This window comes from Arachis ipaensis, chromosome B7 (genome assembly GCF_059453495.1).
Source record: "Arachis ipaensis isolate K30076 ecotype BB chromosome B7, ASM5945349v1, whole genome shotgun sequence".
NCBI lineage: Eukaryota > Viridiplantae > Streptophyta > Magnoliopsida > Fabales > Fabaceae > Arachis > Arachis ipaensis.
In genome coordinates this window covers 119,751,841-119,823,929 of record NC_142442.1, presented here as the reverse complement: position 1 = coordinate 119,823,929, position 72,089 = coordinate 119,751,841, and the positions used below count along the sequence as shown (strand labels likewise).

At 37.5% G+C, this 72,089-nt stretch overlaps 2 protein-coding genes across 2 annotated transcripts; one reads left to right on the top strand and one right to left on the bottom strand.

Annotated features, from left to right (window-relative positions):
* Positions 1–43,546: 43,546 nt before the first annotated feature.
* Positions 43,547–45,058, top strand: LOC107607546 (aldehyde oxidase GLOX1). The gene is given in 1 exon segment (XM_016309489.3): positions 43,547–45,058. A coding segment is annotated over 1 exon segment (1,512 nt).
* A 24,163-nt stretch (positions 45,059–69,221) lies between these two features.
* LOC107609976 (histone H3.3) lies at positions 69,222–70,160 on the bottom strand. Its single transcript, XM_016312038.3, has 4 exons — positions 70,050–70,160; positions 69,879–69,955; positions 69,690–69,780; positions 69,222–69,591 (listed from the first exon to the last, which is right to left on the bottom strand). The coding sequence occupies exons 1-4, from the start codon at positions 70,119–70,121 to the stop codon at positions 69,421–69,423; spliced, it is 411 nt and encodes a 136-aa protein (XP_016167524.1). The 5' UTR covers positions 70,122–70,160; the 3' UTR covers positions 69,222–69,420.
* Between the last annotated feature and the right edge of the window lie 1,929 nt (positions 70,161–72,089).

The following is a 72,089-nucleotide window of genomic DNA, read 5'->3' as shown; positions in this document are numbered from 1 at the left end:
ATAAGACACCATGCCTGGCACATCAGATCAAAATGGTGTAGCTGAAAGAAGAAATAGGACTTTGCTGGATATGGTGAGGAGTATGCTTAGCAACTCCAATCTTCCTTTATCCTTGTGGAGTGAAGCCATTAAGACAGCCGCATATATATTAAATAAAATTCCAACAAAGGCAGTTTCTAAAATGCCATTTGAGCTATGAAAAGGTTGGAAACCTAGTTTGAATCATATACACATTTGGGGTTGTCCTACTGAAGTTCGGGTTTATAATCCACAAGAAAAGAAGTTGGACCCAAGAACGATAAGTGCCTATTTTATCGACTAGACAGAAAAGTCTAAGAGTTACAGATTTTATTGTCCCTCCCATTCAAGTAAAATAGTTGAATCTAGAAATGCAAGATTTTTAGAGCATGATGTGAAAAGTGGGAGAAATCATCCTCTTAAAGTGGTTGAGAATGATAATGTTTGTTAAACCTCTCTATATACAAGAGTGATTATTTAACACAATGCCCATATAGATAGGGTTAATGTTGAACAACCTATTACTGATATTCCACATAATGAAGATAATGTTCAAGTAGATCATATAGTAGAGGATCAAACTCTTCATAATGAAAATGTTGTTCAAGAATATATTGTTCAAGAGAAACTTCAAGAAGAGGGATAACTTGTTATGCCACTACCTTTACAAGAGGTTGATGATGCAGCATTAAGAAGATCAACAAGAATAAGAAAGCCTGCAATTTCTAGTGACTATGTAGTGTATCTTGCTGAGTCTGACTATGATGTTTGTGATGAAAAGGACCCAACGACGTTTTTACAAGCAATGAAAAGTTGTAATTCCAATTTATGGCTAGATTCTATGAAGGATGAAATAGATTCTATGGCGGATAAACAAGTTTGGGATCTTGTAAAATTGCCTGATGGGAAAAAGGCCATTAGTTATAAATGGGACTTTAAGACCAAGAAGGATTCATCAGGCAATATTGAGCGCTACAAGGCTCGACTTGTTGCTAAAGAATTTACTCAAAGGGAAGGAGTTGACTATAGAGAAACCTTTTCTCCTATTTCAAAGAAAGACTCTTTCCGCATCATTATGGCATTGGTAGCACACTTTGACATGGAATTGCATCAAATGGATGTGAAAATGGCTTTCTTTAATGGAGATTTGGAAGAAGAGGTCTATATAAAACAACTCGAAGGGTTTATCTCAAGTGCTAGTAAGGAGTTAGTTTGGAAGTTTACGAGAGCAATGTATGGTCTTAAGCAGGCTTTCTGACATTAGTATTTAAAGTTCCACAATGTGATTTCTTCGTTTGGGTTCATTGAGAATATTTCTGATCAATATATATATATATATATATATATATATACACACACAAAAGGTTAATGGGAGCAAGATCATATTTCTCATTTTATATGTAGATGATATTTTGCTTGCAACAAATGATTTAGGGTTGTTACATGAAGTGAAATAATTCCTCTCTAGATATTTTGATATGAAAGATATGGGTGATGCATCTTACGTCATTGGCATAAAGATTCATAGAGATAAACATAAAGGAATTTTAGGTTTATCTCAAGAAGTCTATATTAATAAAGTTCTTGAGAGGTCTAAAATACAAAATTATTCACCAAGTGTTGCACCTATTGTGAAAGGTGACAAATTCTGCTTAGATCAATGTCCTAAAAATAAACTTGAAAAGGAACAGATGCAAAATATTCCTTATGCTTCAACTGTTGGAAGCCTAATGTATGCTCAAAAGTCTGTACAAGACCTGACATTGCTTTTGCTGTTAGCATGTTAGGAAGATATCAAAGTAATCCAGGAATTATCCATTGGAGAGCTACAAAGAAGGTCTTAAGGTATCTTCAAGGGACCAAGTATTTCATGCTTACATATAGACGAACTGACAATTTGAAAATTGTTGGATATTCAGATTTAGACTTGCCGGAATGTGTTGATTCTAGAAAGTCAACGTCAAGATACATCTTTATGCTTGCTGATGGAGCAATATCTTAAAAGAGTGCAAAACAATCACTTGTAGCCACTTCTACCATGGAAGCCGAGTTTATTGCTTGTTTTGAGGCTACATCACAAGGTGTTTGGTTAAAGAATTTTATCTCTAGGCTTAAGATTATGGATTGTACCTCTAGGCCATTGAGAATATATTGTGACAATTTAGCTACTGTATTTATGGCTAAGAATAATAGAAGTAGTAGTCGAAGTAAGCACATCGATATTAAGTACTTAGCCATTAAAGACCGAGTTAGGTCTAATGAGGTACAGATAGAGCATATTAGTACTAAACAGATGATAGCTGATCCTTTGACAAAAGGCATGCCACCAGGATTGTTTAAGGATCATGTTACTAGTATGGGTTTATGTTCTGTAATGTCACTTATATGACTTATGTTATATTACATGACGTATTTGGATATGAAATTCTTATTATTGTTTGTTTCTCATTTGGTTGTTATATATACGCATACATGATTGAGAATGACAAATAAAATTTAGTAAAGGACCTAGAATAAGCATTGGGCTTATTCCTACAGAAATATCACATAAAGAGTTTATTCAATTAGGAGATGTTACATTGTAATACATAGAAGGTAATACTGGATTAATGAGAACCCGCCGCTATGATTCGTGTAATTTGTCTTAATTGTTTAAGTATAGTATGTAATTGCAGACTATACGTAACAAATGTTGGACCAAGTGGAAGAATGTTAGAATTTTTATACTAATTGTGGTCCAATTTGTTAATATAGAAATTAATTTGGATGGTGTTGTAATTATTAATTAATTATATTAGCAGTTTGTCTGTTCTTTGATGGAAAGAACACGACTGTTTATAAATTTTATAAAGTTTGGGTCCCCAATTCTGATGACACAACAAACAAACACGTTTTGATTCCATCTGACTTTGTGATTTAAGAATTGAAAGTTCCAAATTAAATTAAAGAATTTATTGGTAATGGCTGGAGGTACGCAAATTACTAGTTTTATAAAATATATAACAATAACATCTTAAAGAGCTATACTTTATATTAATTTTTCTAATATCAAAAGTTCTAATAATATTTTTTTTTAGATGCTAATGAGTCAAAAAATGATGTTTAATGAATTTTTAAAAATTATTAATAATTCTACTTTAAATTCATAAATTTGAAAATATATGAATTTTTTAAAATTGGAACAAAAACATAAAATTTTTATTTTTATTTTTATTATTTTAATTTTTTTTATATTTTATTAGAATTTGAAGGAGAGTATTTTTTAATTGATATTTTTGTTTTAAAATTAATAAAAAATAATTTAAAAGAAATGTCAATAAACTAATTTATTTTTGCTCTTTCAATTTTGCTAGTGCTCGCTAGTCAGCTAAATTGTAATAAAAATAGGCTATCTCTATTTCGCATGCAATGATGCGAAAATTATGTGTTGCAAAATTAAGAAATAATATAAAAAAATGATAAATATTCGTATTTTAGAAAAAATGATAAATATATAAATTTTTATTTATTAAAAAAAGTCAGCGATATATTTTATTTTGATTTTATTTTTTATGTTTTAATATATTTTAATTATATTTTTAGATCGGACAAATGACTTAATAATTTTATACTGACATGTTAGGTAGTGACATATCAATATATAATTGTCATATCATTATTTTGGTTAACAATAACTCTGCAGCGATAATTAAAATATATTTAAAACGTTAAGGACAAAATTAAAATAAATATAATATTAAAAGTATTTTAAAATTTTTTAAAAATATTATATATAAAAAATATATTTTATTCTAATATTAAATTATTATATTTTACTTCTTTGTTTATATTTACATAATATAAAAGAATAAAATACTAATTCAGTGCTTATCTATTTTTACAAATTAAAGAACAATACGATCATTGATAAAACAAAATCATTTCAATCTTTGTTTTTAATAATCTTTGTGAGATAATATAATCTTTCTATCGATTCCATTGTTATCTGTTAGTAAAAGCCGTTGACGTATCACATTAACTTGCTGTGTTAAATGTTAAATGTTAAATGCCAAATGCCAAATGCCAATATGAAATATTAGAATGAATAGTATGAATAATAGAGACTTATTTATTCTTAAACTTAAATTGGTCAAAGATAAAATTTTCATTCACACACATTAGTCCAGGATTTATTTTTGAAGAATCTATTTATCCTAAAAATTTTGATATAATTTTTTTAAACTAATGTTTTATTGTTATAATATTTATTATATTAATATTTTTTTAATAAATTCTAAAATATATTATATGATAAATATAAATTAATTAATAAATTATTTTAATTTAAAAATATCATTTATTATTATAAAATTAAATAGATAATTTTCAATGTAAACTTTAAATATATTAAAGAAAGTATACAATAATTAAGGACAAAAAAATACTAATGAAAATGTGAATACAATAATTAATAAATTAGTAATTTAATTTAAAAAAAAACTTTTAATATATTACTAGTATTATGGAATTATAATTAGAATTTGGACTCCCTTGTACTCTTTTCCAATATATAATAATATTTGATACATTATTACACATTAAACAAGCAATATTTTTAATGTTCAAAACATAATAATCTTTTTATTTTTATTAATATTTTTTATATGAAAACACTCAACCTTACTCAAAAGAATTACTAAAATTATAAATAAGGAATCATGAAGAGTAACATCAAATCACAAATGATGAGTGATGATTAGCATATGATTTAAAAATGTTAGTCGATTTTTAACTATATCCCGATGTTTACGTATATAAATTTATATATTTTTAGTGTAAATCATTATATACGGCTATATATACAAATAACCTTTGAAATTCATTATAACTTATCACTTTTTAAGTATTTGTTATATTATACAAATAATTGAATTTTAGTATACAAAAAATTATAATTAATCTATATTATTTAATTTCTTGTATTGTTAAATCTTTATCTATCGATGGTTTCTAATATATATATTTTCTTTATTTCATTTAGTACTAATTGTTAAGTGCCAGTGTATTTCAATGTAAAAGTATCAAATACAATTATTATTTTAGTTCAAAGAGATGACAAATTATGTTTATTACTCAAAAAAAAAAATTTGTACATATCAAAGTCAAATAAAAATATTATAATTATTATTATATATGCCACCTGTGTCAAATAATATGTTAGTTTCTATTTTTTTATTTAAATTATTTAGATTATAATACGAATAATATATTATAAAATTATTATTATTTAAAAATTATATTACTAATTTATTAACTATATTTTAATTTTTATTATTTATATACTTAAAAATTATATTAATAATTATTTACTTAATTTTAAAATAAATGATATTTTTATATTTAAATAATATGTTAATTAATTTATACTTATTATACCAAATTAAAAAATTTTATTAAAAATATTAATATTATAATTAACAATACAAAATAAATTTAAAAAATAGTATATCAAAATTTTTTAAAAGTTAATCTGAGACGCTAGCAACATTCTTAACAGATGATGATAAAATCGATAGAAGAGTCGTTTTGTCTCACAAAAATTAAGAATATGGATCGAAGTACTTTTTTTTTGTTAGGAGTTGTGATGTCCTTTATGAAAAAAGATAAAGACTATATTAGTACTTTATTTGATACAAAATGATGGTTGTACTATTTTTTGTATAAAAAATATTAGATGTACGCATGTACAATTAACTATTATACACAGTGTTACGGTGGGTAACCAGAGGTCAGTGGGCTGGACTTGTTAGGTTGGTCCAATCATCGAATGGAAGAAACCTTCGAGCGGGTTCACGCCTAGGAGCCTCCTTCTGACTTACTCACAAGAGAGAATGGGGGGTGGTACCTGCAAAGACACTCTGATGCCTAAGTCAGCAAGGGTCTAAGCAAGTTTTAGAGAGTATTGGAACTTAGTGATACCTGAGGAGTGTTAGTGTATTTATAGTGGTGAACCAATAACCACCGTTGAAGTAGTTCCACCTTTTAAGGAGGATAACCGTTTATTTGTCTTAGGGAAGTTGAGATATGACTCCTGGAAGTGGGTTGAGATATTTTAGGGGCAGTTATTTATTTGAATGGGTGTTATCTGCCAGCTAATCTTTACTCCCAACTTTCTTATACCAAGTCGTTGTTAGATCCGACTTCTTGAGAGAAGATCGGTGTCAGATGAGGGCCAATCCTTGGATTGGGCCTTTAGCTTAGACTTGGGCCTTAGTGTTGGGCCAGGGTATGAACAGTGCCCCTACTCGAGTACAATCTCTTTTCTTTAAGAGTTGGACTCGAGTATTTCAACTCGGGCTTATGACTGACATGATGAGGAACCGACGTGATTTTTCGAAACTGATGTGATTCAAAATTTTTCAACAGTCGCGTTTAATCAAACGTCGCGTCTGTTAGGAGTTTGCGTATTTACACGTGGGGAGCAGTTACATTGGTAACGGCGCATCTCTTTAATGACCGCTTTGACTTTACCATTATGCCCCTGATGTGTTTATAAATACTTTCTCCCTCTTTCTTTGTTTCGTTTCTGAAAACTTTTGCACTTACACTCTCCATTTGAAAGAAACTTCTTCTGTTCGAAGGAAACTTCTTCTTTCTTCAAGTCACTGCTACCTCTACCCTTCTTCAAGCAAAGGTTAGTTCTTTTCTCTTCTCTTTTTCTTACAAGTGCTTCTGTTTGCATGTTTTTTGAGAGGAGTGTTGACTATAGACTTAGTGACTCTGTTTTGTTGAGGATCTGACCCTAGGCCCCTTAGAGACCCTGTTTTTGATCTTTTTTTCTTTTTCCTTTGTAGGTTTCGCCATCCTTTTTATTAGGAAAAGATGTCTTCTCTAGAGTCCCTTGCACAGTGGGTGGATGTCACTATTCTTGGGGAGAGCCCTTTAGTGGATACCGACTACATTACCGATCTTCGTACTCACCATAGAATTTGTGTTCTTGATGAGGATGAGCCAAAATATGAAATGGTTGCCCCGGGTCCAGAAGACCGAGTTTGTTTTGGGAGGGCTTCTGATGAGGACCCTCATTTCTTTTTTATGTACGAAAGCCTTTTTACCCGCCTGGGAGTTTTTCTACCTTTCTCTGATTTTGAGATTTTTGTTCTGTATCATTTCCGTGTCGCTCCTACCCAACTTCACCCCAATTCTTGGGGTTTCTTGAAGATTTACCAGCTTGTCAGTCAAGACCTGGATTTTTCGACCTCTTTGAAAATTTTCTTTTATCTCTTTCATATGACCAAGCCCTTTAGTGGGCAAAACAATAAACAACAGTGGGTGTCTTTCCGAGCTATTCAAGGCCGGAGAGTTTTCAACCTTTTCGATGAGTCCTTCCATGACTTTAAAAATTTCTTCTTTAAAATTCAAGTTGTAGAGGGTCACCACCCATTTTTCCTGGATGAAAATTCTGCTCCTCGCTTCCCTTTATACTGGTTGGAGGCTTCTCCTGTGGAGAAGTATGGTTTAGACGATTTAGATGAGGTCGAAGAGGCTGTCGTGGGGTTCCTCTGAGAAGTTTAGGGGAGGGTCCCTTATTTGGATACAAAAAAATTTCTCCAAGGGTCTTCGAATTTTGTTCAGACCCAAATAGGTAGACATGATTATTTTTTTTATTTTCTCCGACTTGTTTTAATTATTTTTGACTTTGGAATATTTATTATTTCCGATTTCCTTGTAAATTGATTCTTTGTCTTCTTCTTTTTCAGAAATGGTGAAGAAAGCTTCTGCCTCTTCTTATCAAAAAGTCCAAGATTCCAGGAAGAGATCTCGGGCGCGGGTGAACGTGGCAAGGGCTGCTGACACTCTTCCTCCTCCTCCTCCCCCTCCTCCTCCTCCTCACAACTTGGGGGCTTCCTCCCACCCTATCATGGTATCTTCTTCCTCTACTTCCTCTCTTCCTTCCCCTCCCCCTACTCCCCGATCTTCCCCTAAGCCCGAGAAGAAGAAGCGAAAAACTTCTGGCTCTTCTTCCGAGGCTACATTCGATGGTCCTCAATTTGTCCGGAACCATATTTTTCTCTATACATCAATCAGTATGGAGGATGTTATGGTTCAGAACCATCTAAATGTTATAGTTCAGGGGAGCATCCGGGCGGTTGGGGTGTGTACAAAACTCCTGGATATTTTGGAACAGACTCCCCTTAGCTCTTTGGGTTCTACCCAAAAGGTTGAGGAGCTTGAAGAGGGGATTTTCTTATATCAGGAAGAGGAGAAGAGGTTAAAGGAGGAGGATACCAAGTTAAAGGAGGAGAAGGATCGGCTTCGGGAGAGGGAGAAGAAGTTGATGGGCCAGTGTGCTATGGCGGAGGGCCTCAAGGAGAAGGCAGAGCAGAGTTACGTTAGGCTCTTTGGGGAGAATCTGGATCTGAAGAAGGAGCTCTCTGGGTGTCGGGACGCTTTCCAGGATTTGGAGGATTCGATCGCTGAGGGCGCGGAGGAGGCATGGAGGATCTTTAAGGAACAAGTCGGAGTTATCACTCCCGACTTAGACCTCTCTCCATTAGATCCTGACAAGATCATAGTGGATGGTGCCATTGTCTCTCCTCCCCGACCTGCGACTGACTCCGACTTGAAGACGAGGGGACAAAGGGTAGTGGAGTCCCCTCCTTGGGGAGACGTGCCGAGTTCCTCTGGAGTTCCTTCTCAAAACCCTGACCAGTCTGCTCCGTTCTCTCCTGGTGCTGCTCTGACTTCTCTCCCTGTGGATCCTGCTGGTGGTGGTGGTGACCTTCCTTTCGGTGATACTCATCTTCCTGCTTAATTGATATTTGGCTATATGGGGGCCCGGCCTGTGGGTCCCCTATTTTTATATTTTGTTTCATTATGGTGGTTGGTACTTGACATTTCTTGGCCCTTTGCGGCCGTAAACAAAAAATATTAAAAATACCCTTTTTTGGATAAGGGTTTAGGATATCTTTGTTGCATGCATGCTTTCTATTTAGGTTTTGAAAAAATCTTTTTTGATCCTTTTGCCTTTTTTTGAAAACCCTTTGACTTGGCTGGCTGTCTTTTGTCTAAGTTATTTTGAATTTTTTTCAAGGACTTAGGACAGCCTCTGCCTTTGGTTTTTTGACAGGTTTTCTTATCTCTTTTTGTTATTCCTTGTGCTCAATTTTTATTTTATTGAGTTTCCATAACTTAGGTTATTTTTGCGATGCATTTCATTTCTTCTCGATTTTTCCGACTTGTAAGTCGACTAACTTCCGAGTTCTTTTATGATCTACTTTTATAACCTCTTTACACCGACTTGTACCTCGTCGTTTATCCTGACGACCATCTAGGTCGGTTCATAAGATTTTCACGTTTTGTCGAGCTTAAGTCGGTGCGTTTCGTAGAAAGAGTGAGAAAAACGTAAAAAGGAATTTATATAGAGATATGGAAAAAAGATCTTTATTTATTTGCGAAGGTACTTTTTTGCTACTAAGGGTTTTGATAACTTGTTCCCTCTTAGCCCCCACTTTGATGCCTCGTTAAAAACCCCCCTTCAGGAAAACCCTTTCTTTGGGAAGAAACCATGAAGTTGGGAAAAGAGTACATCAGGGAGTGGAGTTCACTTTTAACTATAGTACCTTTTCATATTACAAGCATGCCACGACCTAGGTAGCTCGGTGCCATTTAAGTCGGTCACCTTGTAGTAGCACTTTCCTAAGACCTTACTAATTTTGTATGGTCCTTTCCAATTAGAAGCAAGCTTTCCATCTCCAGATTTATTGACTCCAATGTCATTTCTAATCAAAACTAAGTCATTTGGGGCGAAACCTCTTCGAATGACCTTTTTATTATATCTATTTGTCATTCTTTGTTTCAATGCTGCTTCTCTTATCCGAGCTTGTTCTCGGACTTCAGGAAGTAACTCGAGTTCTTCTTTGTGCCTCTGTATGTTTTCCACCTCTTCGTAGAAGCTCACCATTGGACTTTGCTCGTTGATTTCAACTGGTATCATGGCTTCTATGCCATAAGTAAGTCGGAAGGGCATTTCTCCTGTGGCAGGCTGAGGCATAGTCCGATAAGCCCATAATACTTGTGGAAGTTTGATAGAGAGATTTGTCGTGTCAGCCTATAATTTCTCTTCTAGAAATAAGAACTTCGTTGTAAGCATAGTTCTAAACCAACAAACAATTCCCACATTAAAAATTTGATTTGTCACAAGTAAAAACCCCAAATAAGAATTAACCGAAGTATTTAAACCTCGGGTCGTCTCACAAGGAATTGCAATGAAGAGTTTAATTATTGGCTATGGAGGGACAAAGGGGGTTTGATTTTATATTTTTGCAAGAAAATAAATGGCAAAAAAAATTAAATGACAAGAAAGTAAAATGATAAGAACTAATAAAATAAAGGAAAAGTACTCTTGGCTAGACATAGGTAATTGAGATCACCATCCTTGTCTACAAATCAAATATTGATAATTATGAGGAACCAAGCTCAGTAAGTGTACTTCTATACTTGAAGTATATCAAATGGCTTAATCAACATCAACCCATAAGTCCCAACCTATCTACTAATTAGATTAGTAGTGGGTTAGTGTCAATGGGTATCAAATTGATCACCAAGGGTTCTCAAATCACCAATTCAATGAGATCCAATGACTCAAGGTCACTCAATTCCCTTGGCCTAGGCCAAGAGTCAAGAATACTACTCTCAAGAACTAAAGGAAATATTATATCAAACACCTAGAGTGCAAGAAAATTAAACATCACCACATACCAAAATTAACAAGATCCATAACTATCATCAACAAGAAATCAACAATAACAATGGAGATGACATAAAAGAGACATAGAAACATGAAATTGCATTAAAGAAAATCAAGATCCAACAATGGTTCATCAACATAAAAAAAGAGTAAAACAAGAAATCAACAAGAGAAACTAAGAAGATTGAGACAATAGAACACTAAAATATAATGAGAACTAAATCAAAACAAGAATTGAAAGAGAAATTTGAGAGTGATTAACCTAACTTTACCCTAATTGCTATCCTAAATCTAGAGAGAGGAGAGAGCCTCTCCCTCTAGAATTCTACCCTAAAACATGATAAAAACTAAACTATGACTACTTGGTTCATTCTCCCCTCAATCCTTAGGTTCAATAGCATCAGAAATGAGTTGGATTGGGTCCAAAATGAGCTAGAAATCGCCCCCAACGAGTTGCTTAAAGTGGACCCACGCTGCTACATCGGCGCGCACGCATACAGTGCATGTGCGCATCCCTAGACTTCAACCAAATATGACAAATTTTATATCATTTTGAAGCTCCGGATGTTAGCTTTCCAACACAACTGGAACCGCCTCATTTGGACCTCTTTAGCTCAAGTTATGGTCAATTGAGTGTGAAGAGGTCAGGCTTGACAACTTTACGGTTCCTTCATTTCTTCATGAGTTCTCCCACTTTGCATGCTTTTCTCCTCACTTCTTCCATCCAATACTTGCCTTATGAACCTAAAATCACTCAATAAACATATCAAGGCATCGAATGGAATTAAAGTGATTGAATTTAGCTATTTTAAGACCTAAAAAGCATGTTTTCACATTTAAGCACAAATCAAGGGAGAATTACAAAACCATGCTATTTCATTGAATAAATGTGGAAAAAGGTGATAAAATTCCCCAAATTAAGCACAAGATAAACCACCAAATTGCGGTTTATCAAATCTTCCCACACTTAAACCAAGCATGTCCTCATGCTAAGAATAAAGAAGGACAAGAAAAGGGGTGTGAACATTTATTCAATGCAAATAAACTATATGCACCTATCTATATGAATGTCACTAAATGAAATATGACTCTATCTACTTGGTCAAAAGCAAATCAATCTCCAAGAGCATGTATGAACAAGTTGGGCTAAGATCATATGATGATTCATGAATCCTACCAATTCAAATATCAAAATAAAGTTCAAATAGACTTGCAAGAAGGAAGCTCATGAAAGCAGGGAACAAGGAATTGAGCATCGAACCCTCACCGGATGTGTATCCGTGACAAACGAAACTCTTGCGTGATCTAGAATTTTCACAAATAAATTTCCGTTGTAAGTATAGCTTCTAGACCGACAAGAATTCCTTTCGTACAAAAACTTGGTTGTCACAAGTAACAAAACCCAATAAAATTTATAACCGGAGTATTTAAACCTCGGGTCATCTTCTCAAGGAATTGCAAGAAGGTATGATTTATTATTGGTTATGAAAAAATATATGTTTTTTGGTTTTTATAATAAGGAACAAGTAATTTAAATGACAAGAAAAATAAATAAATAATTATAAAAATCTCTTGGCAAGGTATGAAAAATTGAAGTCCTATCCTAGTTATCCTTATCAGGTGTGATGAGAATTGGATTCTGCTCCCACTTTAATTAACCCTTGCTAAACAAAGGAGAGTCAAGTGGACTAATTAATTTGATCCTCAAGTCCTAGTCAACTCCTATGGAAAGACTATAGTTATTGGAGTACAAATTAACCAGCAGAGAATTCCAATTTCAATCAACAGCTAAGTTTGATAACTCAAGTGTTGCTAATTACTTAACCAAAGCCAAAAGGGAAAAATATCTTAAATTAAATTGAAAGCATCATAAATAAAATAATCATTAATCTGAAACACCTCAAATTGCATTTAAACATAAATTCAAATCCTAACATGGAAAGTTTGTAAATCAATAATGAAAAGATAAATGACAATTACAGTAATAGAATAAATAAAAGTAGAAAATAAAACTAAGGAATATTGAACTTGTGATTGAAGAGATCATAGCTTAAACATAATAGAAATCCTAAATCCTAATCCTAAGAGAGAGGAGAGAGCCTCTCCCTCTAGAAACTACATCTAAAACCTAAAATTATGTATGTGAATGTTGTATGAATTGTTTCATGAATGGATGTATTCCACCACTTTATAACCTCTAATCTGTATTCTCTGAGCCGAAAAAAGGGTCAGAAACAGCCCAGAAATCGCCCTCAGCAATTTCTGGTACGTATAGCTCGCGGCAAAGTGACGCGGAAGCGTCGTCCACGCGTTCGCGCGGATTGCATTTTTGCCAGGTCACGCATCCGCGTGATCCACGCGTTCACGTCGCCTGGCTTCGGGGAAGCTATGGCATATTATATATTTTTGCGAAGCCCCGGACGTTATCTTTCCAACGCAACTGGAACCGCATCATTTGGACCTCTGTAGCTCAAGTTATGGTCGATTTAGTACCAAGAGGTCAGGCTGGACAGCTTTAGCAGTACCTTCAGTTTCTTGTATTCCTTCCACTTTTGCATGCTTCCTTTCCATCCTCTAAGTCATCTCTGCCCTGTAATCTCTAAAAATATTTAACACACATATCAAGGCATCGAATGGTAATAAGAGAGGATTAAACATAGCAAATTAAGACCAAAGAAACATGTTTTCAATCATAGCACAAAATCAGGAAGGAAAAAGTAAAACCATGCAAATAGTATGAATAAATGGGTAAAAAGTTGATAAAAACCACTCAATTGAGCATAAGATAAACCATGAAATAGTGGATTATCAACCTCTCCACACTTAAACATTAGCATGTCCTCATGCTAAGCTCAAGAGAAGCTATAAAAGAGTGAAGAGGAATGGTAGAATGCATGAAATGCAACCTATCTATATGAATGTAACTACATGCTAAGATGTTTCTACCTACTTAGTTAAAAGTAAATAAATATTCCAAGAACATACATGAACTGGATTTCACTAATTCAAATCATAAAAATGAAGTACAAATAGACTTGCAAGAAGAAAATAGCTTATGAAAGCTAGGAACAAGGAATCGAGCATCGAACCCTCACTGGAAGTGTATGCACTCTAATCGCTCAGGTGTTTAAGGTTCGATCTCTCAATTCTCTACTAACCTTACTTTCTAAGGCTTGCTCTTCATCTAACGTTCAACATTAATTTGATGCACAAATACACATATCAAGAGGTCTTTTGAGGGTTGTAATGGGGTTAGGGTCAAGGTAGGATTGTATTTGGCCAAGTGGACTAAAATCTGAATCCTTAATTAACTTAAACTTTTTTCACCTAACTTAAGACAATCCATGTAATCACAATACAAAATCTAACAATCCATTAACTATGTTTTCCACATATTCATGCATCCCAACTTTAGTACAACTCATATGCATTGCTTTCACCATTTACTTTGGGGCATTTTGTCCCCTTTTATTATTTGCTCTTTTTCTTTTCTTTTTCTCTTTTTCTTTTTTTTTTTATATATACATAATTTTTTTCTCAATGCATATGATTAAATTATTAAATGCATGAACATGTCCTAAACATTTCTTTCACATTTTCAGAAAATTCTAACATACTCAATTCTCAAATCAAATATTTCCAAACCCACTTTCCCCACACTTAATTCATGAGCACTCTCACTAGTCTAAGCTAACCAAGGATTCAAATTAAGGACATTATTATTTTCTTCTTAGAGTTAGTGATGAGCTAACGTAAAGAACAAAGGGGTATAATAGGCTCAAAATTGATTTGCAAGGGATAATGAAGGGTTAAGGGCATATGGGTATGTAAGCTCAGTGAAACAAAGGCCTCAATCACATACGTGCATCATACATCGAACCATGGAAATATAGAATTAAGCAAGACAAAGATCACGATTTTAGAGAGAAAAATACACACTAAAACAGAATATTGGTTGATAAAATACAACCAATTCAAATAAGCTCAAAATCTCACAGGTTTTGTGTGTTCGAGCTCTAAACCATGTTCCAAAATAATATTTCTTCAAACAAGTTTAACAAAAAATTTTATTCAAATTAGTGAAATACTCTAAAAAGTTTCTTGAAAAAGAAATTATTACTTCAACCAAGTAGTGGTAAAATATGCACAAAATCAAATAAATATGCAATCAAACATGCAAATGCAACAACTAACAAGGAAAATAAACCACTGGTATTGAGATAGAAGAGTAACTAACCCATGGAGATCGGTATCGACCTCCCCACACTTAAAGATTGCACCGTCCTCGGTGCATGCAGAGATGTGCAGGTGGACGGGTTGCTCCAACTGATGCTTTTCTTTAAAGATTGTGCAGGTGGACTTGTCTGTCGCCCCATATAGAAGTTCTTCCTTTTCCTTCTCGGTGGCCAGCCTGAAAGAAGAGGAAAAGAAGAAAAGTAACCCAGAAATAAAGATAGAAAACAAATAAAACATGGGTTGGTTAATGCCAAATAATGAGGGTCTCAATTACATGGTAGCTACAACATGCAAGAGAGAAGACAGTAGAAGCAAACGGCATATCAATAGTGCAAAAATTGCAACAAATGAGGGAGAAAGTGTGGGTAATGCAAGACAATGTGAGTGCATGTTAATGCAAAAGGAATACCAGTATTATAAAAATTAGCATTGACTGAAAAATAATGTCACCCAACATTGTAAAACAAGTCACTAAGCACCAAAATAATATCAGAAAAGATACAACAGTTGAAGAAAAAAATTTAACACCAATGGAAAAATAATAAATGCACAAGGGATGAAAATAAATTAATTAAAATAGAATGAAAGTGAAGAAGGATGAAAAGTTAAAGGGATGAAGAAGAAGAAAGTAAGAAAGAAGGAAGAAAGAAATAAGAAGGGAGAAGAGAAAATTAGGATTAGGGAAGAAAAGATAAGATATTTGGCTGATCTTGATAAACTGTGTAGCGCAGGCGACGCGGACGCGTGGGTCACGCGGTCGCGTGGTGGGCGATAACTTCAGGTGACGTGGACACGTGGGTCATGCGATCGCGTGGCCTGATTTATGCTATTGGCGCGAGTGCAGCAGTGCATTCGCGCAACTCTTTTTTAAAACTCTTATTGCCAAATTTTTGGATGACGCGTTCGCGTGGGTGACGCGATCGCGTGAATGGCCGTATTTGCAAATGACGCGGACGCGTGGGGCACGCGGTCGTGTGGTAGGACTTGTGCCTTCCAGCACCATTCCAGCCCTACTCCATCATAACTCTCTGCCATACACCCATTTATGTCGAATTCGCAGGGTCACGCGTTCGCGTGAGTGACACGGACGCGTGGGAGGTTAATTTTTCAATTGACGCGGACGCGTCAGTGACGCGGTCGCGTGGGTGTATTTGTGCCTAAGGCACGCCTCCAGCCACGCTTTCGCGTGACTTTCTGTTCACTTTTCTTTTCTTCCTAATACACCTGTGACGCAGACGCGTCAGCGACGCTTACGTGTCGTATGCGTCTCTTTTTTTATGCAAAATGCAAAATGCAGCATGCAGATGAATATGCAGGAATTATGAATGAAAATTAATAAAAATAAAAATAAGCAATAAACAAATTAAAATAAAAGTAAGACTGAAAAAGAACGAGCATACCATGGTGGGTTGTCTCCCACCTAGCACTTTTAGTTAAAGTCCTTAAGTTGGACATTTGGTGAGCTCCTTGTAATGGTGGCTTGTGCTTGAACTCATCCTGAAACTTCCACCAATGCTTGGACTTCCAATAAGTTCTATCAATACCAAGTAAATTTCTTAAGCTTTGATGGAGTTTGTCACAAGTTTTGAGCTCCCAAATTTGATCCTCATATATGCCTAGATCCCAAATCTTGTTTCTGCACCCATCTTCAAGTTGATCATCATGGTTCCATCCGGGTGGCAAGCACTCTAAATTCTCTACAGAGTACCAAACTCTTCTGTTAGATCTAACCAAATTATCACCAGTTGAGCCCTTACATCTTTCTCTTGAAGTATTAACCTTGATAAGCCTTGATTTGCAACTCCAACCATTAAACATTCTTCTCTTACGCTTAATGCCACAAAGGTTCCTAAGTTGGCCGTCCGTTTCAAGAATACCGTACTCAATTGGGATAGGAAGACGAACAGAGATAAGTTTTACCCACTCAAGTGAAGGAGTAGATGACAACCTAGGTGGAGAAGTCTCCAACGTTCTTGACAAAGTGTACTTAACTTCCGTCCATTCTTTTCAAAGGGCTTCTACTTCCACATCATTTGCAGACTCAATCAGAGAAGAGTCTTCATACTCAAGGAGTTTGACATCAGGATTTTTGCCACTAAAGAATTTTATAAAAAAAACAGTCACGTTGTAGATATAGTCTCTAAACCAACAGAAATTCCTTCGTACAAATGTTTTGGTTGTCACAAGTAACAAACCCCTAAATAAATTGATAACCGAAGTATTCAAACCTCGGGTCGTCTTCTCAAGGAACTGCAGGGAAGTATGTTCTTATTATTGGTTATGGAGATTGTAAATTGGGGTTTTGAGAATGAGGAGCGAATGGTTTAATTAGCAATTAAAGTAAATGAAGAACAAGTAATTTAAATGGCAAGTAAAATAAATAAATGACTGTAAATAACTTTTGGCAAGGTATGAGAAATTGGAGGTCCTATCCTAGTTATCCTTATCAATGATGATGAGAATTGAATCTTAATTCCACTTTGTTAACCTTTACTAAGATAAAGGAAGGTCAAGGGATTAATTGGTTTGATCTTCGGATCCTATTTATTTCCTAAGAAAAGATTGGGATTATTGAAGTTCAATTTAATTAACAAAGATAACAATTATCAATCATGTTTGAGTTTGATAACTCCTGAGTTACTAATTTCTTAACCAAGACCAAAAGGAGAAAAGTAAATCTACTGGAATAAAAATGTCTTCAGATTGGGAACAATAGCAACATAAATAAAATAAAGCAATATTAAACTGAAATACCTCAAATAACATTAATTCAAAAGAATAATCTGTAACATGGAAGAATTTATAAATTAAATTGCGAAAGTAAATAAAAGGGAATATTGAACCTGATAAAGAGATAATCCTGAAAGCGAATAAAATCCTAATTCTAAATCCTAATCCTAAAGAGAGAAGAGAGAGGAGAGAACCTCTCTCAAAACTAAATCTCAATCATGGAAAACTAACTAAAGTGGAGTCTCTTTGAATGGATGCATCCCCCCACTTCATAACCTCTGGTCTATGCCTTCTGAACTTGGGTTTGGGCCAAAAAGGGCTTCAGAATTCGCTGAGAGCATTTTCTACAATTTCTGGTGCGTGGCCTCTGTCACGTGTCCGCGTGGGTCACGCGGTCGCGTCATTCAGAGTTTTCCTTGGCACGCGGTCGCGTCAGTCATGCGACCGCGTCATATGTGTTTCGTTCGAGGTGCGCAATAGCGTCAGTCACGCGTTTGCGTCGTGCTCTCTTTGCACTGGCATGCGGCCGCGTCGTCCATGCGATCGCATGGCTGTCAGTTTCTTCACAAATTCCGTTTTATGCTTTCCTTCTATTTTTGTATGTTTCCTTTCCATCCTTTGAGTCATTCCTGCCTTAGAAAATCTGAAACTACTCAACACACTAATCACGGCATCGAATGGAAATAAAGGTAATTAAAATAATTAATTTTAAAGCATAGGAAACATGTTTTTCACATACATCACATAATAAGAAAGGGAAAGTAAAACCATGCAATTAATATGAATAAGTGGGTGAAGGATTGAATAATTCACTCAGATTAAGCACAAAATATATCATAAAATATGGGTTTATCAACCTCCCCACACTTAAACAATAGCATGTCCTCATGCTAAGTCCAAGAGTAATGTTAGGTTAAAATGGTGGAATGTCATGCAATGCAATCTAATCTAAATAAAACTACCTAAATGAATGATGCATCATGCAATTCTAATTTTTATTCACTTGAATATAAAACTTGCATGTAGTTGAATTAATTCACATTCTCAAGGAGGTATATATATATATATATATATCCAAGCCTTAGATAGTGATAAAGTGTCTTTACAATTGAGATGGGAGAGAAAAAATATTTTATAAACTTGCAAGACAATTAATAATTTAAGCAGAGATATATGTTAATGAGTTATTGAACCCTCACTGGATTTTGTGTTTACTCTCTAATCACTCAGTGTTTATTGGGTTAATCACTCTATTCTTCTTTTTATTCATTCTTTCTATAACTTTGTTCTTCATCTAACCAATCAACAATTATAGAATATAGACATACCAAAAATAATGAGGTCTTTAGTTAAGGTTGTAATGGGGCCAAGGTAAAGGTAAGGGTATATGTATAAGGCTAAATGAGCTAATAAGTGAATCCTTAATTAGTCTAAGATCTCACCTAACATACATACTTTGTAAAGCAAAGCTTCTTTACCTATTTTCCTATATGTTCCCACTTTTGATGTTACATGCTCATGTTTCAATGTTTATTATTTTTTTATCCTATGTGCATTGCTTTATTTCACATTTGGGGAATTCTTTTGTGTCCCCTTTATTCAACTACTGAAAAATAACACTTTTTTTTAATGCACGTGGTAATTCAATTGTTTTGATTTCACATGAGCATGCTTCCCAAAATTTTTATTTGAATTATTTTATTCTTTTCAACTTTTCTACCTTTTTTATTTTTATCATCCATGTTCCCAATAGGTTTCCCACATGTAAACCATACACAATTTCTATCTTAAGCTAACTAAGGATTCAACTTGGGATTTTATTTTGTTTTTCTGCTTATGGCTAGTAATGTGGTTTATAGAATAAAAGGGGATTTAAAGGCTCAAGGGGGCTAACAAGGGTGATGTAAAAGGTAAGATATTTTGGGATAAGTGAGCTAAAAATCAAACAATGGCCTCAATCACTCTCTTGGTATGTAATTATATTCTATAATCAGACATATAGATTAAAACAAAGTAAAGAACAACAGAATTAAAAAGAAGGGCGGAACACACAGGAATAAAATATTATGGTTTGAATGTAACCCTACAATTAAGCTCAAAACTCACACGCTGTGTGTTCTCTAGCTCAAAAATCATTTATCAGTTATGTATGTCATGCAGGTTTAGTTAAAAATTTCCATTATTCTCAATGTAAAACTTAAGGTGGCTTTAAAGTTCTAGTGTTTCTCCTTGATGAAATGTTGTTAACTAACTAACATGTAATGCTATATATACAAGGTGTGTGGATTGTTTCTATTATGTTCAAGTCCCTAGTTTACTTCCTTTTTATATTTTTCAATTTAAACTAAGCTATCTTATGCTAAAAAAAAGGGTAAACTATACTAATTAATCCACAATTTCTATAACTAATAAGTTAGAATTGCAACTAAAACTAAAAAGCTAAAATATGAACTAAAGTGCAACATAGAATAAATATATAAAAATAGCAATATATATAAGTACTGAGAAAATAAAAATAAAAATACAAAAAAGTAGCAAAATAAATAAAAAGAGTATGTAGTGGTTCACCAAAAAAAAGAACGCCAGAGATGGCGACCTCCCCATACTTAAAATGTAGCATCGTCCCTGATGCTCACTCAAGCAGGGTGTGAAGGGGTGTCATCACTGGAAGGACGGGTAGCTAGAGTCTCTGTGGTGGTGGTCTGAGGAGCTGCCTGTGACAGAGGAGGTGCTGACTGGATAGGGATCTCGGGGTCTACAGCCTGAATCTGATGCGGGGTATCCTGCTGGTGTGCTACCTGCTGGGTGCCTGCCTGCTCTGCCTCCTGCTGTGGATGAGTCGCAACCTCGGGCGCATCCGCCTCCTCCTCAGATGCCTCGGATGGTGTGTCAGGCTCGGAGGAGATGTCGCCAGATCGTATCATCAGCTTTAGGTGCTCATAGCGTCGCTTGTTGCGACGCTCCATCTGGTCAAGCCGTCGAAACAGGCGGTGCACTAGATGATAGATGGGCTCTGGGGCAGATGGAGGTGCAGTGGTGGTGGCAGGGGTAGCTGGGGCAGCTGTAGAGGAAGAGGGGTCGGCAGATGGTGTGGCTGTGGCACCAGGAGCAGTGAGGAAAGGAGGTCTGTAGCCCAAAGCCAGAAAGTTCCTACTGTGAGGGATAATCTTCTTGAATTCTGCAGCAGGTGGCTTTTCATCAGCATCCTCCCAAGGCACATCAGCTCGACGGCCTAGCTGTGTAATCAAATAGGGAAAGGGAAGAGTGCCTCGGACGTGGACCCTGGCCATATAGTACCGGATAAAGCGTGGTAGGTACAGGTCCTTACCCTCCATCACACACTATAGAAGGGTGATCATAGCGGCTGGTATCTCAGTCTCGTGAGTACTCGACATAATGAAGTTGCTAAGTATCTGATGCCATAGCCGAGCCTCATCATTCAAGTAAATTCGCTTGATTCCCTTTGGCATGGTAGTGTTCTGACCTATAATCCAAGGAACGGTCGGGTCAAGGGCTATCCGGGCCTTGACTGCATCCCAATCAAACTTCATGAAGCACATATCCTCCTCAGCTCTTTGATAACCATCCAGCTGATCAGTTTTAGGCAGAAGTTTCAGAACATCTTCAATGGCCTCTTCAGTGACCAGAATTTGCTTCCCTCTAAGGTTCACTGCATCTAGGGAAGTCTTGAAGTAATTGCAGTAGAATTCCCTTACCCAAGATGCATTGACCTCAGTCAGGTTTCTCTCCAGAAAGAACCAGCCTCTCCAGGTATAGGTTCCTGGAGGTTGCAAACACCGGATACTTCTGCTCACAGTATCGGTTTGCAAACTTTACTGGATCATTAGCAGGGAGTAGCTGGTCAGCCTTCTCCTGCGGGGTAAAATTTTTCTTCTGCCAGGAGTCATCGTGCATGATGTCCATGATGGACATGGAGGATTCTCCTCTTTTACGTTTGCCAGTAGTTGCCTTTGCTTTTCCCTTTCTCTGGGAGGCAGACATCCTGAATAATAGAAAATCAGGATATAATAAAAACAGGAAAACAAATAGGCAAATAGTCAAAAGAAACACAAAGTGGCAAAGAAGCAATAGGATAAGGAAAATGAGTTAAGTAAATGTGCATTAAGGATTGTATAGGAGTTAAAAGTTCGAAAGGAAGAATTCACAATCCAAAATGTAATAGAAGGCATGTTAATTAGGAAAAAAATTATCAGTATGCCATGGTTAGAAGGTTAAAAGAAAGTGAAAAACCAGAAGAGATGTTTTGAAAGGTTAGTTTGGTTAGAATTGAAAAAGAGTTCAGGAAGTTAAAATTAGTGAGTTAGTGCATAAGGATAAGTTTCTAGGTAACAAGCATTCATAATTAGAAGCTACAAGTAACTCATAACCAAACAAGAAAAACAGGTTGATGACAAACATCAAAAATGCAATTTATGAACCAGGAAATCAAAGAGAATAAGAATGCGTGCCCTGGCATTCATGAATTGGTTTGGTGAAATCAAAGGAAAGCACAGTTGAAAATGCCAAAACCAAGACATGAATGGAAACATTTTACATAAATTTGGGCAGCATTCCGACTAAAATTGAATTGTCCCGGAAAATAAACAGCAACAGAATAGTTCATATGAATCAAAAATAAAGCTGCAATTACATATAAGGAATAAGAATCATGAAAAATCAGAGTAAAGAGCAGCATGAAACAAGAAATTACAGCATATGAACAAAACTAACATCACAGCAACAGCAGAATTGCAAAAATAATGAAACAAGAAACACGAACAGCGCAATTAAACAGACCTAAATCCACTAACCACATCCTAGGCTACCTAACAACCTAGAATCCACTACAACATGCATATCTAACTAGCCTAAAGATGAACATAAATAGAAAAATATGAATTAACTACGAATTGATAGAAGGGTGGCATTCGTCGGAACCTGGTAGGCCAAATAAGGAGAGTGGGGCAGAGAGGTGGCTGGGGACGGCAGTGGTAGTGTTCGGCGCGGCGGAGGAGGGTGGCGCGGCGGCGGTGGCTGCTGTTCGGAGGAAGGGAGGGAAAAGGGAGGGAATGGGGGTAGGGGGTAATAGGGGAAGGAAGGGGGGCTGTGGTTGGCGCTGGGCAGTGGTGACAGCGGCACGGTGGTGGTGATCGCGGAGGAGGGCAATGGCAGTGGAGGGAGGAAGAAGAAGGAAGAAGAAGAAAGAGGGGGGAAGGAAGGGGGTGGGTGGCGGCGGTGTCTGGGTGGTCGGTGGGGTGGCGGTCGTTCGGTGATGGTGGCTGGGAGGTGGTGGTGTGATCGGAGAAGAAGAGAGGGAGGAGAGGGGTTTGGGGAGGGGGCGAATGTTAGGGTTCGCGTGACTGGGGGTTATAAATTTGAATCCACGCGATCGCGTGGTTGGGCTGAAATGGTGGTTGACGCGATCGCGTGAGTGGCGCGATCGCATGGAATAGCTAAAAGAGTGAATGATGCGATCGCATCGCTGGAAATTATGCTAAACGCACGAATCCAGCGTCGTTTCAGCACAACTCTCTGTCTCCTTTTGGGGTGTTGTGCAATCCATGCGACGCGATCGCGTCGCTCACGCTGTCGCGTGGGATTGATGTTGTGCAAGTGACGCGATCGCATCAGGGACGTGATCGCGTGGGCCGTTTGTGCGAAACGCACAATGGCCGCACGATTCCAGCCTAACTTTCTGGACGTTGGGTCTTTATGCCGATCTCCAGATCACGCGGCCGCGTGAATGACGCGGTCGCGTAGGAAGTGTATTTCGTAACTTGACGCGATCGCTTGATTGATGCGGTCGCATCACGCACCCTTTTTTATGCAATATGCAGAATGCAATGATTAATATGAATGCAATGCAAAACTTCCAGGTTCAATATAATAAAATAAAATAAAACTTGAAAACAAATAAAACTAAATAAAAAAATTGAAAAAGGAAGATCATACCATGGTGGGTTGTCTCCCACCTAGCACTTTTAGTTAAAGTCCTTAAGTTGGACATTGGATGAGCTTCCTGTTATGGCGGCTTATGCTTAAATTCATCCAGAAATCTCCACCAATGCTTGGAATGCCAATAGCCTCCGGGGTCCCAAACTTAGCTTTTAAATCCGCCTTCGTCTTGATCTATATTTTTCCATCCGGGCGGTTTAGAAATTAGATTCTCACCAGAATGACCAAACGTTTTTCGAGATCCATTTGATAGATCATGATGCCAATCCGCACACTTCGAGTCGAAGCGTGGAACCTTATTGAACCTTGTGCACCAGCTCTGAGTACAAGCCATTTTCCTTTTACTCTTAAAGCCGCAGAGAGCTCTAAGCTGGCCATCTGTTTCAAGCAAACCATATTCAAGTGGAAAAACACAGTTAAAGGTTAAGGATTGTACCCACTTGAAACTTGTATTGGGTGGTAATGGCCTTGGGATAGGTGGTTCCAGTGGTTCTGTGAGTTCTACTCCCTTGTGCTCTTCTGTGAATTTCTCCACTTCTTTGCAAGATTCTTCAAACATATCCATGTCCTGATCAAAGCCATCTATGTCTTCCTCATCACTTAAGTCATAGACTAGAGGTTGAGAGAAATCTACCTCCGTATCATCTTCGTAGTCACATGGGGAAGATCCTTCGATCTCAGAGAATTCACTTGCGGATGCAAGTTCATTACTAGAAGAACTTGACTTGAGATTATCATCATCAAGGAAACTTGCTTCTTGGGTTATTCTGTCTAGTTCTTCATGAAGGACTTGCTCTGGGGATTGCGCACAATCCTCCTTAGCATCAATTGTAACATCCTTGAATGCTCCACAACTCTGGATTTCCAGGGAAGTTCAGCGTCTCCTAAGTCTTCAACCAACTCTTCTTCTTTAACAATGACAGCTTCTTCTACTTGTTCCAGTACGAAGCCATGCTCTGTCTTGTCCATTGGAGTTTCTAGTATCTCCTTCATGCTATGCTCTTCGTTAGATTGTCCACATGGGGCTGTGGGAGGTTCTTGAATGTTCAAACGCCTAGAAGATAATTGACTTACTGCTTGCTCCAGTTGATGAAGGGTTGTTTGAAGTCGAGCCACTGTTTCCTTGAGGCGAACCTCTGATTCTCGGGGTGATATATTTGGATATGGTGCATGGGGAAGTGGTGATGTTTGGGAGTAATTTGATTGGAATCGGGGTAAATGAGGATCATACGGTGGTGAATGGTGAAAAAGAACTTGTGAGTGTGGTGGTTCGGAGTTATGTTGAGAGGATGGTCTATAAGCACAGGGTGGGGCTTGTTGGTAATTACAAGGTTGTCCATCACGTCTATTTGCTTGGTATGCATTGTAGAATGGTCTTTGTCCATGATATCTTGGAGGGTGTTGTTGCCTAAAGGGTTGATCAGATCCTCTTGGCTCCATCCAACTTTGATTGGTCTGACCTTGATGCATGTTCCTATTATAACTTCCATTCCTTTCAATAACATTAGAACCAAACTCGAAGCGAAAAGGGTGAGAATTCATAGTGGCTAATAAAAATAAAAGGGGAAAATAAAGACAAATAACAAGTAAAAAAAAATATTTACAATAACCAATAATAAGGCACACGATTGCAGTTCCCCGGCAACGGCGCCATTTTGACGTCAGGATTTTTGCCAGTAAAGAATTTTATAAAAGAACAGTCGCGTTGTAGATATAGTCTCTAAACCAACAGAAATTCCTTCGTACAAACGTTTTGGTTGTCACAAGTAACTAACCCCTAAATAAATTGATAACCGAAGTATTCAAACCTCGGGTCGTCTTCTCAAGGAACTGCAGGGAAGTATGTTCTTATTATTGGTTATGGAGATTGTAAATTGGGGTTTTGAAAATGAGGAGCAAATGGTTTAATTAGCAATTAAAGTAAATGAAGAACAAGTAATTTAAATGGCAAGTAAAATAAATAAATGACTGTAAATAAACTTTTGGCAAGGTATGAGAAATTGGAGGTCCTATCCTAGTTATCCTTATCAATGATGATGAGAATTGAATCTTAATTCCACTTTGTTAACCTTTACTAAGATAAAGGAAGGTCAAGGGATTAATTGATTAGATCTTCGGATCCTATTTATTTCCTAAGAAAAGATTGGGATTATTGAAGTTCAATTTAATTAACAAAGATAACAATTATCAATCATGTTTGAGTTTGATAACTCCTGAGTTACTAATTTCTTAACCAAGACCAAAAGGAGAAAAGTAAATCTACTGGAATAAAAATGTCTTCAGATTGGGAACAATAGCAACATAAATAAAATAAAGCAATATTAAACTAAAATACCTCAAATAACATTAATTCAAAAGAATAATCTGTAACATGGAAGAATTCATAAATTAAATTGCGAAAGTAAATAAAAGGGAATATTGAACCTGATAAAGAGATAATCCTGAAAGCGAATAAAATCCTAATTCTAAATCCTAATCCTAAAGAGAGAAGAGAGAGGAGAGAACCTCTCTCAAAACTAAATCTCAATCATGGAAAACTAACTAAAGTGGAGTCTCTTTGAATGGATGCATCCCCCCACTTCATAACCTCTGGTCTATGCCTTCTGAACTTGGGTTTGGGCCAAAAAGGGCTTCAGAATTCGCTGGGAGCATTTTCTACAATTTCTGGTGCGTGGCCTCTGTCACGTGTCCGCGTGGGTCACGCGGTCGCGTCATTCAGAGTTTTCCTTGGCACGCGGTCGCGTCAGTCATGCGACCGCGTCATATGTGTTTCGCTCGAGGTGCGCAATAGCGTCAGTCACGCGTTCGCGTCGCGCTCTCTTTGCACTGGCATGCGGCCGCGTCGTCCATGCGATCGCGTGGCTGTCAGTTTCTTCACAAATTCCGTTTTATGCTTTCCTTCCATTTTTGTATGTTTCCTTTCCATCCTTTGAGTTATTCCTGCCTTAGAAGATCTGAAACTACTCAACACACTAATCACGGCATCGAATGGAAATAAAGGTAATTAAAATAATTAATTTTAAAGCATAGGAAACATGTTTTTCACATACATCACATAATAAGGAACGGAAAGTAAAACCATGCAATTAATATGAATAAGTGGGTGAAGGATTGAATAAATCACTCAGATTAAGCACAAAATATATCATAAAATATGGGTTTATCAGAGTTCATTTGCGGATGTAGATTTATCACTAGGAGGACTTGATGCATGATTCTCATCACCACGGGAACTTACTTCTTGATCTATCACATCCAAGTCTTCATAAGGAATATGCCATGGAGGTTGTGCACTGGCCTTCTTGACATCAATTTCACTCTTATTGCAGGGGTACTTTACAATTTTAGATTCCCATGGAGGTTCAGTATCTCCTAAATCTTTAACCACTTCTTCCTCTGCAACTGTTATGGCTTCCTCCACTTGTTCCAATACAAAGCCATGTTCCTCATTGTCCACCAGAGTTTCTAGTGTCTCTTTCATGCTACGCTCTTCTTTTGATTCTCCACATGTAGCCATGGGAGTACTTTGAGTGCTCAGATGTTTGGAAGCTAATCGATTTACTATCTCGGTAAAGGCAGTCGCGAATTCTAGTACTCCCTGTTTCATCTCTCTTTGCCCTTGAAGAAGAACACCAATAGTATCATGCATTGAAGGTTGAGGTGGATGTGAGGGCTCATTATTTGGGAGGAAAAGTTCATGATAAGAGGGTGGTTCATTACTCTCCATCTTTTCCACTTGCACAGCATACTTCAATTCCTTGCTCTCAAATTGAGATTCCTTAGCCATGAAAGCTTCGGGTGCTGTTTGGTTTATCGCTCGGTCTAATTGATGCAGGGTTGCTTGAAATCGATCCATTATTTCCTTGAGACGATCCCTTGACTCTTGTTCTGCTCGGATATCATAAGTAGGATCATAAGGCTCTTGGATTGATGGATATGGATGTGGTGTATATGGAGGTGGTGGTCCTTGGGAGTAACTGGGTTGGAATTGGAGTGGATCTATGTATGGCTCATATGGCTCATAGGGTGGTTGATATGGTAGATAAAGGTTAGAATCATGTGATGATGTTTGGTAGTAGGGGGCTTGTGAGTATGGTGTTTCAGAGTTGTGTTGAGGAGGCGGTTCATAATCATATGGTGGGCCTTGTTGGTAACTACAAGGGGGTCCACCATATCCATCATCTTGGTACGCTCCCTAGAATGGCTCTTGACTATAGTAATTTGGTGGAGGTTGGTTATCACGAAAGGGTCCACCATAACTATTGTCTCGGCATGCATTGTGGAATGGTCTTTGTCTGTGCTACTGTGGAAGGTGTTATTGCCGAAAGGGTTGATCAGATCCTCATGGCTCCTTCCATCTCTGATTGTTTTGACCTTGATGCATGTTCCTGTTATAATTTCCATTCCTTGCAACAACATTGGAACTAAACTCAAAGCGATGGGGTGATAACTCATAGCAACTAATAAAAATTAAAAACAAAAATAAAATCAAATAAACAAGCAAAATAAAATATTTACAATAACCAATAATAAGGCACACATTTGTAATTCCCCGGCAACGGCGCCATTTTGACGAACGAAACTCTCGCGTGATCTAGAATTTTCACAAATAAATTCCCGTTGTAAGTATAGCTTCTAGACCGACAAGAATTCCTTTCGTACAAAAACTTGGTTGTCACAAGTAACAAAACCCAATAAAATTTATAACCGAAGTATTTAAACCTCGGGTCGTCTTCTCAAGAAATTACAGGGAAGTATGATTTATTATTGGTTATGAAAAATTGTATGTTTTTGGGTTTTTATAATAAGGACCAAGTAATTTAAATGACAAGAAAAATAAATAAATAATTATAAAAATCTCTTGGCAAGGTATGAGAAATTGAAGTCCTATCAATCAACAGGTGAGTTTGATAACTCAAGTGTTGCTAATTACTTAACCAAAGTCAAAAGGAGAAAATATCTTAAATTAAATTGAAATCATCATAAATAAAACAATCATTAATATGAAATACCTCAAATTGCATTTAAACATAAATTCAAATCCTAACATGGAAAGTTTGTAAATCAATAATGAAAAGATAAATGACAATTAAAGTAATGGAATAAATAAAAGTAGAAAATAAAACTAAGGAATATTGAACCTGTGATTGAAGAGATCATAGCTTAAACATAATAGAAATCCTAAATCCTAATTCTAAGAGAGAGGAGAGAGTCTCTCCCTCTAAAAACTACATCTAAAATCTAAAATTATGTATGTGAATGTTGTATGAATTGTTTCATGAATGGATGTATTCCCCCACTTTTTAGCCTCTAATCTGTGTTCTCTGGGCCAAAAACTGGGTCAGAATCAGCCCAGAAATCTCTCCTAGTGATTTCTGGTACGTATAGGTCGCGGCAAAGTGACGTGGAAGCGTCGTCCACGCGTTCGCGTGGATTGCATTTTTGCCAGGTCACGCGTCCGCGTGATCCACGCGTTTGCGTCACCTGGCTTCGGAGCAGCTATGAAAAATTATATATCGTTGTGAAGCCCCAAACGTTAGCTTTCCAACGCAACTGAAACAGCGTCATTTGGACCTCTGTAGCTCAAGTTATGGTCGATTTAGTACCAAGAGGTCAGGCTGGACAGCTTTAGCAATTCCTTCAGTTTCTTGTATTTCTTTCACTTTTGCATGCTTCCTTTCCATCCTCTAAGTTATCTCTACCCTGTAATCTCTGAAAACACTTAACACACATATCAAGGCATCGAATGGTAATAAGAGAGGATTAAACATAGCAAATTAAGACCAAAGAAACATATTTTCAATCATAGCACAAAATCAGGAAGGAAAAAGTAAAACCATGCAAATAGTATGAATAAGTGGGTAAAGAGTTGATAAAAACCACTCAATTGAGCATAAGATAAATCATGAAATAGTGGTTTATCAATCCGCTCTAGTCACTTAAGTGTATAGGGTTGATTCACTCAATTCTCCTCTAATCATGCTTTCCAAGATTTGTTTTTCTTCTAACAATCAACAATTATTCAATGCATGCATACATTCATCATGAGGACTTATTCATAGGTTGTAATGGGGCTAGGGTAAAGGTAAGTGACGTGGCAGAAATTGGCGAGTCAAGAATTGTTGTAAATATGCGTTGCAAGTATAGTTCTTAACCAACCAGAAATCTGCTTATCAATTTAGAAAGGTTGTCACAAAAATTAAAATTAAAATACTGGGAGTATGAATCCCAGGTCGTCTCCCAACGAGTTGCAGAAAGGTGTGCTATTTTATTAATCAGATATTTTCAGAAAGAGTTTGAGTTGAATAAATAGGAAATTAAATTGGGGAAATTAAGTAATTTAAATAAAAGCCTTGACTGGGAGTAGATTAGTTGGAAGCCCTATTCTTGTTGCAGTACTCTCAAGATTAATTGATAATTGAAGGTCATTCTGTTTAGTTATCCCTTACTAAGTAAGGGAAAGTCAAACAAGTTGGAATGATGTTTCTACTCACAAGTCCCAATCCGCTTACTTGGAAGGACTGGCGTTAGTGACTAGAGAGCCATCCAACAGTAAACCCAATTACAATCTCTCTTTTGAGTATTCCAACTCAAGGGTTCCTTTCAATCAACTCCCCATCAAGTTAGGGAACTACTCGCTCATTGTGAATATGGAACACATAACATAGGAAAGGGAACTAATGAAAGACATGATAAATAAAACTCAAAGGAATCAATTAAAAATAAAAGTAACTCTTGTATTAATAAATTCTAAAATAATTCAATAATAAAATTGAGTAAATTAAAGGACATGGAAGAGTAAAGCCAAGTAAAGAAAACGAACTAGAATGATGAAGTCTTGATGAGGTAATAACTTTTCTCAATATCCCAATGCAAAGAGCAATCGAAATAAAAATCCTAAGAACTATGAATGTGTAGAGAGAAAAACCTAGAGGAGGAGTAAAACTAGATCTAAAAACTAAAAACTGTGTAGAATGAATGTTGTTTTTGGTTTCTGCATGTTCTCTGGCTCTAATCTGCTTTCTGGGCCGAAAACTGGGTCAAAACAGGGCCCAAAATTGCCCCCAGTGAATTCTGCAGATTATGCAGATCGCGCATGTCACGCGATCGCGTCATTCATGCGGACGCGTCATGCGGCGTTTTGCTTTGCCACGCGGGCGCATTGTCTACGCCTCCGCGTCACTTGTGCTATTCCAATCCGCGCGGTCGCGTGAGCCATGCGGCCGCGTTACTTCTCGCTGGTCATCTCCTTAATTTCTTGTGTTCCTTTTATTTTTGCAAGCTTCCTTTCCAATATCCAACTCATTCACGCCCTATAAAGCCTGAAACACTTAACACACAGATCACGGCATCGAATGGAATAAAGGAGAATTAAAATACATAATTAAAATTCTCTAGGAAGCAAGTTTTCAATCATGTAATAATTTTAGGAAGGAAATATAAATGCATGCTAATCATATGAATAAGTGGGTAAAGATCATGATAAAACCACACAATTAAACACATTATAAACCATAAAATAGTGGTTTATCAGTAAGGATGCATATGGTTAAGTGAGCTTGAAATTTGTATCTTTGCTTAGCCTAAGCTCTTACCTAACACATGTAACAACCTATACAATTCTAATACACAACCTAGCTACCCATGATTCCCACTTTTTTCACATACTCATGCATTCTCTTTAATCATTCCATATGCATTGATTTTTTATTGAACTTTACTTTGGGGCATTTTTGTCCCCTTTTTATTTCTTTTTCTCTTTTTTTTTTCTATATATTTTTTTTCTTTTATGTATATATATGTTCTTTTTCTTTTTTCTTTATCATTTTTTTTCTAAAATATATACAAACATATCAATGCATATGGTTTTAGATATGGTGCATGAATATGTACCCAATTTCCAATATTTGTAACAAAAATAAAAATTACACTTTTACCTCAACCAATGTCCCAAGTTTCCCATACCCAAATGATACATACCCTCACTAGCTTAAGCTAATCAAAGATCCAAATCAAAGACATTTATTGTTTTTCACTTAGGGGTATTGATGTGCTAACATTAAGAACAAAAGAGATTAAATAGGCTCAAAATTGACTAACAATGGTTGATGAAAGGTAGGTTATTTGGGTAAGTGAGCTAAATGAAATGATGGCCTCAATCATACAAATGCATATATACATGGAATAATGGACATATAGAATCAAACAAATCAAAGATTACAATCATAGAAAGAGAACAATACACACAAGAATGGAAAATAAGTGGTTATAAGATGTAACCACACAATTGGGCTAAAAACTCACATGCTTGTGTTCTTAGCTCAAAAACCATGTTCCAAAATACATTCTTCAAGCAAGTTTGTCACAAAAAAAAAAATTCAATTGGTAGGTGCCCTAAAAACAATTTTTCTTGGAAAAGAAATCATCACCCTAACCAAGTAGTCCTAACATAAAAAGAAATGATAAAATATGTATAAATTCTAACTAACATGCAACCTATCATGCAATGCAACAACTAACTAGTAAAGGAAATTAAGAATTGGTGTTGAAAAAAAGAAATTATTACCCATGGAGATCGGTCGGACAACCTCCCCACACTTAAAAATTTGCACCATCCTCGGTGCATGCAAAGAAGAGCAAGGTGGATGGGTTGCTACAATTGATGAGCTCCTTCGAAAGGTTATGCGGATAAACTTGTTTGTTACCCCATTTGAAGCTTATCCTTTCCCTCTTGGTGGCCAATCTTAAAAGGAAAGAATATAGCCAAATAAGAGCTAATAGAACACATAGGCGGGGGCTAATGCCAAATAAGAGCATGGTTCTCTACTACATGGTAGCTACAACATGTGAGTGAGAAAATAATATAGCCACAGGACATATCAACTAATACTTGATGCAAGAGGAAAGTCAAAGCATAAGTGAATAACATGAAGAGCATGTCGAGCATCAAGTTCAAACAAGAAAGAGTGGGTCATGAAAGACATGTAAGCTCATATCAATGCACAAAGGGTACAAGGATCATCAAAGGTTAAGCATTGAATTAGAAATTTCATTACCCATCAATATCAAATAAGTCTAGAAGCACCAAGATTAACCAAGAAATTCTCAACAATTGAGTAAGAGCATTCAACACCATTATTAAAATAAGAAACTCAAAAAAAAATAAAGTAAAAACAGGCTATAAAAACAAAATGAAAATGCAAAGAATAAAAGTATGCGAATGCAATGAACAAAAGAAAATGGAAGATGAGAAAAAAAACTCTTTTTTTTTTGCGACGCGGACGCGTCATGCACGCGTGCGCGTGGGCGGGCAGGCTGGACAAGCGACGCATACGCGCATAGCATGCATACGCGTGGATGTGAAGATGGCGACCGACGCGTACGCGTCATGCACGCTTGCGCATGGGTCACAGGCACAGAATAGGCACAAACTGGGCATAACTCTCTGGTTTTAGTACCAGGAGTTGTGAAACCATGCTGACGCGCGCACGCACAGCACGCTTGCACGCGGATGCTCTTTTTTTTTTTTAAAGAAGCTTAGAACAAAAACAGGGCACTTTCCTAATCTACAAGCATTCTAAAACAATCACAAATCAAATTTAGCAACAAATCTTTAGTTTTTTGAAAAATTTTCAAATACAAAACGAACAAAACTTATACCTCAAGCAAAATGCAATTTAACAACAACTAAACTAATCGAAACAAACTAAGAAGCAACCAATCAATCAAAGCAAAATGTATAAGAGTATAGAAAATAACCAAAACTACCTACAATGGCAACTCCAATCACTTATTAACCAAATCTAAAAGAGAGTGGAAAGAGTTTACCATGGTGGGGTGTCTCCCACTTAGCACTTTTAGTTTAAGTCCTTAAGTTGGACATTTGGAAGGCTCCTTGTTATGGTGGCTTATGCTTGTACTCATCTTGAAACCTCCACCAATGCTTGGACTTCAAGTAAGCTCCAAAATTCAAAACCAATGGCACCAAGTTTTGATGAAGTTCCACACAAGCTAAGCGCTTCCAAATTGATCTTCATCTATTCCTGGATCCCAAATCTTGTTTCTACACCCATCTTCAAGTTGATCATCACAATCCCAATTGGGTGAGAAGTGATCCGAATTCTCAAGTAAACACCAAAGCATCTTCCTAGACCGCTTTAGTTGAGAACTATACCAACCATTGCACTTAGACTTTGAGTTTCCAACCATAAGGAACCTTGATTGGCATTTCCACCCACTAATAAATTCTCTTTTGCTCTTAACCCCACAAAGAGCTCTAAGTTACCCAAACGTCTCAATCAAACTATATTCAAGTGGGAAAGTAAAGATTAGAGATAAGAATTTTACCCACTTGAATATTATGTTGGATGGTGACTTAGGAAGGGACGTCTTCAATGGTCTTGTAAGTTCCATTCCCTTGTGCTCTTCTTTGAATACCTCCACCTCTTGGCAAGCTTCTTCCACCTTCACCTCTTGACAAGACTCTTCATGTCCAATTACTTCCTCACCAACCTCTTGTAGCTCTTCTCCATTCTTCATATCACAACTTGGAGGTAATGTGAAACTTGTCTCAACACCCACCTCAATTTCAAGAGGAGAAGATTCCTCAAATACCAAAGGATCATGTGTTGGTGTGGGCTCATCTCCAAGAGGAATATTTCTTATTTGTTCACCTTCTTCCAATTCTTCATCATTCATTATATGCTTAGGAGGTTGCGCATTATCCTCCTCAACACCAAATTCAAGCTCATTGGAAGAAGGTTCAACAACATCCACAAAATCATCAACAATGTCACTTGGTGTGGAATTGTTCTCAAACTTGGAAACCACCTCTTGTTCAACTTTGCCTAGCTCTTCAACCACTTCTTCTTCATTAACAATCTCTTCACTCTCCGCTTGTTGCAAGACATACCCCATCTCCTTGTCCTCATGTTGAGATTCTAAAATCTCCTTCATGCTCATTTCTTCGGTTGATTTCTCACATTCATCCGTGGAGATACTTTGCTTGTTGCATGAGTCCCATGAGTCCAAGTTGGCTTTAATTTTGACAAGGTTAGCCTCGATAGCTTCATAATTCCTTTGGGCTTCCTCTTGCTCCTTTTGACGGATTATTGCTTGAAGCCGATCCATTGCTTCCTTGAGACGATCTATTGGCTCTTGGATGGATGGATATGGGTGTTCTTCCATGGAGGATTGTGGTGGAAAGAAAAATTCATTATGTGGTTGAAAGTTATTATATAGGGGAGGTGATTCATCTTGGTGATAATATGGAGGTGGTGGTTCTTGAGGGTATTAGTGGTGGAATTGGGGTGGTTCTTCATATGGTTCATATGGTTCACAATGTGATTGGTATCGTAGATATGGGTTGGGATCATATGGAGGTGTTTGGTGAAAAGGGGCTTGTGAGTAAGGTGGTGCAAAATTATGTTGAGGAGGTGGTTCATAATTAAGCATATGGTGGTGGTTGTTGACAATCACAATAAGGGTCACCACATCCATTAGATTGATATGCATTAGGATGAGAGTTATACCCATAAGAATCTAGAGGTTGTTGTTGCCAAGAAGGGTGATCAATCCCTTGAGGCTCCTCCCACCTTTGATTGTTCCATCCTTAATGCATATTGTCATTATAGCTCCCATTCCCTACAACATAATTTGAGACAAACTCATAGCCAAAGTGAGGATGAGAATTCATAGTAACAAGAGAAAGTAAAAACAAATACTAGTAAAAACCAATAAAAACTAACTCCTAAAACAAGCAAAAACTAGCAAAGAAGCATATTAACATATATACAATAGCCAATAACACAACACCATTGCAACTCCCCGGTAACGGCGCCATTTTGATAGAGAGATTTGTCGTGTCGGCCTAGAATTTCTCTTCTAGAAATAAGAACTTCGTTGTAAGCATAATTCTAAACCAACAAACAATTTCCACATCAAAAATTTGAGTTGTCACAAGTACAAACCCCAAATAAGAATTAACCGAAGTATTTAAACCTCGGGTCGTCTCACAAGGAATTGCAATGAAGTGTTTAATTATTGGCTATGGAGGGACAAAGGGGGTTTGATTTTATATTTTTGCAAGAAAATAAATGGCAAGAAAAATTAAATGACAAGAAAGTAAAATGATAAGAACTAATAAAATAAAGGAAAAGTACTCTTGGCTAGACATAGGTAATTGAGATCACCATCCTTGTCTACAAACCAAATATTGATAATTATGAGGAACCAAGCTCATTAAGTATACTTCTATACTTGAAGTATATCAAATGGCTTAATCAACATCAACCCATAAGTCCCAACTTATCTACTAATTAGATTAGTAGTGGGTTAGTGTCAATGGGTATCAAATTGATCACCAAGGGTTCTCAAATCACTAATTCAATAAGACCCAATGACTCAAGGTCACTCAATTCCTTTGGCCTAGGCCAAGAGTCAAGAAGACTACTCAAGAACTAAAGGAAACATTATATCAAACACCTAAAGTGCAAGAAAAGTAAACATTACCACATACCAAAATTAACAAGATCCATAACTATCATCAACAAGAAATCAACAATAACAATGGAGGTGACATAAAAGAGACATAGAAACAAGAAATTACATTAAAGAAAATCAAGATCCAACAATGGTTCATCAACATAAAAAGAGAGTAAAACAAGAAATCAACAAGAGAAACTAAGAAGATTGAGACAATAGAACACTAAAATATAATGAGAACTAAAACCAAAACAAGAATTGAAAGAGAAATTTGAGAGTGATTAACCTAACTTTACCCTAATTGCTATCCTAAATCTAGAGAGAGGAGAGAGCATCTCCCTCTAGAATTCTATCCTAAAACATGATAAAAACTAAACTATGACTACTTGGTTCATTCTCCTCTCAATTCTTGAGTTCAATAGCATCAGAAATGAGTTGGATTAGACCCAAAATAAGCTAGAAATCGCCCCCAATGAGTTGCTTAAAGTAGACCCACGCTGCTCCATCGGCGTGCACACGTATAGTGCACGTGCGCATCCATAGAGGTCAGGAAAATATAGAAAATTTTATATTATTTTGAAGTCCCAGATGTTATCTTTCCAACGCAACTGGAACCGCCTCATTTGGACCTCTGTAGCTCAAGTTATGGTCGATTGAGTGCGAAGATGTCAGGCTTGACAGCTTTACGGTTCCTTCATTTCTTCATGAGTTCTCCCACTTGCATGCTTTTCTCCTCACTTCTTTCATCCAATACTTGCCTTATGAACCTGAAATCATTCAACAAACATATCAAGGCATCGAATGGAATTAAAGTGAATTGAATTTAGCTATTTTAAGGCCTAAAAACCATGTTTTCACATTTAAGCACAAATCAAGGGAGAATTGCAAAACCATACTATTTCATTGAATAAATATGGGAAAAGGTGATAAAATCCCCCAAATTAAGTACAAGATAAACAACAAAATTGGGGTTTATCAGAGTTCTTCAGCCCAGGCTCCTTTCGCGTCTTGCAACCTTTTTTTTCACCCTGCCAGTATGACTTTGTTGGCTGCCTCGGCTTGTCCATTTGCTTGTGGGTGTTCTACCGAGGTGAACTGATGCTTGATTTTCATACTGGCTACCAGGTTTTTGAAGGTTGAATCGGTGAACTGAGTACCATTATCAATGGTAATGGAGTGAGATACCCTATACCTTGTGATAATGTTCTTTTAGAGGAACTTCCGACCTCTTTGGGCGGTGATAGTGGCCAAAGATTTTGCCTCGATCCACTTCGTGAAGTAGTCTACCCCTACTATTAGGTATTTTACTTGTCCATGCGCTTGGGGAAAGGGTCATAATAAGTTCAATCCCCATTTTGCGAAAGGCCATGGAGAAGTTATACTAATGAGTTCCTCGGGGGGAGTGACGTGGAAGTTTGCATGCATTTGGCATGGCTGGCACTTTTTCACGAATTCTGTGGCATCTTTCTGCAAGGTCGGCCAGTAGAACCCAGCTCGGGTTACTTTCTTAGCTAACGACCTGGCTCCGAGATGATTTCCGCAGATACCATTGTGGACCTCCTCTAAGACTTCTACTGTCCTTGAGGTTGGGACGCACTTTAATAATGGTGTTGATATCCCCCTTTTATAGAGAATATTTTTTACCAAAGTGTAGTTTTGTGCTTCCCTTCAGATTTTCTTGGCCTCTTTTACCTCCTTGGGTGTGATGTCAAATTTTAGGTATTCGATTATCGGGTTCATCCATCCGAGGTCTAATCCAGAAATTTCAAGGACATCTTGCTTGGCCTCTGTTTTTATCACAGAGGGCTCTTGGAGAGTTTCTTGGATCAGGCTTCTATTATTTCCCCCTGGCTTGGTACTCGCTAACTTGGAGAGGGCATCTGCTCTGCTATTGAGATCCCGAGTTATGTGTTTGACCTCAGTTTCTGTGAAGCGCCTAAGATACTCTAAGATTTTGTCCAGGTACCTTTTCATATTGGGGTATTTGGCCTGATACTCTCCATTTATTTGGGAGGTCACCACCTGAGAGTCGCTGAATACCACTACTTTTGTTGCACCGACTTCTTCTGCCAGCTTTAACCCTGCAATCAAGGCTTCATATTCTGCCTGATTGTTAGAAGCTGGAAAGTCAAATTTGAGGGAGACTTCTATTTGCGTTCCCCCCCCCCCCCTGATTGACTAATATTATGCCCGCACCGCTTCCCATTTTATTTGAGGATCCATCTACATATAATTCCCATGTAGTGGATTCTTCCTCTTGGTCTCTTGCATATTCTGCTATGAAGTCGGTGAAGCATTGGGCTTTGATTGCAGTCCGAGTTTCGTACTGTAAGTCGAACTCGGATAGCTCTATTTCCCATTAAACCATTCTACCCGCAATATCCGTCTTTTGGAGGATTTGCTTCATGGGTTGGTTTGTTCGAACCTTTATTGTATGAGCTTGAAAATAAGGCCGTAACCTTCGAGAAGCTACTATTAAGGCATACGCAAACTTCTCTAGTTTTTGATACCTTAATTCAGGGCCTTGTAGGACTTTGCTGGTGAAATATACAGGATGTTGTCTGACCTCATCTTCCCGTATTAGAGCCGATGCTACGGCTTTGTCTGTTACGGACAAATACGGGAGAAGTTCCTACCCAACTTTAGGTTGGGTCAAGATGGGAGGTTGGCTTAAAAACCTTTTGAATTCCTGGAATGCTTCTTCGCACTCAGGAGTCCACTCGAACTAGCATCCTTTTCTTAGTAGAGAGAAGAGTGTTAGGGATCTCAATGCTGATCCCGCCAAGAACCTGGAGAGGGCGGCAAGTCAGCCATTCAGTTGCTGGACCTCTTTTAAGCAAGTCGGCTTTTTCATTTCTAGTACTGCTTTACACTTGTCGGGATTAGCTTCGATTCCCCTTTGTGTAAGCATGAATCCTAGAAATTTTCCTTCCTCCACCGCGAAGGTGCATTTTGCGGGATTTAGTCTCATCCCAGGTATCCTTATGGTGTTGAAAACTTGCGAAAGGTCAGCTAAGAGGTCGGCCTCCTCCTTGGTTTTTACTAGCATGTCGTCTATGTAGACTTCCATTAAATTTCCAAGGTGAGGAGCAAACACCTTATTCATCAGCCTTTGGTATGTGGCTCCAGCATTTTTTAACCTAAAAGGCATAACCACGTAGCAATAGTTTGCCCTAGGCGTGATGAATGAGGTTTTCTCTTGATCCGGCTTGTACATTGGGATTTGATTATATCCCGAGTATGCATCTATAAACAACAAGTATCGATACCCTGAGCTGGAGTCTACTAGGGTATCAATGCTTGGCAGTGGATATGGGTCTTTGGAACATGCCTTATTCAGGTCGGTGTAATCAACGCACATCCTCCACTTGCCGTTTTGTTTTTTTACTAGCACCATATTTGCCAGCCACGCCAGATATTTGACCTCTTTGATGAAGTCGGCTTCTAGGAGGGCTTGCACTTGTTCCTCCACTACTTGAGCTCGAACAGGTCCAAGCTTCCTTCTTCTTTGCTGAACGGTTCGCAAACCAGGGTACACTGATAGCTTGTGCGACATGAGTTCGGGATCTATCCCTGGCATGTCGGAAGCTTTCCAGGTGAAGAGGTCGGAATTATCTTGTAGAAGCCTTATAAGATTTTCCTTCAAATCTTCCTTCAGGTTGGCTCCTATGTTAGTGTTTTTTCCTTCCTCCTTTCCAACCTGTACTTCTTCAGTTTTTCCCCCTGGTTGCGACCGTAGCTCTTCTTTGGCTCTGACTCCGCCGAGCTCTATGGTGTGAACTTCCTTGCCCTTTCCTCTCAGGTTCAGGCTTTTGTTATAGCATTTTCTTTCCAGTTTCTGATCTCCCCTAATGGTTGCTATTCCCTCTAGTGTTGAAAACTTCATGCACAGGTGGGGTGTAGACACCACCGCTCCGAGTCGATTTAGGGTGGTCCTGCCTAGTAGAGCATTATAGGCGGATCCCACATCGACGACTATGAAGTCGATGCTCAGAGTTTTGGATTTTTTCCCTTTTTCCAAAAGTTGTGTGAAGGGGTATGAATCCTAGTGGTTTTATTGGTGTATCCCCCAGTCCATACAGGGTGTCAGGATAAGCTCTTAACTCATTTTCGTCCAACCCCAGCTTATCGAACGTTGGTTTGAAATGGATGTCGGCCGAGCTCCCCTAATCTACTAGGGTTCTGTGAAGATGGGCATTGGCAAGGACCATTGTTATCACTACTGGATCATCATGTCCAGGAATGATTCCTTTCCCATCCTCTTTGGTGAATGAGATGGTGGGAAGGTCGGGAGCTTTGCTCCCGACTTGGTATACTTCCTTCAAGTGCCTTTTGCGAGATGACTTTGTGAGGCCGCCTCCACTGAATCCCCCTGAGATCATATGTATATGTCTTTCCAGAGTTTGTGGTGGTGGATCTCTTCGGTCCTCGTCATCTCGCTTCCTTTTTCCATGATGGTCCGACCTTTCCATGAGATATCTGTCAAGCCGACCTTCTCTTGCCAGCTTTTCTATCACATTTTTAAGGTCGTAACAATCATTCGTTGAGTGACCATATATCTTATGGTACTCACAGTAGTCGCCACAACCCTCCCTCCCCCCCCCCCCGCCCTTTTTGTTTTTGATGGGCCTAGGGGTGGTAGCCTTTCCGTATGGCAAATTTCCTTGTATACATCAACTAGAGAAACTCTTAGAGGAGTATAGGAGTGATATCTCCTAGGCCTTTCGGGGCCGACTTCCTCTTTTTTCTTGGGCTCTCTTTCTTTCTCCTTTGATGAATGAGAGTGCCCAGGTCGCCAGTTCTGCTCTCGCAGTCTGGCGTTTTCCTCCATGTTGATGTACTTCTCAGCTCTTTCCTGCACATCACTCAAGGAGGTCGGGTGCCTTTTTGATATGGACTGGGAGAATGGACCTTCCCTAAGTCCATTTACTAGGCCCATAATTACTGCCTCTATGGGCGGGTCTTAAATCTCCAAGCATGCCTTGTTGAACCTTTTCATGTAGTCCTTCAAAGGTTCTCCGACCTCCTGTTTTACTCCCAGGAGGCTTGGTGTGTGCTTTACCTTGTCCTTTTGGATGGAGAATTGCATCAAGAACTTTCGCGAGAGGTCGTCGAAGCCAGTGACCGACCTTGGAGGAAGACTGTCGAACCACTTCATCGCTGCTTTCGTCAAGGTGGTCGGGAAAGCTTTGCAGCGAGTAGCATCAGAAGCATCAGCTAGGTACATCCGACTTTTGAAGTTACTTAAGTGATGCTTTGGATCTGTGGTCCCGTCGTAGAAGTCCATATCAGGGCTTTTGAAGTTCCTCGAAACTTTAGCCCTCATTATGTCCTCACTAATGGGTCTTCTCCTCCCAAGAGGGAATCTTCTCGGTCGCTACGGGAGCTTCGACTTTTGAGAGTAGATTCCAGCCTTAAGAGCTTTTTCTCTAGCTCTTTTCATCGCTCTATCTCATTCCTCAAGTTCCTCTCCGCCTCTCGCTGTCGTTCTAACTCCTGCTCTAGCTGCTCCAGGCGCCCTTAATGGCCGTGGAACAATCCCATGAAGTCAGTTGCATGGGGTTGTCCTTTTTTTCCTGACTCGCGCCCCTCAGAGGAGTTTGTTTTCGGATTTTTCAATCCGGAGGTGCCTTCTTTGTGTTGATTGGTCACCCCTTGGTGAGTGTCGATGTCGTCATTGTTGTTTGCTCAGAATCGGACGTTGTGTGGCCATCCTGTGGTGACTCATCCGCTATTACTGGTTGATCTCTCGGGTCCCCGACAACGGCACCAATGTTACGGTGGGTAACCGGAGGTCAGTGGGCTGGACTTGTTAGGTTGGCCTAATCGTCAAATGAAAGAAACCTTCGAGTGGGTTCACGCCTAGGAGCCTCCTTCCGACTTACTCACAAGAGAGAATGGGGGGTGGTACCCGCAAAGACACTCCGATACCTAAGTCAGCAAGGGTCTAAGCAAGTTTTAGAGAGTATTGGAACTTAGTGATACCTGAGGAGTGTCAGTGTATTTATAGTGGTGAACCAATAACCACCGTTGAGGTAGTTCCACCTTTTAAGGAGGATAACCGTCCCTTTATCTTATGGAAGTTGAGATATGACTCCTGGAAGTGGGTTGAGATATTTTAGGGGCAGTTATTTATTTAAATGGGTGTTATCTGCCAACTAATCTTTACTCCCGACTTCCTTATACCAAGTCGTGGTTAGATCCGACTTCTTGAGAGAAGGTCGGTGTCGGATGGGGGCCAATCCTTGGATTGGGCCTTTAGCTTGGACCTGGACCTTAGTGTTGGGTCAGGATATGAACACATAGATACATATGTTATTTAACTCATTTTTAATATTTATTTTATAATGGTTGCTGATTTGGTCACTAATTTTTTATAAACACTTATTATAATTGTTTTTGTATATATCTTTTTTTGGTTTAAAGGATATTTTTTATTTATTTTTTATAACTATGTTATGTATACATATATATAAAATTAGTCATCAATATAAAATATATATCGCAAAAGTACAAAATATATGTTAAAAATAAGTTAAAAACATGCATAATCTATTTATATACAAATACATCGTATTTAATTTAGCAAGCAATTTTTATATATATATATATATATATATATATATATATATATATATAATATTTTTTTATCAATTAAGTTTAGTAAAAAGAAATAAAGAAAAAAGATATACAAAAAGATATGTGAAGAGTGGACTATATAACATTTCTTTTTGTATAATTAGTTTAGCCCATACATTAATTATTTCTCTGCTTCGTCCAACTTATTCTCACTCGTTGAAGTTATATGTATATACTATATAGTAAGTGACTAGCATTTCTTTACATCATACATGACATTTTTTCATGGTTATATATCTTGAGTACAAGGTAAGTATTTAACTTGAAATTCTTCGCATTTTATTTCAAAAAATAAAGAATAGGACAAATTAAACAGCACCTCACTTTTTCCCATTAACATAAAGAAAAGCATTCTCTCTCTATCTAGATTCAATTTCAATTCCAGTCCAGAACCAGGGATTGAGAGCCTGGCCAGTGGCCACATACATACTTATTTGAATTGAATTCAAGAAGCCATTTCCCAAAACGCACTTCCAACGTAACTTTATGTTTTTATCCTAAAAAAGAGAAAAGAATTAAAAGCTTCCAAAATATTTCATATCCAATCACTATAAATCACATCACTCACTCACTATCAGTCTTCAATTCACTCCAGAGAAAAGAAAGCGGAAAATGTCCACTCTTCAACTCAAGCTCCTCTTCCTCAGCTTTGTCTTCTTCCATATTCTTCACTTGGCCACCGTCAATGGTGTTGCAATTCCAACTCAAGGAAAGGGACAATGGCAACTCCTACAACCAAACATTGGCATTGTAGCCATGCACATGCAGCTTCTTCACAACGACCGTGTCGTCATCTTAGACCGCACCGACTTCGGTTTCTCCAACATATCCTTACCCAACGGCACGTGCCGCCATGAACCAACCGAGAGGGCCGTCAAAACAGACTGCACAGCTCACTCAGTCGAATCCATCCACCCACTCTTCGTCCAAACCGACGTCTGGTGCTCCTCCGGCTCGGTTGATTCCTTCGGAAGACTTGTCCAGACGGGCGGCGACAGCGACGGCGAACGCGTTGTAAGGACATTCCACCCTTGCCCTACCTGCAACTGGAACGAACTCCCTAACAGACTTCTGGTGAGAAGATGGTACGCCACCAACCACGTCCTGCCAGGTGGACGCCAGATCATCATCGGAGGAAGAGCTCAGTTCAACTACGAGTTCTTCCCAAAGAAAACCTCCGCTGATTTTAGAACTCACTTCTTGCCTTTTCTGAAGGACACCGCTGACAAACTCCGCGAAGAAGAGAACAACCTCTACCCTTTCGTCTTCCTCAACGTCGACGGCAACCTCTTCATCTTCGCCGACAACCGCGCCATCTTGTTCAACTACAGAAACAACACCGTAATCAGAACCTACCCTACCATTTCTGGCGGGGACCCTAGGTGTTACCCTAGCACAGGCTCCGCAGTGTTGCTTCCCCTCAAGAATCTAGAAGCAGAGTCCCTGGAAGATGAGGTTCTGATCTGCGGTGGTACCACCAGGGGAGCTTTCTTCCGAGCCGGTCAAGGCACGTTTCTCACTGCCTTGAACACATGCGCTCGGATGAAAATCACAGATCAGGACCCAGAATGGGTCATGGAGACCATGCCAGGAGGCAGAGCCATGAACGACATGATCACGCTCCCAAACGGCGACGTTTTGATCATAAACGGAGCATCCGAAGGCTCAGCCGGTTTTGAGTACGCAGTGAACCCGGTTTTTGCGCCTTTCCTTTACAAACCGAATGAACCGGTCGGAAACCGGTTTGAGAAGTTGAATCCGTCCAAGATTGCTTGAATGTATCACTCCACCGCCATCTTGGTCCGCGACGGTAGGATTCTTGTTGGTGGAAGCAACCCGCACGGCAATTACGTGTTCAAAGGAGTGATGTTCCCTACGGAGTTGAGATTTGAATAGTTTTTGCCACCGTACTTGGATGCCCAGTTCTCGCATCTGAGACCATCCATTGTTAGCCCTAATAATCAGAGTTACAGTAATCTCACTTATAACCAGAGCTTCAAGATGCGAATCAGCTTCACAGATGGAACGGTTGCGCCTGATTTGGTGTCCATGCCAATGTACGCGCCGCCGTTTAACACTCACTCGTTCAGCATGAATCAGAGGTTGTTGGAGCTAAAAAATGGAGAATTGAGACACTCCGAGAATTTGACTTTTGAATTTGATGTGAAAATTCCATGTTCTCTCTTTCTTGCACCACCGGGGTTCTATATTCTTTACGCTGTTCATCAAGGAATTCCAAGCGAGGGCATTTGGATCAGATTAATTTGAGAAGAGAATGAAATTTCAACCCAATTATTAAATTAAATTTTCATGCCTTTTTTATGAAAAATATAGGAGTGCATGTAGGCAAGAGTTTTCAATTTTTTCTTTTTTTACTTGATCTCCGTTTTTCTTTTAATTAAATTCAATTATTCTTCTCTAATTTATCGTTCTGCTAATGTGAGAAATGAAATTGATGAGTCCCCATAGTTCATGTTCTAAGTTGAATATGATCAACTCGTGATGCCACGAAAGTTGATAATAGATTTAGGATAGTGTGCATCAAATAAATCATGAGAAGTCTAGCAACTTTTTGTGTTTTATGATCGGCATTAAATCATAAAAAAAGTGAGTAATTTTTTATGAGAAATGCTAGGGGTCAGTAACATTTGGAATTTATAGTCATCAAATAGTCATTAATGAGACTTTTAATGATGTGAGATTAATGTGAGATTCCATCCAATGGCTCACTCTTTTTTGATGGTTACATGCTGACTCCAGAATTTGATAAAATTGTTGACCCCTAGACTTTTCCATTTTTTATTGTTAGATATAATTTTATATTATTTAAAATATTATTAATAACTAATTAATAGTTACAAAATATAAAAATTGTTGGCTCTACCACTCGTCATAAATCATATCTTCAAAACAAAGATGATGAAAAATATCACTTACTCTCATTTTCGATGATTTAATTTTCTGCAACTTAATTGACAATTTTAAATGTCGTGACTCATAAAGAAGCAAATAAATAATCCTCAATAATATACTAATACGTTATATTCTGTTTGAATTTGTTCTTATTCTTATATAACTGTTTCTATATATATAAAATCGTTTATAGTTTAATTTTATCATTAGTGGCTAATATTTACTGTGTTAATTTTGAGGACAAAACACACCTATTCAAACTTCACAATTTATAGTCACTAAAAAAAATTCACAACTTATAATAATATACCATATCTATCTATCTTATCTCTCCATCTATTTTTGTCATATTAAAGTTCGATATTAAATTATTGTTACATGAATTTATGTTATATAGTTATTTTTATTATGTATGTTATATCAATTATTTTGAATAGGTGATAATCATTAAAAAAAATGTTATTGAATTATGTCATTCATTTTAAATAGTGACAATAATTAAAAAAATTTTCTTGTAATATGCATTTTCTTTCTTTACAAAAAAAAAATGTATTTTTTTAATCAATATCCTTAATTAATTGAATTTATTACGTATCATTAAGTATTTTAATTATGAAGTAACGGTTAAAATAAAATTAAAATCTATATTAAAATAATAACAATAATTTTCAATTATAAGTCAATGAGCTATGACTTAAATAACATAATTTTTTCATACTCATCTAAAGATCATAAATTCAAATTACACTCCTAATCTTTAAAAAAAAATCTCAGTTATAAATATTTAAATTATATATTATTACCATCTATTTATATATATAATTAACAACACTTTTACTACTATTACTTCATTCATCTTATAATCTCTCACATGAATTATCAAAAAATTAAAAACTTCTCCAACCACTTTAACTTTGACACAACAACATTAAAATTATACCATAAAACATTATTTGACAAACAAACTAATATTTATATTTGTTTTATAAGTTGTACGGTGCTATATATACAAAATAATCAAAATACATCAACTAACAAATCAGCTAAATAACATTACATATGACAGTATTCACGAGGAATGCTAGGGCCAGTAATTTTAGTGTTTTGTAACTATCAATTGGCTATTAATAGTATTTTTAATGGTGTTAGATTATATCTAATGGTAAGAGATCACTCACTTTTATTTTGATGGTTAAGTGCTGGCCAGAAAACACAAAAGTTGTTGGCCCCAGACTTTTCCATTTACAAATTCAAACATTTCTTAAAACAAATACTTCATATAGGTTATTATAACTTTAAGAGATCTATAGGTTATTTTATAATTAATTATAAAATAAAAACATTTATTTTTTAATTATCTAAAAATTTAGAATATTAGTTTTTTTCATGCATTGTGCCAGACTAAATCTAGTATCTTATAATATTAAACAGTAGTATATAATGAGTTTGTATCTGTTCATACCCTGGCCCAATAATAAGGTCCAAGTCTAAATGAAAGGCCCAATCCAAAGGATTGAGCCTCGCCCTACACCAACCTTCTTCCTATGAAGTCGGTCCTTACCACGACTTACCCTAAAGAAGTCGGGACGAGGATTAGCTGGCAGATAAACACTCATTCAAATGAGTAACTGCCCCTAAAATCTCTCTAACCACTTACAGGAGCCATATCTCAACTTCCCTAAGATAAGGGGACGGTTATCCACCTTAAATGGCGGAACTACTTCAACGGTGGTTATGGGTTCACCCCTATAAATACACTGACACTTCTCATGTATCACTAAGTCCCAATACTCTCTAGACCTACTTACGCCCTTGCTGACTTAGGCATTGGAGTGTCTTTGCAGGTACCACCCCCATTCACTCGTATTCACAAGTCGGACGGAGGCCCTGAAGACGCGAATCCACCCGAAGGCTTCCCTCCATAGACGATTGGGCCAACCCAGTGAGTCCAGCCCAATAATCTCTGGTTACCCATCGTAACATTGGCGCCGTTGCCGAGGACCCAAGAGATCAACCAGTAATGGCGGACAAATCACCGGAAGATGGTCATACGGCGTCTGATTCCGAGCAGGAAAACCTGGACACCGGAAACAACGATGCGAACCCAACTCCTCACCAGGAGGCCAGCGATCCACATCGAGAAGGCACCTCTGGGTTTAAAAATCCAAAGGTAAACTCCTCGGATGGACAAGAGTCAGGAAAAGAAGGGCCACCCCACGCAACCAAGCTAATGGGGTTGGTCCATGGCCACCAAGGTCGTTTGGAACAATTGGAACAGGAGTTAGAATGACAATGAGAGGCGGAGCGAAATATCAGGGAAGAGATAGAGCGACGAAAAGAGTTAGAGGAAAAACTCTTAAGACTAGAATCTTCTCTGAGAAGTCAGAACTCCCGTGGCGATCGAGAAGAGTCGCCCCTGGGAGGAGAAGATCCGTTTAGTGAGGACATCATGAGGGCAAAAGTTCCAAGAAACTTCAAAAGTCCTGATATGAACCTCTATGACGGAACCACAGACCCGAAGCATCACTTAAGCAATTTCAAAAGTCGGATGTATCTGGCTGATGCTTCTGATGCAACTCGCTGCAAAGCCTTTCCAACTACCTTGTCAAAAGCGGCGATGAAGTGGTTCGATAGCTTCCCGCCGAGGTCAGTCACCAGCTTTGAATACCTCTCTAGAAAATTCTTGATGAGGTTCTCCATCCAAAAGGATAAAGTAAAACATGCGCCGAGCCTCCTGGGAATAAAGCAGGAGGTCGGAGAACCTTTACGGGACTATATGGAAAGGTTCAATAAAGCATGTTTAGAGATTCAGGACCTGCCCACCGAAGCTGTCATCATGGGGTTAGTGAATGGGCTTAGAGAAGGTCCCTTCTCACAGTCCATATCAAAAGGGCACCCCACCTCCCTGAGCGATGTACAGGAAAGAGCAGAAAAGTACATCAACATAGAGGAAAATGCCAGACTACGAGAGCCGAGTTGGCGACCTGGGCATTCCCACTCTGCAAAAGAGAAGGAAAGAGAGCCCAAGAAGAAAGAAGAACTCGGTCTCGACAGGCCAAGGAAATATCACTCTTATACTCCTCTAAAGGTTTCCATGGTGGATGTATACAGAGAGATCTGCAACACTGAAAAGCTGCCACCTCCCAAGCCCATTAAAGATAAAAAGGGAGGAAGTCGCGGTGATTACTGTGAGTACCATAAGATCTATGGTCATTTAACAAATGATTGCTACGACCTTAAAAATGTGATAGAAAAGCTGGCCAGAGAAGGTCGGCTTGATAGATATCTCATGGAAAGGTCGGACAATCATGGGAAGAGAAAGCGAGAGGACGGGGACAGGAGAGACCCACCACCATAAACTCCCGAGAGACATATACATATGATCTCGGGAGGATTCGCGGGTGGAGGACTCACCAAGTCCTCTCGCAAGAGACACCTCAAGCGGGTTTACCAGGTCGGGAGTGAACCACCCGACCTCCCCACAATCTCGTTCACAAAGGAGGATGGGCAAGGAATAATTCTTGGACATGATGATCCAGTGGTGATAACCCTGATCCTAGCCAATGCCCACCTCCACAAAACTCTAGTAGACCAAGGGAGTTCGGCAGATATCCTTTTCAAGCCCGCGTTCGACAAGTTAGGGCTGGATGAAAAGGAGTTAAGAGCCTACCCCGACACCTTATATGGATTAGGCGACACGCCAATAAAACCACTGGAATTTCTACCCTCCACACGACCTTCGAAAAGGGGAAAAAATCCAAAACTCTGAGCATAGACTTCATAGTCCTCGACGTGGGGTCAGCATATAATGCCTTGATTGGCAGAGCTACCCTAAATCGACTTGGAGCGGTGGTGTCTACCCCTCACCTTTGCATGAAATTTCCGACATTTGCGGGGATAGCAACAGCGTGAGGAGATCAGAAGCTGGCAAGAAAATGCTACAATGAAAGCCTGAACCTGAGAGGGAAAGGCAAGGAAGTCCACACCATAGAGCTCGGTGGCACAAGAACCAAAGAAGAGCTGCGCCCCCAACCAGGAGGACAAACTGAAGAAATACAGGTCGGTGAAGAGGAAGGAAAAAATACCAACATATGAGCCAACCTGGAAGAAAGCTTAAAACAAAAGTTGACAAAGCTCCTAAAAGAAAATTCCGACCTCTTCGCCTAGAAAGCTTCCGACATGCCAGGGATAAACCCGAGCTCATATCCCACAGGCTCTCTGTACACCCAGGGTCTTGACCTGTACAGCAGCAAAGGCGTAAGCTCGGCACAGAATGAGCTCAAGCGGTAGAAGAGCAGGTACAAGCACTCCTAGAGGCCGGCTTCATCAGAGAAGTTAAATATCCAACATGGCTAGCAAATGTGGTGCTGGTCAAGAAACAAAACGGCAAGTAGAGGATGTGCGTCGACTACACCGACCTGAATAAGGCATGTCCCAAGGACCCATACCCGTTCCCAAGCATTGATACTTTAGTGGACTCCAGCTCAGGGTATCAATACTTGTCGTTTATGGATGCCTACTCGGGATACAACTAGATCCCTATGTACAAGCCAGACCAGCAAAAGACATCGTTCATCACACCTAGAGCAAATTATTGCTACGTGGTCATGCCTTTTGGATTAAAAAACGCAGGGGCCACGTACCAAAGGCTGATGAACAAGGTGTTCACTTCCCACCTCGGGCACTTAATGGAGGTCTACGTAGACGACATGCTAGTAAAAACTCGGGAAGAGGCCGACCTTTTTACGGACCTCACGCAAGTTTTCAACACCATAAGGGCGCATGGGATGAGACTAAATCCCACAAAATGCACCTTCGCGGTGGAGGCTGGAAATTCCTAGGATTTATGCTAACCCAAAGAGGGATCGAGGCGAATCCTGACAAGTGCAAAGCTATCCTAGAAATGAAAAGCCCGACTTGCTTGAGGGAAGTCCAACAATTAAATGGCCGACTTGCAGCCCTTTCCAGGTTCTTGGCAGGGTCAGCATTAAGATACCTTCCACTGTTCTCTCTGCTGAGAAAAGGATGCCAGTTCGAGTGGACTCCAGAATGCGAAGAAGCATTCCAAGAGTTCAAAAAGTTCTTGAGCCAACCTCCAATCCTCACCCGACCTCTAGTGGGGGAAGAGCTTGTCCTATATTTGTCTGTAGCCGACAAAGCTGTCGCATCGGCCCTAATACGAGAGGATGAGGTTGGACATCATCCAGTATATTTCACCAGCAAAGTTCTACAGGGTTCCGAGCTAAGGTACCGCAAGCTAGAGAAGTTTGCGTGCTCCTTAGTAATAGCCTCGCGGAGGTTAAGACCCTACTTCCAAGCCCACACAATAAGAGTCCGAACAAACCAACCCATGAAGCAAATCCTCCAAAAGGCAGATGTTGCAGGGAGAAAATGGTCCAGTGGGCGATAGAGCTCTCTGAGTTCGACTTAAAGTACGAAACTCGGACAGCGGTAAAAGCCCAATGCCTCACCGACTTTATAGCAGAATATGCAGGAGATCAAGAGGAGAAGCCGACTACATGGGAACTATACGTAGATAGATCCTCAAACAAAACAGGAAGCGGTGCAGGCATAATACTAGCCAATGAAGGGGGAACACAGATAGAAGTTTCCCTCAAATTTGAATTTCCAGCTTCCAACAATCAGGCAGAATATGAAGCCCTGATTGCAGGATTAAAGCTAGCAGAAGAGGTCAGTGCAACCCAGGTACTGATATTTAGCGATTCCCAAGTAGTGACCTCCCAAATAAATGGAGAGTATCAGGCTAAAGACCCGAATATGAAAAGATACTTGGAAAAAACTCTGGAGCATCTTGGGCGCTTTGCAGAAACTGAGATCAGACACATAACTCGGGACCTGAATAGCAGAGCAGACGCCCTCTCCAAGTTAGCCAGTACCAAACCAGGAGGAAATAATAGAAGTTTGATCCAGGAAACTCTCCAAGAACCCTCTGTGATAAAAACAGAGGACAAGCAGGAAGTCCTTGAAGTAACCGGGTTAAACCTCGGATGGATGAACCCTTTGGTCGAATACCTAAAATTCGACATCCTCCCCAAAGAGGAAAAAGAGGCCAAGAAAATCCGGAGGGAAGCACAATGCTACACTTTGGTGAAAAATACCCTCTATAAAAGAGGAATATCAACACCATTGCTAAAGTGCGTACCGACCTCAAGGACAACTGAAGTACTAGAAGAGGTTCATAATGGGATCTGCGGAAACCACCTCGGAGCCAGGTCGCTAGCAAGAAAAATAATCCGAGCTGGGTTCTATTGGCCGACTTTGTAGAAGGATGCCACAGAATTTGTGAAAAGATGCCAACCATGCCAGATGCACGCAAATTTCCACGTGGCTCCCCCCGAGGAGCTAATTAGTATAACTTCTCCATGGCCCTTTGCAAAATGGGGGATGGATCTGTTAGGACCTTTTCCCCAGGCCCCAGGACAAGTCAAATACTTAATTCTGGGAATAGACTACTTCACAAAGTGGATAGAAGCAGAACCATCGGCCACCATCACTGCCCAGAGAAGTCGGAGGTTCCTCTACAAAAATATCATCACAAGGTATGGGATACCTCATTCCATTACCACAGATAATGGAACTCAGTTCACCGACTCTACCTTCAGAAGCCTAGTAGCCAGTATGAAAATAAAACACCAGTTCACCTCGGTGGAGCATCCACAAGCAAATGGACAAGCAGAGGCAGCTAACAAAATCATACTGGCGGGGCTAAAGAAAAGACTACAAGATGCAAAAGGAGCTTGGGCTGATGAGCTCCCGCAAGTGCTATGGGCCTACCGGACGACGCCACAATCTGCCACAGGAGAAACACCCTTCCGACTTGTCTATGGCGTAGAAGCCATGATACCAGTAGAAATCAACGAACAAAGTCCAAGGGTGATCCTCCATAATGAGGTCGGAAATGTACAGGGGCACAAAGAGGAGCTTGAATTGCTCCCCGAAGTCCGAGAGCAAGCCCAGATAAGAGAAGCAACGTTGAAACAAAGGATGACTACGAGATACAACAGAAAAGTCATTCGAAGGAGTTTCGCCCCAGACGACTTGGTCTTAATCAGAAACGACATTGGAGTCAACAAGTCTGGGGAAGGAAAGCTCGCTGCCAATTGGAAGGGACCATACAAGATTAGTGAAGTTTTAGGAAAAGGTTATTATAAGGTGACTGACGATTGGATTTTTGATGGTTTAGAATTTCACAAATGAATTCTCGTTGCAAGTATAGTTTCTAAACCAATCACTAATCCTTTCATACAAAAAGTTGTTTGTCACTAGTACAAACCCCTAAAATTTATAAACCGAAGTATTGGACCTCGGGTCGTCCTCCCTAGGAATTACAATGAAGTGTCTTGTTATTGGTTATGAGTTATTTTGGGGTTTTGGATAAGGAGCATGAAAAGTAAATGGCAATGAAAATAAACTAAAAACTATAAAAGGCTCTTGGAAAGGTGTGAGAACTAGAAGTCCTATCCTAGTTATCCTTCTCAATTATGATGAGAATTGTTCATTGCTACCACTTAGTTAACCCTTACTAATTAAAGGAAAGTCAAGTGGATGAATTGACTTGAGCCACAAGTCCTAGCCACCTCCCAAGGAAAGACTAGCTTTAGTGCACTCCAAATCAATTAGCAATCTCTCCAATTATCAATCAACAAAGGAATTAGATAACTCAAGCGTCACTAATTACTCTACCATAGCCAAGAGGAACAAAATCTATACTAAAATCCAACCAAGCATTTCATCAAACACTTAGAAGGCATAAAAGAAAAGCAAAGTAATTTGATAACAAAAATAGAATCTAACAACAATTATGGCAATGAATTAATAACAACAATCAAAAGGAACACAATTATTATGAATTACCTCTAATTGAATTGAAAGAAAATAGAAGGAGTAAAAGTAGATCTACAACAAAACATAAGAACAACATAAAGGAAATCACAACAAAAGAATAGAAGAAGAATGAATGTAATAACAAGGAATTGAAAGGTAGAAGGAGATGAAAGCATGAATTAAAATCTAGATCTAAGGTTATTAAACTAAACCTAATCCTAATTCTAGAGAGAAGTGAGAGCTTCTCTCTCTAGAAACTAACTCTCAAAACTAAACTAAAAACTAATGATTAAAGTATATTGATCCCCCTTCAATCCTTGGCTTAAATAGCATCAGAAATGAGTTGGATTGGGCCCACAAGGCTTCTAAAATCGCTGGCCACGTGTTGCATTAAGTGAGTCATGTGCCACCAACGGCGCGTCCGCGTACTGTGCGCGTGCGCGCCTCTATGCGCGATGCAACTATGGAAAATCTTATATTGTTTCGAAGCCCCGGATGTTAGCTTTCCAACCCAACTGGAACCGCATCATTTGGACCTCTGTAGCTCAAGTTATGGTCAATTAAGTGCGAAGAGGTCAGGCTTGACAGCTTTTTGGTTCCATCATTTCTTCATGAGTTCTCAAACTTTACATGCCTTTTCTTCATTCTCTTAATCCAATCTTTGCCTCCTAAATCTGAAATCACTTAACAAACGTATCAAGGCATCTAATAGAATCAAGATGAATTAAATTTAGCTATTTTAAGTCCTAAAAAGCATGTTTTCACTCTTAAGCACAATTAAGGGAGAAGTTATAAAACCATGCTATTTCATTGAATAAATGTGGGTAAAAGTTGATAAAATCCCCAAAAATCAATACAAGATAAACCCTACAAATGGGGTTTGTCAACCTCCCCACACTTAATCCAAGCATGTCCTCATGCTTAAGCCAAGAATGAAATAAGGGTATGGCATTTATTCCATGTAAATGAACTATATGCAACCTAAACTATATGCAACTAAATGCAAAATGGTTGTACCTACTTGGTTAAAAATAAATCAATCCTCCAAGTCATACGTGCACAAGTAGGGCCAAGATCATATAACGATTCATGAATCCTACCAATTCGAATATCAAAATGAAGTTCAAGTAGACTTGCGAGAAGAACGCTCATGAAAGCCGGGAATCAAGGAATTGAGCATCGAACCCTCACCGGAAGTGTTTGCACTCTAATCACTCGGTGTTTGGGGTTTATTCTCTCAATTCTCCCCTAATCATGCTTTCCAAGATTTGTTTTTTTCATCTAACAATCAACAATTATTCAATGCATGCATACAATTATCATGAGGTCTTTTCCTTAGGTTGTAATGGGTTTAGGGTCAAGGTAGGGTCATATATGGCTAGTGGACTTAGGATTTGAATCTTTGATTAACTTAAACTTTCCCACCTAACCTATATAATGACCTATACAATTAAGTACTAACCTAACTACCCATTCCTCACTTTTTCACATACTCATGCATTTTCTTTTCATTTCACAACACTTATGCATTGATTCTTATTGAGCTTCATTTTGGGGCATTTTGTCCCCTTTATTGCTCTTCTTTTTTTTTTCTTTCTTTTTCTATATACATTTTTTCTTTTCTTTTCTTTTTTTTCTTTTTCACTTTTATTTCTTTTTCTTTTCATTTTTCTTTTTTCTTTCAAACTATACACAAGAACATCAATGCATAAGGTCTATACATTTAATCAATACATGAATATGTACCAATTCCCCAATATAAAAATACAAAACACAAACATCCTTTTATCCCAACCAATGTCCCAAAGTTTTTCCACTCTTGGATGACACTCACACTCACTAGCCTAAGCCAATCAAAGATCCAAATAAAGGACATTCATTGTTTTCCGCTTTAAAGCTTGTAATGTGCTAAAATAAGAACAAGTGGGTTAAGCGTAGGCTCAAAATCGGCTAACAAAGGAGAGTAAAAGGTAAGGCTATTTGGATAAGTGAGCTAATGAAATGATGGCCTCAATCATATAAATGCATGAATACACCAAATAATGGACATAAAGAATCAAACAAATCAAAGATCACAATCATAGGAAGGGAATAATGCACACAAGAAGGAAAAATAAGTGGTTATAAGATGTAACCACACCGTTAGGCTCAAATCTCACAAGCTTGTGTTCTTAGCTCATAAATCATGTTCCACAAAATATATAATTCAAGCAAGTTCTATGAAAAGTTTTCCACTCAAATCAATTGGTGCCCTATAGATAGAAATCCTTGGAAAATTTCATTATTTTGACTAAGCTTATTGTGTATATATATGCAAAAATAAGAAAATGCAACAAAAATCCAAAAAACCTAAAATGAAATGCAAAAGTGTGTTGGGATTAGAAATTTGTCACCCAAAATCGCCGACCGGTCGGACGACCTCCCCACACTTAAAAGTTTGCACCGTCCTCGGTGCACTCAAAGATGAGCAAGGGGGTACGGCGACTCTCCGGATTGCTATCTGTTCTTTCTTCCGCTTCCATGGTTGCTTGTGGTGCATTCATTATGAAAAACAAAAATATAACACCATAAGATGAGAAGATATAAAAGCAAGGAAGCATACATTGTTGGAATGAGGTAAATCACTAGAATTGAGTGAGTGAATTAGTGTGACATTAAGAAATATTAGGTGTGTGAATTCTAAATTGCGCGGTTTAGAATACACATTAGCATAAAAGCTATGTCACAAAAGAAGCATGCACTTCACTTATCCTAGTGTGCTTGAGATGCTTTAAGTAAGCTTGTAAGGTAAGACAAGCATTAGAGAAGCATGAAAGCATTCAAGTCAAACATATGGATGGATATAATCATGAAATACAAAGCATTAAGGTAAATTCTCAACATTATCCATCAAGAGATTGCCTAATCAAAGGAAAAGGATCCAAATCACATGGTGGCTAGCTACAACATGCAATTCAAAAGAGTTATAAGATCGAAGACAATTCTCATCACTTGGTATTTTTCAAAAGGTAAGCATGAAGAACTCAAAACCAAGTAACAAAATATAACCTCAATCATAGAATCCAACAAAGATTAAAAAACATTCATGCTAAAATAGTACTTAGGCAATAAGGGCAGCAATGTATAATAAACAAAGTCAATAATCCAACACGTATAATGAAAAGAGAGAAAATAAAATGAAAGCTAAACTAAAACTAACTAATTAACTAACCAACTAACTAATTAACTAACTAAAATAAATGGTTATCCATGGTGTTTGGAAGTGTTGGATGAGGGGTAGGAGAAAGGAGAAGGAAAGAAATAGAAAGAGGAGAAGAAAAGAAATGTGGTGAAGGAAGGAAATCCGCGCGTACGCGCGCATGCCGCGCGCGCGCGGATAGCTTATTTCGAGAGTGACGCGTACGCGTCATGTGCGCGAGCGCGCAAATAGGTTTGTGCCAGAGGCACAACGTTGGCGCGGCGCAGGCACAACTCTCTGGAAAATGTATGGAGGTTGGAACTTCTCAATCCACGCGTACGCACGCATGGCGCGCGCGCGTGGATGGTCGAAAATGTTGTAAGTGCGCGTACGCGCCATGTACGCGTACGCGTGGATGGTGCTCTGTTTTTCAAAATTTTTTCTATGTTTTTGCACCAATCCAAGCATTCCCAACCTCCAAACAGCTACCAAACACCATAAAACCTTATTTAACATACTTAAACTACCAAACATACTCAACTAACTAAACAAAACATGAAATTAAGCTAATTCTACCAATATATACAAAAGAGAAAATGAAAGGATTTTACCATGGTGGGTTGTCTCCCACCTAGCACTTTTGTTTATTGTCCTTAAGTTGGACTTATGGGGAGCTCCTCATCAAGGTGGCTTGTGCTTGTATTCATCTTAGAACTCCCACCAATGCTTGGTTCTCCATTGTGCCCCAAGATTCTTCATGGATTGAGCCAAGTCTTGATGGAGTTCTTCACAAGCTTGGGGCTCCCAAAGTTGATCCTCTTGTAATCCGGGATCCCACATTTTGTTTTCACACCCATCTCCAAGTTGATTATCATTAATCCATGTGGGTGGTGAGCAAAGTGAATTCTCAAGGAAATGACCAAACATCCTTCTAGACCCAAGCGATCTAGTTCTACACCAACTTTTACAATTAAGCCTTGAGCATGCAACCATAATGAACCTAGAATGATATTTCAAACCACTAACCATCTCCTTTTTACTCTTAAAGCCACAAATATGTCTTAGTTGACCATCCGTCTTAAGCAAACCATATTCAAGGGGAATAATAAAGCTTGAGCATAAGGAATTTACCCACTTGAATGAGAGAATGGATGGTGGTGGCTTGGGGAGAGGTATCTCCAATGTGCTAGCGAGCTTCACTCCCTTGTGTTCTTCCTTGTCAATCTCCACCTCTTCATAAACTTCTTCATTCTCAATCCTTTTTTCATCAACTTCATCTAGCTCGTCTCCATCACTCAAGTCATAAATGGGAGGTTGAGAGAAATCTACCTCCACATCACTTTTAAATTCATTGGGAGAGGGTTCTTCAAATTCAAAGGATTCTTCACCAAGAAGATTGGATGCATGATCTTCATCACCAAGGGAACTCAATTCTTGCTTCATTCTCTCCAAGTCTTCATATAGAATATGCCTTGGAGGTTGTGCACATTCCTCCTCAACATCAAATTTACTCTTCTTGGAGGGATTTTCTTTGATTTTAGCTTCCCATGGAAGTTTCGCATCTCCTAAGTCTTCAACCACTTCTTCCTCTTCTTCAATGGTCATAGGTTCCTCCAATTGTTCTAACACAAAGTAGCCTTCCTCCTTTTCCACCGGAGTTTCCAATCTCTCCTTCATGCTATGCTCTTCTTGAGCCATGGGAGTTCCTTGAGTGTCCAAAAGTTGGGATGCTAACCGGTTTACCACCGCATCCAAGGCGGTCATGAATTGTTGCACATCCCTTGTCATCTCCTCATGTCCTTGAAGAAGAACACCAAGGGTTCCATCCATTAGAGGTTGGAGAGGATAAGAAGGTTCATTGTCTTGGAGAAAGGGTTCATTATAGGAAGGTGGTTCTTCTTGGTGAGGTGGTGGTGTGTATTGAAGTGGTTCTTGGGAGTAGTAATCTTGGAATTGTGGTTCCATGTATGGCTCATATGGTTCAAAAGGAGGTTGGTATGGTAGGTAAGGATCATGGTCATATGGAGGTGTTTGTTGAAAATAGGCTTGTGAGTGTGGTTGAGGTTCATGTTGAGGATATGACTCATAGGCATATGGTGGTGGTTCTTGAAAGTCACAAGGAGATTCACCATAGCCATTGGATTGATATGCATCATAGAATGGCTCTTCTTCATAGTGCATTGGTGGAGGTTGTTGCCAAGAGGATTGATCATAAGCATATTGCTCTTCCCACCTTTGATTGTCCCATCCTTGATACACATCTCCATTATAGTCCTCATCACCTACAACATAGTTGTAATCACACTCATAGCCAAAATAAGAATTCATAATGGAAAGAGAAAACAAAAAATCAAAAGATAATGGAAAATAAGAGAAATAAAATTCTACAACTAGCAAATAAAGCAAAAAGCAAGATATTCACACTATTCACATATGTACAACAACCGATAACATAACACCATTGCAATTCCCCGGCAACGGCGCCATTTTGACGATTGAATTTTTTATGGTTTAGAATTTCACAAATGAATTCTCGTTGCAAGTATAGTTTCTAAACCAATCACTAATCCTTTCATACAAAAAGTTGTTTGTCACTAGTACAAACCCCTAAAATTTATAAACCGAAGTATTGGACCTCGGGTCGTCCTCCCTAGGAATTACAATGAAGTGTCTTGTTATTGGTTATGAGTTATTTTGGGGTTTTGGATAAGGAGCATGAAAAGTAAATGGCAATGAAAATAAACTAAAAACTATAAAAGGCTCTTGGAAAGGTGTGAGAACTAGAAGTCCTATCCTAGTTATCCTTCTCAATTGTGATGAGAATTGTTCATTGCTACCACTTAGTTAACCCTTACTAATTAAAGGAAAGTCAAGTGGATGAATTGACTTGAGCCACAAGTCCTAGCCACCTCCCAAGGAAAGACTAGCTTTAGTGCACTCCAAACCAATTAGCAATCTCTCCAATTATCAATCAACAAAGGAATTAGATAACTCAAGCGTCACTAATTACTCTACCATAGCCAAGAGGAACAAAATCTATACTAAAATCCAACCAAGCATTTCATCAAACACTTAGAAGGCATAAAAGAAAAGCAAAGTAATTTGATAACAAAAATAGAATCTAACAACAATTATGGCAATGAATTAACAACAACAATCAAAAGGAACACAATTATTATGAATTACCTCTAATTGAATTGAAAGAAAATAGAAGGAGTAAAAGTAGATCTACAACAAAACATAAGAACAACATAAAGGAAATCACAACAAAAGAATAGAAGAAGAATGAATGTAATAACAAGGAATTGAAAGGTAGAAGGAGATGAAAGCATGAATTAAAATCTAGATCTAAGGTTATTAAACTAAACCTAATCCTAATTCTAGAGAGAAGTGAGAGCTTCTCTCTCTAGAAACTAACTCTCAAAACTAAACTAAAAACTAATGATTAAAGTATATTGATCCCCCTTCAATCCTTGGCTTAAATAGCATCAGAAATGAGTTGGATTGGGCCCACAAGGCTTCTAAAATCGCTGGCCACGTGTTGCATTAAGTGAGTCATGTGCCACCAACAGCGCGTCCGCGTACTGTGCGCGTGCGCGCCTCTATGCGCGATGAAACTATGGCAAATCTTATATCGTTTCGAAGCCCCGGATGTTAGCTTTCCAACCCAACTGAAACCACATCATTTGGACCTCTGTAGCTCAAGTTATGGTCAATTAAGTGCGAAGAGGTCAGGCTTGACAGCTTTTTGGTTCCATCATTTCTTCATGAGTTCTCAAACTTTACATGCCTTTTCTTCATTCTCTTAATCCAATCTTTGCCTCCTAAATCTGAAATCACTTAACAAACGTATCAAGGCATCTAATAGAATCAAGGTGAATTAAATTTAGCTATTTTAAGTCCTAAAAATCATGTTTTCACTCTTAAGCACAATTAAGGGAGAAGTTATAAAACCATGCTATTTCATTGAATAAATGTGGGTAAAAGTTGATAAAATCCCCAAAAATCAATACAAGATAAACCCTACAAATGGGGTTTGTCAGTGACCGACCTAAACGGCACCGAGTTACCAAGGTCGTGGCATGCTTGTAACATGAAAATGTACTATATTTAAATGCGAACTCTACTCCCTAATGTACTCTTTTCCCAACTTCATGATTTTTTCCCAAAAATCAAAGGTTTTTTCTGAAGAAAGGTTTTTAACGAGGCATCACAGTAGAGACTAAGGGAGAACGGACTATCAAAAACCCTTAGTAGCAGTAGAGTACCTTCCCAAATAAATAAAGATATTTTTACAATATCTCTTATAAATTCCTTCTCGTTTGTTTTTCTTCTACGAAACGCACCGACTTAAGCTCGACAAAACGTGAAAATCCCATGAACCGACCTAGATGGTCGTCAGGATAAAACGACGAGGTACAAGTCGGTGTAAAGAGGTTATAAAAGTTGATCGTGAGAAACTCGGAAAGATTCCGACACATAAGTCGAAATGAAAACCCGAGAAGCAAAGAAAACGCATCGCAAAAATAACCTAAGTCACAGGAACTCAATGAATCAAAAAATTGAGTATAAAGAATACCAAAAAGAGATCGAAAAACCTATCAAAGAGCCAAAAAACTGTCCTAAGTCCTTAAAGTTAAAAAGGACAGACAGCCAAGAAAAGGTTTCAAAAAGATCAAAAGGGATTTTTCAAAACATGCACGCAACAAAGTAACTTAGAAAAGGGTATTTTTCGTTAACCTAAACCCTTATCCAAAAAAGGGTATTTCTAAATATTTTTTGTTTACGGCCTTAAAAGGCCAAGGAAAGTGTCAAGAAGTTACCACCACATAAAAAAGAGTTTAAAAAAGAGGGGACCCACAGGCCGGGCCCCATATAGCCACAAACATTTTAAAGAGTACCACCACCAGAGCCGAAGGGAGTAGTCGGATCACCACCAGAATCAGGGGGAGTAGTCGGAGCGCCATCAGGTCCAGGGAGAGAAGTATCCATAGGAGACGGAGAGGAGGTTCTGTGAGCCTTCGAGGAACTCGGAGCATCCTTGGAATGAGGAGGGGACTCAATTATCCTCTGCCCCGAGTCTTCAGGTCTGAATCGGTGACATGCTTGGGAAAGGGAGGAGGATAGACTATCGCCCCATCAATAACGACCTTGTCAGGATCCAAGGGAGATAGATCCAGGTCGGGAGCCAGAACTCCGACCTGCTCCTTAAAAATCCTTCAGGCTTCCTCGGCTCCATCAGCAATAGAGTCCTCCAACTCGGTATAGTCACTCCGAGCTTTCAGCAAATCTTTCTTCACCACCATAAGGTCCTCAAACAAGCTCGCATAACTCTCCTGCGCCTTCTGCCTCAGGCCCTCCTCCATGTTGCACCGAGCTTGCAACTTCCGCTCACTCTCCTGAAGGTCATCCCTTTCCTCCTTCAATTTGGCGACCTCCTCCTTCAGCGCCCTCTCATGCTCCTTATACATGAGAAGCCTCCCCTCCAACTCTTCAACCCTCAAGGTTGAACCCAGAGAGCTAAGAGGAGTCTTCTCAAACATATCAAGGAACTTTGTGCATACCCCCGCCGCCCTAATACTCTCCTGAGCCAGAATAGTGAGGTGGTTCCGAATAGAAACATCATCCATACCTATGCGGGTATGGAGATAGATGTATTTCTAGACAAATTGAGGTGCATCCACCTTAGCCTCACCTTCAAAAGAAGAGCTAGACTCCAAAGTCTTGCGCTTCTTCTTTTCTGGCTCAGGGGAAGATCGGGGAGGAGGGGACGGCTGAGAGGAGGTTGAAGAAGAAATGACAATAGGTCGGTTCGGGGTCCCCAAATTGTGAGGAAGGGGGGCAGGAGAAGGAAGAGGAGCGTTAGTTACCCTGGCGCCACCAACCCTGGCACGGGACCTTGCCTTGGCCTCCTGGACTCTCTGGTAAGACTCCCTGGAATTTTTCTTCGCCATCTCTGTAAAAAACAGTCAACAACCAAAGAGTCAACAAAACAAGTCGGTAAAAATAAGTCGGACACAAAGTGGATCAATAAAAGCTACCTAGTTGTGTCTGGACAAAGGTTGGTGACCCCTGGAGAAATTTTTTAGTATCCAGATAGGGGGCCCTCCCCCACACTTCTCGGAGGAACCCCACAATGGCAGCCTCCACCTCATCCAAATCATCCAAACTATATTTCTCACAGGGGGAGGCCTCCAGCCAGTGCAGAGGAAAGCTAGGGGAAGAACTCTCGTCTAAGAAGAAGGGGTGGTGACCCTCTACAGCTTAAACTTTGAAAAAATAATTTTTGAAGTCATGGAAGGATTCATCAAAAAGGGTGAAGACTATCCGACCTTGTATAGATCGGAAAGACACCCATTGTTGCTTATTATTTTGCCCACTGAAGGGCTTGGTCATGTGAAAGAGGAAAAAGAAAATCCTCAAGGAAGTCGGAAAGTCTAAAGCGTGGCTGATAAACTGATAGATTTTCAGAAAATCCCAGAAATTGAGGTAAAGTTGGGTAAGAGCAACACGGCAGTGATGTAAGACAGCCATTTCGAAGTCAGAAAATGGAAGGAAAATACCCAAACGGGTAATCATGCTCTCATACATGTAGAAGAAATGAGGGGCCGTCTCAGTAGCCCTCCCGAAGCAAACCCGGTCTTCTGGACCCGGGACCACCAATTCATACTTCGGCTCATCCTCCTCAGAAGTACAGATTCTGTGGTGAGTGCGAAGATTGGTGATAAATTCGGTATCGACCAAAGGTTCCTCTCCTAAGACTGTGACATCGACCCACTGAGCAAGGGTTTCTATGGAAGACATTTCTTTTCCTAAAAAGGATTAGTGAAACCTACAAAGGGAAAAAGAAAAAAAAGATCAAAAACAGGGTCTCTAAGGGACATGGAATCAAACAGAAGCCTACAAAGTCAACTTCTCTCTCTAAAAAAAGTAAAAGCATGCAAACAGAAGCATTTCATAAAAGAGAAGAGGAGAAAAGACTAACCTTTGTCTGGAAGCAAGGTAGAGGAAGATGAAAGCCTTCAAACGAAGAATGCCCCACGAACAGATGAGAAAATTTGAAAAACGCAGAAACGAAACAACGAAAGAGAGGGAAAGTATTTATAGACACGTTAGGGGCATAATGGTAAAAACAGAAAGCGGTCATTAATGGGTGCACCGTTACCAAGGTAATTAATACCTACGCAAACCTCTAACGGACGCGACGTTTGATTAGACGTAACTGTGAAAATCAAAAGTCACGAAAGTCACGTCGGTTCCGAACAATCACGTCGGTTCCAAACAAGTCGGCTACGACCCCGAGTAGAATACTCGAACCCAAGTCTCAAAAGAAATTGGGCTCGAGTAGGGGCACTGTTCATACCCTGGCCCAATGATAAGGCCCATGTCCAAATGAAAGGCCCAATCCAAAGGATTGAGCCTCGCCTTTCACCAACCTTCTTCCTATGAAGTCGGTCCTTACCACGACTTACCCTAAAGAAGTCGGGACGAGGATTAGCTGGCAGATAAACACTCATTCAAATGAGTAACTGCCCCTAAAATCTCTCTAACCACTTCCAGGAGCCATATCTCAACTTCCCTAAGATAAGGGGACGGTTATCCACCTTAAATGGCGGAACTACTTCAACGGTGGTTATGGGTTCACCCCTATAAATACACTGACACTTCTCAGGTATCACTAAGTCCCAATATTCTCTAGACCTGCTTACGCCCTTGCTGACTTAGGCATCGGAGTGTCTTTGCAGGTACCACCCCCATTCACTCGTATTCACAAGTCAGACGGAGGCCCTGAAGACGCGAATCCGCCCGAAGGCTTCCCTCCATAGACGATTAGGCCAACCCAGCGAGTCCAGCCCAATAATCTCCGGTTACCCATCGTATCAGTATCTATTCTCAATCACAATTCAAACTTCTTTTTTAGGTCATTGAAGAACCCTTTTTTTCTCACGAGGAACAACTTTAAGGTAGCGTTTGTTTTGAGGTACTGAGACAGAGACTGAGAGACTGAGACTCAGTATCGTGTTTGTTAGTTCAGAGACTGGTACTAAAATTTCTGTCTCTGTCTCTAAAATTTCAGTATTTCAGTACCTCCAAAAAGTAGGGACACAGGAGACTGAAATTTTTAGAGATAGAGACTGAAACTTTAATAACATTTTATACCTAAAATACATTCATTTCAATTAATTAATTCCAATTTTATCCTTTGTGCAAATTAAATTAAAGTTTCATTTTTGTTTCAATTCCTGTCTCCCATTTTGCACAAAACAGAATACTGAGATTTATTTCAATCCCTGTCTCTTAGTCTCTGTCCCTCAATCTCAGTCTTTCCATCTCTGTCTCTCCACCAAACGCTACCTAATAACTCTACATTTGGGCAGCTTCCCTCTGCTTGCGTTATATTTGTCGGTGCATAGTATAAGAGCCAAGTATTTGACTGATACAATGATAAGTATAGACTTCAACGGAAAGACAAAATTCAAAGAAAATCAATGTTGCAGAACAGCCGTTTCTCTTTAATTTCTTTGGTCTCTCAAAATAAATGACCACAAAATATGGCAATACTTTTGTCTCATTAATTATATGCATGAGACAGGTGTAACTAAGGTAGGAGCGAGCTAAATAAACTCGAATTTGGACAAAAATTAATGTATGTTTTTATAGCATATTCTTATTATAAGTGTTCATATTGTCTACCGGCCAACAAAACTTTTTAAAAATCTTATTGGAAACATCTTAAACTAAACCTTGAGATAGTTGAATGCTTAGATCATTGTCAGTTTAAATAAGTGTTAAAATTTGAATCTTATTATAATAGAATAACCTTACATGTATAAGTGTTTTTATAACTAAATTTAATTAAATTGGTGTAAGCACATATATTGAAAAAAATAAAAAAAAGACATGATATACATATTATTTCTCTTCTTTCACATTTTCTGCAGAATATAATTTTTTATTTAAGAGTCTAAAAATTTATTGATACAGCACACAAAATTTTGTACATATACAAATTTATTGATATAATATATAAATTTTACACATTGTACACAAATTTTTGTTTCGAATGTATTTAATTAGTTGGATAAGTCAATATTTTGGATATATAATTCTCTAAAAAATTTTACACTGCACATCAAAATTTGTGTTATACACCAAAATTTTTGTGTTGTACACAAGCTTCTAAAAATCAGACTAGACCAGTCAGTTCAACCGAGTTAACAGAAATCGGTCATCTAGTCAGTCTGGTCCATTCCAAAATCGTCCAACAAAAAATCGACGAAAAAATTAATCGAACCAGTGATTAACTGCCGAACCGACTAAATTTTTAAAAATACCGGTTTTTAAAATCCATCAAAATGGCGTTTTGGTGCTGAAAAAAATTAAATAGCTGAAACGTTGAAACCCAAACCTCCCTTCCCTTTCTTCCATCTCTCACTCAAAAAATTCTAATATGTCCCCTGTTCCTTTCACTCCCTCTCTTCTCTTCGAAGTTCCAATAGCCACCAGTCCACCACCCACTAGTCACCATCCGAAATCCATCACTCACACTCGTCACTGAACCCTTCTCCTTGCCATTGGGTGCCATCGTCGCCGGTGGAAAAGTCTGCCCAGCATCTTCTTCACATTCCTCCTCTCCTGGCCGTTGCACGAAGGGCTGCGTCGAGCTCCTGGCGTTGCCGTCGCGAAAGATTGCTGGGTCCATTGGTCGTTGTCTGTCAAGCTCACTGTCTTTTTGTCTGAGCTCACTTCCTTGTTCGAGCTCTCTCTGACTTTCTCTGTTTGAGCTCACTTCCCTTCTCTGTTGCTGTCACTTCCGATTCTGTCGTCGTCGTCATTTTCTTTCTCCCTCGCTATTGATACCTCAATTTATTTTTACTTGTTTTTAATTTTTTTAATAATACTAATTATGTGATTCTGAGTTGCTAAGTTTACTATTTTGAGTTGCTGAGTTAGTATAATACTGATTCTGTGATTTTGAGTTGTTGGATTACTATTTTGAGTTGCTGAGTTAGTATAATACTGATTTTGTGATTCTGAGTTACTGGGATTAATATTCTGAATTGCTGCTGCTTGTCTGAGTTAATTTTATTAGTTTCTAATTTTCTGATTTGGAAGATGCAATCACAAAATTATTTGTTATGAATAATTTATTATATGAAATTGTAAAAATTTAAATCTTATTAATTTACAAATTATTGAATTTAAATATTTAAAATCATATATTAAATTTTAATAATTTTATTTAATATTTAATTAAAGTGGTTGAACTCCGATTGAACCATTAAACCAGTAAACCAGTAAACTAGTTATCTTACTAATTCATTAATCGGTCCGGTTCTCACAACTTTGGTTGTACATTAAAATTTATGTGGGTGTATATTTCATTAGTATAGTATACAAATTTTTTCATATATCAGGTAAATATTTGTATATAGCACACAAATTTTTACACATAGCATACAAATTTTGTTGCAAATGTATTTTGTTTATTGGGTGAGTCAATGTATTGAATATATAGTCCTCTAAAAATTTGTACTGTATATCAATTTTTGTGCTATATACTAAAATTTTTGTATTGTATACCAAAATTTGTGTTGTGCATATTTTATTGGTTGGGTATCAATGTTTTGGATATATGCTCTTTCAAAAATTTTTGTGCTGTATACTAAAGTTTGTGTGTTGTGCACTAAAATTTATATTATGCATCAAAATTTGTGTGTTTTAGTTTTCTTAAAATTTATAGAAAAAGAAAAAGATAACGACGAAGACGATTATAACGATAATAAAAGGGGATAAAGAAGAGAAAAAAGAAAAGAAGAAATTAACAACAACAACAATATCAAGAAGAAGAAGGTAGTGGTGGCAATGCCAATGACAGTGACGACGACAACAATGAGATTGAAAAAATAAGCACGCAAAAAAAATAACTGACGATGAAGTGTAAAAAAATAGAAAAAACAACGAAGATGATAACGAAATGCCCATGCATATATAAAAAAAAGGCGTGCAGACATAGTTAAAAATTTAGATCAAAAAATATTTTGACGTCTAATATTTCTTGGTGCATATTATAAGAAATTAAAATTATAAGAAATTAAAAAGATTAATAGTTCGGACCATCTAGTCCGAACTTAAAAATTATGGTCCGCAATCCTCTGCCATCTTTTGGACGGCGATATTTATAGAATGTAAGTAGAAATTAGGATGGTTTTTTTATGCTTGTTCCCAAAATCAGATTAAATTTTGAGTTGGTTAACTTATTAGACTCATTGGGTAAAGGTGCCTGTCCAATTTATTGGGCTGTGCTTGTTTTCATTACGCTAAAATTTTGGGTCTTAAGTATTTTGAGCTCATTTAGAGATAGTTAATTAATCTGTTATCAAAATGGAGATATAATTTTGAAAAAATGATAAATAAATTTTTTATTTTTTAATTTAAAAAAATTATTGATTAATTAAAAATATAAAACATTTTTTATTTTTTAAAATACAAAATATCTAAATTTCTCTTAAGAATCTATTTATTTTTGTATATTTTAGATAAAAAAAAATTAGATGTTCTATATTTTAAAAGATAATGAATATTTTTATATTTTTAAGTTAAGAAATCAGAGACTTTATTTTTTTTTCATTTTGTTATTGACTTATTTATACTAGTGTATCAGAAGACATTGATTTATTTTTTATTTATTAAATAAAATTTAATTTTAATACACTATATGAGTATATATAATAATAATTATTATTTTTTATATTAATTGCAATAATTATCATCTAAAAAAGTGAACGGGTTTAAAAGATTTTGTAAGATATTTTACATGTATCAAATAAATAAAAATAATAACGTAAGATTAATTGAAATAGTAAATTGTTTATAATTGAATTAAAAGATTTTGGGTTTAAGTTATGATAAAATAATTTTTTTTATAAATTATATATAATAAAAGATATTTTAGAAAAAAGAAAAATAATTAGATACCAAACTTTCTCATATTCTCATTATATAAGTTTAAATATAGATATATATAGAAGTATAAATAGATAGATAGATATATTTTCTTACTATTTATCTTCTTAGTTGACAAATTGTATGATAACATATATTTATGATTTTTTTTGGTGACTAACATATATTTATGATTATGTATGATAACATATATTTATTATTTTTAAATATTTGTGAGAAATTATTAAAAAATATTAAGAAACCAATTCAAATACTAATCAAATTCTCAATTTTTTCTTTGGCCCACTAGCAGTCCTGATAATAAAATATAATGTATCAACTATCCTTTTTTCTTAGTTTTTTTATGTTATTTTAATTTTTTTACGCTTTTAAAATGGATATTTCTATCAAAAAGATATATTCATATGATATCCACCTTCTTATATAACCCGAGAAAAAAAGAAAAAACTACAGGATTTTCATGGTAAAAATATGATTAACCTAAAGAGAATTGCGTCAAAGCGAATTAAATATTAACAAAAAGAGAAGTTGACAAACAGATAAACCAACGTGTGTATAGCTAGAGAGAGATAGAGGACGAAGGAAGGCAAGAACGAAATGTTCACATTATAGGTTTGTTATGAATCCTAATATCTACCATAAGAGAAAGGGAAAATATGCAGAGCAGAAGAATGGAATTACAGAATGAAACGAAAGAAATTAAAACAAACTAATTAATTAATAATTATTAAGCACGTTCGCCACGGATACGCCTGGCAAGCTGAAGGTCCTTGGGCATAATGGTAACTCTCTTGGCGTGGATTGCACACAAGTTTGTGTCCTCAAAGAGTCCCACTAGATAAGCCTCCACTGCCTCCTGAAGTGCAAGAACCGCATGGCTCTGAAACCTCAGGTCCGTCTGAAATGCTAAATAATTTAGTTAAGTATATTGAATTATCTAATAATTTTTTATTGTCATCATCATGTGAAAATATGAACATTGAAAAAAATGAAGACCTTGAAGTTCTGAGCGATTTCACGAACGAAACGCTGGAATGGTAACTTGCGAATCAGAAGCTCGGTACTCTTTTGGTATTTTCGTATCTCACTGAAACAAAAAAAAGGTAGAACTGTTCCATTAGAAACTGATGAAATCAAATAACTTGAGAGATAGGAGAACGTCGTTAATGCACGCAGTAGTGTTACCGTAGGGCAACAGTTCCAGGGCGAAAACGATGCGGCTTCTTCACTCCAAAGGTTGTTGGAGCAGATTTCTTCGCAGCCTAAAGAGGATTATATAACTTGAAATCATAATCGTAAAACGAAAACAGAAAGGAACAGTTATGAAAACCCTAGGTAGCAGGAAAATGTGTTTACCTTCCTAGCGAGTTCCTTTCTAGGGGCCTTGCCACCGGTGGACTTGCGAGCAGTTTGCTTCGTGCGAGCCATGGAAGATGAAAACGGGAGAAAACAGAATTTGGAATAATGCGAAAAGAAGAATGATCAAAGGGGGTTTATATAGTGCAAGTGAATGATGTGATTTGTGAACGTGGGGTCCGATCCAAGATGTCAACAGTTATTAACGGAAGTTTATTAATTAAAAAAAAAGATATCTTAAAAATTAGTCAAATTAAGATGGATATTAATAATTCTAATCTGTGTACTTATTCCTCATTGGTTGCTTGGGACCAGACAATATTTTTTTATTGGTTGCTTTGTGAACGTATGGATTATTACTTGAAAAAACACAAATTAAATATGTTTTTTTTTTCTTTCCTTTGGTTAAGATCTTTTTGGCAATTAAAAATTTAAAATGCATCTTATCAAATATTAGAAATTAAATATTTGTTTTATTCCTTAATCAAATAATACATTAAACAATATATAAAGTTATAAAGTAATAATATAAAATGTCAAAATTAAAGTTTAGAGTTCAACTTTTTTAAATTCATGCTTAAAAAATTTATTATGTAAATTAAATTTAATAATCAAAATAATAATAATTATATTTTTTTAATATTTCATCTTCATCATACAATGTATAATATATAATACATTATATAATATTTATATATTTATATTTATTTAACAAATGAGATTATGAATGCAATTGTAAATACTTAACAAAAATAAAATAAAAAACATATTCATAAGATTAATAATAACAAATACAATAAGAAAAAAAAAATTTTCTTATTTTTGCTGTGTGTATTTTTAAAATTGGCTTGGATAGATATGTCTTATAAAATAACAACTATGAAATAAAAAAAAAAATTATTACTCTAACTTATAAAAAATATTCAACTAACAGAGAGATCCTAATAACATCCTTGATTGGTACTCAGTACTTTTATATTCTGTAACAACAATAATCAAACTAGTACTTTTATATTATGTGACAACACTAATCAAACTAATATACATGATTTGTTTTATATCTGAGAACTAATATTTAATTTTAGATAAAAAATTATACCTATACCTATGTATTCTTTAATCAAATAATACATTAAACAATATATAAAGTTATAAAGGAACAATATAAAATGTCAAAATCAAAATTTGAAGTTTAACTTTTTCAGATTCATACTTAAAAAAATTATTATGTAAATTAAATTTAATGGTCAAAATAATAATAATTATATTTTTTTAATATTCCATCTTCATCATATATAATATATAATGCATTATATAATATTTATATATTTATATTTATTTAAAAAATTATATAATATTTATATATTTATATTTATTTAAAAAATGAGATTATAAATTCAATTGTAAATACTTAACAAAAAAAAATAAAAAATATATTCATAAGACTAATAATAACAAAATAATAAGGAGAAAAAAAAATATATCTCTTATTTTTTGTTGTGTGTATTTTTGAATTTGGCTTGAATAGATATATCTTACAAAGTAACAACTATGAAATAAAAAAAAAATTATTACTCTAACTTATAAAAAATATTCAAGTAACAGAAATCCTAATAACATCGTAAAAAATATATCTCTTATTTTTTATCTAATGTTTAATTTTAGATAAAAAATTATACCTACACCTATGTATTCCTTAATCAAATAATACATTAAACAATATATAAAGTTATAAAGTAACAATATAAAATGTTAAAATCAAAGTTTGGAGTTCAACTTTTTCAGATTCATGCTTAAAAAATTTATTATGTAAATTAAATTTAATAGTTAAAATAATAATAATTATATTTTTTTAATATTTCATCTTCATCATATAATATATAATATGTAATGCATTATATAATATTTATATATTTATATTTATTTAACAAATGAGATTATGAATTCAATTGTAAATTCTTAACAAAAATAAAATAAAAAATATATTCATAAGACTAATAATAACAAATATAATAAGGAAAAAAATATATCTCTTATTTT

Excerpts from the sequence above, each read along its gene's own strand:
- LOC107609976 (XM_016312038.3), bottom strand. The coding sequence starts at position 70,121 with ATGGCTCGCACGAAGCAAACTGCTCGCAAGTCCACCGGTGGCAAGGCC. Across the intron at positions 69,781-69,878 it reads CCTGGAACTGTTGCCCTACG|TGAGATACGAAAATACCAAA; the intron begins GTAACACTACTG and ends TTTTTGTTTCAG. Across the intron at positions 69,592-69,689 it reads AAATCGCTCAGAACTTCAAG|ACGGACCTGAGGTTTCAGAG; the intron begins GTCTTCATTTTT and ends TTAGCATTTCAG.